General features: G+C 40.0%; 2 protein-coding genes and 1 long non-coding RNA gene across 3 annotated transcripts; 2 read left to right on the forward strand and 1 right to left on the reverse strand.

The window, feature by feature from the left end:
• Positions 1–18,075: 18,075 nt before the first annotated feature.
• LOC143852974 (uncharacterized) lies at positions 18,076–32,658 on the forward strand. The gene is made up of 3 exons (XM_077362666.1): positions 18,076–18,584; positions 27,198–27,613; positions 31,535–32,658. Exons 1-3 carry the CDS (start codon positions 18,131–18,133, stop codon positions 32,480–32,482), a joined length of 1,818 nt encoding a protein of 605 aa, XP_077218781.1. The 5' UTR covers positions 18,076–18,130; the 3' UTR covers positions 32,483–32,658.
• An 8,077-nt stretch (positions 32,659–40,735) lies between these two features.
• Positions 40,736–41,560, forward strand: LOC143866408 (uncharacterized). Its single transcript, XM_077375961.1, has one exon. It carries the CDS (start codon positions 40,736–40,738, stop codon positions 41,558–41,560), a length of 825 nt encoding a protein of 274 aa, XP_077232076.1.
• Positions 41,561–43,498: 1,938 nt separating this feature from the next.
• LOC143861632 (uncharacterized) lies at positions 43,499–44,018 on the reverse strand. Its single transcript, XR_013239979.1, has 3 exons — positions 43,846–44,018; positions 43,667–43,761; positions 43,499–43,568 (listed from the first exon to the last, which is right to left on the reverse strand). It is a non-coding gene; the product is annotated as an uncharacterized LOC143861632 (long non-coding RNA).
• Between the last annotated feature and the right edge of the window lie 21,824 nt (positions 44,019–65,842).

Consider the following 65,842-nt stretch of genomic DNA (forward strand, 5'->3'; position numbering starts at 1 on the left):
AATACCCCAAAATGCCCGTAATCAATTTTATTTCCCCTTCTATAGAAGAGAAGGGCACTTTTGTCTTTGACTAATGATTGATTAGGGCTTCTTTAGTAAGGCTGTAAATACATCTCTTGTGGATTTGGTGGAGACTAATCTTAACCCTAAAATGTTTTAACCCTAAGAGGAAATTTTTGTGTGAAGGAGAGGGAGAACCAAGTTCACAAGTCTAAGATCTTAGTCTAAGGCATGATCTTTGTCCTAGATCGATCTTTAACTCCATGAAACCCTTAAAAGATGCCCTTGTTGAAGAAAAGATGTGCTATCCCTTCGTATTCTCTTGGTTGGGAGATATTAGTCTCCAATTTTGGGTCTCTTAGTTCTCTTTGTATCTCAGAATGTGCATCGAACTCGAGATCGAATGATTTTGATCTTTGAACGTAGAGATATGAGTTATGTGCCTTAGATCTTAATTTTGCCTCCGATCACCGCTCATTAAGTTTCTGGTCGCCGGATTGGGTTTGATGGAATCTTTTTATTATATGGATTCCATAGAATCCAACTTTGACCAATTTGGACACAAGATATGGAAGATACTTGCACTCTAAGTTGTTAAAAACTCAGAGAAAAATAATGGAAATTGGAGAAAATCAGATCAGTACGCTGGACGGTCGACCGAGCAAGGTTAGTCGACTATTGAGAGCACTGAGCTTTTGGGAGGGCGTTGGATTGTCGACCGAGCACCCCTTTCAGAGTCGACCAAGAAATGCTAGGTCACCGACCAGCACCCTGTTGTGTTGATTTTTTTCCGTTCGAGTTGGAATTCGTGTACTCTTGTCTCAAGTTTCCTTAAACCATAAAACCTCCCTATTAATGGAATAAATTATGATGTTAGGTGATTGATTTTGATTCTGGAAAAGCGTGATAGATCTCCTTGAGGTACATAATCGCATATTACTTTGGTGATTTGTTATTCTTATTCGATTACGAACCATTGTTTGTAAGACTTGTGTACTTCTGCTCACATACATATGAAGAAAATCTCAACAACTACTTTGGGTCTAGCATGCTTACTTTGTCATTCCCCTGGACCATTTTCACATTAGCACATCTCATGATATTGGCAATTGTACTTGCAATGCAACCCTTTGCTCTTTAATACTTCTTGTGGAAACCATGCTTAATCTTTGCCTTCTTAGATGCTTATGGATTCTTTGGCTTTGTATAGATGCGGACACTTCTTATGGAGGCTTGGGTTATATGGACCCTACCAATTGGGGGTAGTCCACTGGCTATTGTGGACCCCGATCCGAGAGAGGCGGGGGGACGAGCCCCCCGACGGTCTCTAGATCATCCATGTGAAGGAGAGCTCCACCAAGGAACTCTCGAAAGAGTGCCCCTCACAGCATGAGTGGCGATGCAAAGTGAGATACCTCTCGATTCGAGGACAAGCCCGGATTTGAGGCGTACCTTAAACAAAGAAAGAGTCGCCATCCAAGGAAGTAGGCCCTGGATCCCTTGCTGCGCTCTGTCGCAACAGATAAGCAGAGATACAAAAAGGTCCGTGCCTGATGACGAATGGGGAAGGGGTTAGGCGCCCCCAATTCGCCCAAGTGCAAGCACCTGGTCTCTTATGCCATTTATTATTAACTTTGAAGAGTTTTGGGCGAAAATCATGCGAAATAAGAATGAATATCCCTGAGATAACGTCTAGCTAATCATGCATGTTTCGGAAATGAATAAGAAGCACACACAAAAGAAAATGAAAGATATGCCACCTAAGAATAGCTAGGTTATGAGTGTCATGCCTGATTGGTGTCTAAGTTCTGGTGGACAAACACACGCATACTACAGCTAAAGGTATAGGATCTGTACATGAAAGTAAGAAAACACAGCAAAACATACAGCACAACCTTATGACTCGACACGACAAACCCTAAACTCTAAAGTGATACTTGACTCGGACCAAAATGGCCATCCATCCTGGCTGCACTACATATCCCGGCCTTGGGAAGAATCGGAGTAAAATTAGTTCGGCGACCTATGCTAAACTACAATGCCTAACCCTCTAGGACCGCTATCCTAGACTCGATCAACTAGACCTGACTAGTTTTTAAAGCTTCTTGCGCCATTACTTAAGTTCAAGTGAATAGTAATTTTTAGGACTCCTTATATGCCCTAACTAATGCAAGTGGACCCTACACCCTATGTGTGACTAGGCTGGGCTATCTAAGTGCGTTCTAGTCTAGCCATCGGATCGACTAAGTGTCTAACCGACCACGACTCGAGGCCTCCTAACTCTAGAGACACTCACATGACCAGACACTGCAAAGCAACACAATCAGGACAGACTCCTAACTCTATGACACCCCAAACGTCTAGGACAGAATCCTAACTCTATGGGAAGATCTTTTGAAAATGATTTGCAAGGTTATTTTGAAGAATTTTTGTATTTTTGGAAGGTTTGAAAGGTTTTGAAGTTATGGAATTTTTTGAAGTTGTGACTGAATTCAGGATGCCAGCTGCACACCTGAGCTGCCTACGTACCCCTCAGCTAAGGATCAAGCCATCCGTAGTTTGGACAAGATTTTCCTAACCACACTCTTAAAGACTCAAGATTTTTGAGATTTTTTATGTTTTGAAGTGTTTTTGTTATTTTTGACACAAGAGGACAGAATCCTATCATCATAAGGGTAGGACAGACTCCTGATATCCCGCAAAGGTTGGACGGCATCCTATCCTTTGCGGGGGGGATTGGACAGAATCACGACTCTGCAAGGGTTGGACAACATCCTATACCCTGCAAGAGCGGATAAAAATCACATGACTTGATGAGAGGATGGACAGAATCCTAACCCTTATGATGATAGGACAGACTCCTGAAAGATTGACTCTCTAAGTAAGGACAGACTCATATGCTAAAGGACTGACTCTGAAAGATGGAAGGACAGAATCCTAAACTTTATGAAGGGATAGAACAGAATCCTAAACTTTATGAAGGGATAGAACAGAATCCTAAACTCTACAAGGGTAGGACAGACTCCTAAATCCTAGGATGGTAGGACCGACTCCTAAACTCTCTAGACTGACTCTAAAAAGGAAGAAATCCCTTAACCTGCGAACACTCTAAGGCAGGAAGGGAAGGGGTTGGCTCAAGATGCATTCCGTCATAGCCTAAACCCAACAGGAAATGCTTTCGAAAATCAATAAGTAATTCAATCCGAACACCAATGAAAGATATCAAAGAATCGAGGAAAATCCCTAACTCAGGTGGACATACCAAACATCGAACATCCCGAAGAATTAAATACTCGAATGTTGAAGAGACTCCTAAGAAAGGAGAAGAAGAGGACAAGAAGAATGTGAGCTCCGAGTAGCCTCTGTCAAAATATAAGGAGTTTACATTCTCCCTGGATCAGAACATGACAGACTCACATTAATTAACAACCCTATAGAAAGGCTCGCATCATTTCATGACCAAACCATTGAACTCACTTTATTTGATGATCCAACACAACAAGCCTGCATCATTTAGTGGCCTCAACAGATGGGTCGGCAATATAAAATAACCAAACCATCTCAACCATACCATAGGTAATCTAAATCATCATTATCATCGAAGAATTAACACAAAGAAACCAAACTCCAAGAATTAGCATGTTACCCGCAAGCGTGAAATTATCAGGGGCTGACGACATGGTGGTGATGGGGATGCTCCTTGGCTCCATCTTCTTCCCCTCTTTGATTTCCTTCAATAGACCCTAGCAAGAAATTCTCAAACTCTCTTTGCAGCTCTTACCCCCTTTTTTTTTTAGGAATCAAAGCTCTCTATCCCTTACTCTCTGCTCACAAAAAGATGGGGATGATGGCTGACCGGAACGGGCTCGGAGGGGATCGGATTCAAGGGTATATATATATATATATATATATATATATATATATATATATAGAGAGAGAGAGAGAGAGAGAGAGAGAGAGAGAGAGAGCTGTAGAAATATAAATGGATTTTGAGATGGGTTTTGAAGGCAGCAGATGTTGATAGAGGCAACGGTGGAAGAAGTGAAGGGGAAGAAGAAGGTGGGGTAGGATCTTATGGCGGCGGTCGGAGACGCTTGCCGGCGAGAAGGGATTTGGTGGTCGGAGCTCCAAAACCTTCTTCCCTTTCTCTCTCCCTGGTTTCTAGACCTTTCTCTCTCTGCGATTTTCCTACACAAAATGGAAGAGGGTTTGGGTGACCGGATTCCAGCGGGGTTTGCCGGGGAAGAAGATTGCAGAGGTGGTGGTTGGGGCAAAAAATGAAAGAGGGTTTGGTGGTAGAAAATGAGGAAAATCAAAATAAAAATGGGTTTTAGATCTAGGAATCAAGGAGATGAGTTTAATGGAGGTTGGGGGTTGGAGAAGAAGAAGGTGGTGTGGATGTAGGTGATCGGATTGAGGTGGGGTTTGATCGGATGGGTGAAGGGAATAAAGAGGGGAAGACGATGGTGGTGGTGGCTGAAGTAGTTGCAGAGGTGGTGGTGGCTTAGGGAAGAAAGTGGGCGGCTGTGGAGGAGGCTTGGCCGGAGGAGTGGCCGGAGGTGGAAGAAGGGGTTTAATGGGAAGGGAATATGGGGTGTGGTGGCTGAGATGGGTTTTAAAATGGGTTTTGAAATGAAAATCGAAATGGGTTTTGAGAGGTGATGGCTGAGATGGTCGGATTTAATGGGGGTTAATGATAGTGAAGGTGGTGGAGGTGGGTGCGTGCCGGTGTCAAGGGAGATGGCCGGAGAAGATGAAGAGGCGGCCGTGAGTGGAGAAATGGCAGATGAGTGGAGGAAGAAGATGGAGAGGTTGTGGAGATGGCGGTGGTCGGTGATGGTGGCTTGCCGGAGATGAGGCCGGAGGAGGAGATGGGTTTGGTGGCTGCTCTTTCCCTTCTCTCCCCTCTGTAAAAAAAAATGAAGAGCTTTTTCTTCCTTGAGAGCCCTAATCGGTGGGTTTTTTAAATAAAAAAAAATGATATTTTTGAGCCCCCCCTTAGCTTATTGGACAGCCCTCCTTAGTGTTATTCACTCCCCCTTTTACATTGGCCAAATTACAATAATAGCACAAACTTGGCTCGCCCTATTCGCCATTTCTTATCCGATTCCTGCGAGATTTTGCAGGGGCACTCTTAGGAATATTAACAACTTCTCAGGGAATTTGTACCTATAAATGTACACAATAAGCTGGTAAAATTCGAGTTCTCTCCTCACTTGGGGTCCACTTCCTCGGGAATTTATTTAACTCCAAAGCTTCGACTCAACTTTAGGACCTTTGGGGCCTGTCAAAATGGGGTGTCTACAGCTATATGGACCCTACCATTTTGGGGTTCGTACACTGATTATATGGATCCCATCAGTGGGAAGGAATGCCAGCCCTGTCGACAGATATGTGATATTGTCACGCCCCAAACCCCACCCTGGGCGTAGGACGTGGCGGCGCTGTACACCTGCAAGACAAGTCTCACAAATGCACAAGGCTACAAAGCAGATAATAGAAATAACCAGGCATTCCATAACTAAATATCAAAGTTCAATTTAATGCGGACCCATCAGAGTCAAATCAAATCTCACCTCTCCCCCAAGGGTCAAAGCAAAATAAACAATGCTGTCTTTACATCTTATTCAAAGTACTCACTTCCTAATGAACTGAAAACAAATAAGCTAATCTCTGAGTCAAAATCCAAATTCCAAAACTAAGCATCCTGTTCCTCGTTAACTTCACGAGGGTCAAAACCTGAAAATATTTTATAACCACAGTCAGTTGAAAAGCTCAGTACATAATAAAATACTACTCTAAGTACAGTCTAAGCATGCCAAGGTTTAATATGGTTTGAATATTAGAGTCAAAGCAGAAGACTGAGTTCACAGCTGAATAATAGGCACAAGGTAAATATGCGTGCATGTCAAATATGGTTCTGAATTAAAGTGCAATAGGCAATTTAATGTCTAAGTTCTGATCAAAGTCAAAGGTTTTCAGAATTCAAATGCTATGGTCAAATCCATATGGTGTTCAGAGTTCAAATACACTTCAGAATCATCGACATGGCCAGAAGACATGTTATTGTTTATCCACCGACAGTCCACAGTGTCAGAAGACATGTTATTGCTTATCCACCGACAGTCCACAGTGTCAGAAGACGTGTTATTGCTTATCCATTGACAGTCCACTGTGTCAGAACTAGTTCCTCAAGTTCAGATACCAGTCGATAGGGCCAGCGTTTTATCCCACTGACGAGCTAGAAGTTCCAGTGTACTACCCCCATGGTGGGTCCACAGTTGCCAAATATTTTACCCCCTTATGGCAGGGTCCAGAAATCATCCAAGCCTCCACAGAAGTGTTCAGAAGGTATCAAGGGTTCATGTTCAGATAATTTTAATTATTCAAATGGTTCCAATGATTCAAAGTTCTAAACAGTAGTTTCTAAGGTTCAAAATTCAGAACATATATTCATAACGGTTATTTCAAATATTCAGGCTTCAGAACAGTTATTCCAAAAGTTCAGAGTTCAGAACAGTTATTTCAGAGGTTCAGAGGTCAGAACAGTTATTCCAAAGGTTCAGAGTTCAGAACAGTTATTTCAGAGATTCAGAGGTCAGAACAGTTATTCCAAGGTTCAGAGTTCAGAACAATTATTTCAAAGGTACAGAGGTCAGAACAGTTATTCCAAGGTTCAGAGTTCAGAATAGTTATTCCAAAGGTTCCAAGTTTAGAACAGTTATTTCAGAGGTTCAAATACTTCTAAATATTCAAATAGTTCCAAAGATTCAAAATTCAAAACGATGGTTCCAAATGTCTAAAGTCCAGACAGATATTCAGACAGTTGTTTCAAAGGTTCTAAAGTAGCAGTGGGTGAAACAAAACGGCATGCTAGACTTAAAGTAAATCCCGAGGTTCAAAGCCATCAATACAGGTTTCCAAAGTCAATACTGATTCAAATGAGAAGGGTTTATAATACCCAAAGTAGTAGGTTATTACGTACCTCAAAGATGTTCGATTCCTTTCTTAATTCGGATTATGATTCAATATCCTGATCTGAACAAGGCATAAGTAACAAATAAGGGCCCAAAAGCTAACCCATTATATGGCTGTTTTTAGTATTTTGGTGATATCATTATTGTAAAGTTTCCAAAACTTATTGAAACTATTTTTAACAGAAAGATGATGTTTTCAGCATACCCGTAGAGTACAAGAATGTCGAAAACGAGCAAGAAACGAATAAGTTATGAATTTATGAAGTTTTGGAAAAATTGTCGCCCGGACGTCCGCAGATCTACTGTTGCCAAACTTGGTACTCACGGACATTCACCATTTTTCCGGACATCTGCTCCATGCGCAGACCGAGATTTATCCGAAACGCAATTTTTCACCGTTTTTGCACTAAAACGGCCATAACTCCTTCGTTTGACATCTGATTCGCACGTGGTTGGATCTGTTGGACTCGTGTCGATGAGAGGAATCCATCTAATCCAATTCCACGCTAAAAAATTCTCAAATAACAAGGTTTCTATGGATACAAACAAATTGATCTTGAGTTCTTTGGGGGGTTCAAGACGAAACGAATCCTAAGAATCTAAGATCTACCATGGAGTTTGCCATAAACTAAAACCAAGGCTCTAATCACACCTCTTTTCACATCAAATCTCCAGTTTAGGGTTCTTTTCATTCGTTTAACCATTAAAAATTAATAATCTTACCTTGGTTTGTGATCTCTTTTCTTGAATCGCGTTCTTCCTCTTTTTCTCCACGAAGATCTTTTCTTATGGCTGCAAAGATGGTTTAGGGTTTCTTAATCTCTCATAAGATGTATTTATAGGCTTTATTAGGAAGCCCTAATTTGAGTCAACTTCAAATGGACAAAAACGCCCCTCTTTCAAAAAGGGGGACGAAAATTTAAAAGGGGGGTATTTTGGGTATTTACAGATATGTGACGAACTAGTTCTGACACCATGGGCGGTCGGTGATAATAATAACACGCTTTTTAGACTAAGCCAATGACCTCTAAGTGGTATTGTTCTTCGTTTGATTGTGACCATAGAATTAATTTTTTTAAAGTGACAATTTCATTAATGATTAAAATAGGGACAAGATGTCCCTAGTCTAGTACAACAAACGAAATGAGCACAATTACAGAATCTTTAACAGTAGATAGTTTAAGAAGCAACAAGTAGCATACTGTCCTTGAATACTCTTTCTTTTGCTAAGGTATCCACTGTCTCATTAGCCGATCTCCTTTGATGCTCAATCATGGGTTCCAATTTTCGAATTAGATCCAGTGTCTCTTCAATTAACCCCTTAATCCTCCATGGACCCATTGAGGTATTTGATGCCCAACTAATTGCACTCACAGAGTCCCCTTCCACAATGAGATGTCTCATGTCATGTTCAAAGGTCCACCGATGTCCAAAGAGAATTGCTCTTACTTCTGCCTCGTTTGCATCACATTCTCCTGCTGGCCTTGGACAGGACATAATAATTGCTTCCCTTTAATCTCTTATCAGACCCCCAAACCCAGCCTTACTTGGATTGCCTATGGAGCTCCCATCGAAGTTCAGTTTCATGCAACCCGATGGAGGTGGCATCCACTTTGGTGTTGGTTTAGTCCGTATAGTTCCGTCCCATATGATCGCCCACCAGTTGCACATAATATCAGTTAAACTATATGGGATCCTCTTTTTTGCTTTAGTCCAACAGATGATTTCCAGTCTTATATCCACTGCGCCTCGGTTGGCACATCTCTACAATTCCTCAAATATCCGTCTATTACGCTCTTTCCAAATGTTCCAGATAATGGCGTATGGGATGGTTTTCCATAGCATTACCCCGAAATCACTAAAGGGACTTGTACTCCAATTTAGAAGTACTCTCCTGATAGATTTTTGATAAACCCATGACATTCTGAAACTTTAAAACGCCTTAGTCCATAATTTAAATGAAAAAGGATAATGTAGAATTAGGTGGTCTAAGGTCTCTTCCACCTCCAAGGACAAGACACATCTACTGGCTAGTTAGATTTTTCTTTTTTTAAGCCAGTCACAAGTGTTAATTCTAGACTTTGCAACTTGAGGAGGCACGACCCTTATTAATAGAGGCAAATAATGACCTAGCAGTGAAGTCCTCATCTGGTTCCGGGGTCCATATCCTCTCAGCATCTTTAAAGTTCAAGCGGTACATAGAATTTAATTGTGTGAGAAGCAATTGAAGATCCAAGATTTCTGCATCCTTCAAATCCCTTCTTAGTCTTAAATCCCAAAAGCCCTGTCCCACGTCATTGTCTCTTACCATGTAATCCACCATCGACGCCTCAGGATTCAATGCTACCCTGAAAAGTCTCGGATAAGATTCACATAGTAATTTGTCACCACTCCATAAGTCTCGCCAGAATCTAACTTCATGTCCTTTCCCCTACCTTATAACGGATGAGAACTTCAAAATCTTCCTTTACTGAACAGATGGATCTCCAAACCCCTGATCCCTTGCCTGTGCCCAAGGTTTTAGCATTCCACTTTCCCCACTCCATTCCATATTTCCTCCCAATAAATTTAGGGACATGATATTTTCACTCCCCCTGTATTACGCATGCGCTCCCCTTATAACGTGATTTGATGTGAAAGTGGGCAACTTTAAAGCTTTTTGACGTCAAATCACATTATAAGGGGGGGGCGCATACGTAATGAAAGGGGGGTGAAAATATCATCACCCTAAATTCATGCCAAAGTCTAGATTTTTCAATCCCATATCGCCACAACCATTTGCCCAGTAAGGACGTGTTACGATATTTAATCTTGCCAATTCTAAGGACTCCATTCTTCTTCAGTTTAGACAGCTTCCAATTCATTAAATGTTTCAACTTCTTAGTATTGCCATCCCCTTCGCATAAGAAACCCTCTGTAGCTTTTCAATTCTCAAAGCCGCCTTTATTGGGATTTTGTAGAGAGACATGAAGTATACTGGTTTGTTTTCTAAGGCAGCTTTAATCAATGTAATCCTTCCGCCCAACGAGAAATATCTCCTCTTCCAAATCGCTAACTTTCGTTCAATTATTTCTATGACGGGGTCCCACTGAGCTGCTGACGGGATTCCAAACCCCAAAGGTAAACCAAGATAGGTAATATGTAGGGTACCCACTTCATAACCTACTGCCCTATCATAACTCTTGCCTAGATCCTAGTACACATTAATTCCCGTCGGCATGCTTTGTCAGAAGTTGATTTTCAGTCCCGATACCAATTCAAACCATCTAAAGATGCATCTCACATTAGCAATAGAGGATTCCTCATTTTCAATGAAAACCAAAGTATCATCTGCAAATTGCAAAAGCATGGTAACGGGAATCCTCAGACTTTTTGCCTTTATAAGCACTAAGCTCAGGGCTTCTACCACCAATATAAATAGATAGGGAGCTAGAGGATCCCATTGTGGCAAGCCCCTAGAGCTTTTGAAATATCCTTTCGCTGAGCCATTAATTAGAATCGAGAAGCTATTGGAAGATACCACAGCGTTAGTCCATTTCCTCCATCTTTGCCCAAAACCCATGCATTGATGTATATCTTCTAACACCTCCTAGTCAATATGATCATAGGCCTTTTCAATGTCAACTTTGAGCACCAGCCCAGCCTTACCATCTCTTTTAATAGAATCCACCACCTCATTTGCAATTAACACCCCATCAAGAATCTGTCACGAATCAACGAAAGCCCCTTGAAATTGCTCTATTATACCACCCATTACACCCTTTAATCTCATTTCAAGGACCTTTGATATGATCTTAGATACACAAAGGATTAGACTAATCAGACGAAAGTCTTATTCTAATGATCCCTTCCGTTTTTGGGATAAGTGCAATAAAAATTGCCTTGGCCGCTTCACTGATAATGCCCCTTTCATGGAATTTGAAGATAAATCCATCACTGCATCCTTGACAATACTCCAGTAGTTCTGGAAGAAGGCCATACGAAAACCATCTGGCCCAAGAGCTTTATCCTTTTTCATCAAGAAGATGGCATTTGCTACCTCATCTTCCAAGAAATCTAGATCCAAGGAACTTCGCCGAACCAGACTGATGGTTCAGAATTGTAAACCATTAATTTTCGGATGCCAATCCACGGTTTTAGTGTAAAGAAAGGAATAATACCGTATACTCCTATCCATAATTTCATCCGCGTTCTCCACGAGTTCCGCGCCTTCTTTTAAACAATTTATATCATTAACCCTCCTCTTAGTGTTCGCCATTCGATGGAAGAACTTTGTATTTTTATTACTTTCTTTAACTAAAAAATCCTAGACTTTTGTCGCCACCAGATTTTCTCCCTCCTGAAAATCTCCTCATGTTCTTCCAACAGGCTCAGCCTCTCCATCTTTTCTTAGTTCGAGAGATTCCCATTTGCTTCCTTCCCTTCAAAGAATTCCAGAGCAGCGAGGACATCCTCCTTTCAGGTCCGATTTTCCTCATCGATCACTTTTTGCCATTCTTTGATCTTCAATTTCACCCCTTTTAGCTATTTACATAGAACAAAACCTTTCCAATCCTCAACCTGAATCTCGTTCCACCACAGTGATAGTATATCTTCGAACTCCGGTAATTCTCATAAATCGGGATCAAATTTGAAGGGTCGTGGTCCTCCAGTGTATTCTGAAATATCAAGTAAGATTGGATTATGGACAGAGATAGGTTTGGGAAGTGCCCATTGAACAATCACCGGAAATTGATCCTCTCAATCGTGTGAGATCAATATACGGTCCAACCTACTCATAACTAGGCGATCCCTATTGTTAGACCAGGTGAAATTCAACCCTTCCAATGGCAAATCAATCAATTCTTTCTCCAAAATAAAATTTGAGAGGTTCTTCATACTCCTCGTAATCCTTCTCGGTATAGTTTTTTTAGTCGGAAAGCAGATTGTATTAAAATCGCCTCCCACTATCCAAGCTCCACGCCATTGGCTACGAATAGATTTTAGTTTTGACCAGAGGTCTCTCCTTTCCCTAGCCCTCACTGGACCATATACCACCGTCAGAGTCCACTTTTCGCCCCAATTCTTTGAACTGACTCTAATCGAGATAGAAAATCTACCAATCGACAATTCCTCCATTACAAATAAGCCCTCCCTCCACATAACAAGAATCCCCCCGCAGTCCCCAAAGCCTCTTTTGCCACCCATTCTCTATGATTTCTCCCCCCACAGTTTATTGATAAGATTATCAGTTACCCCCATGATCTTAGACCCTGTAATCGCATTCAAGTCCAATCTACGACGATGAATAAGATCATTACCTGCCTGGATTTTCCAGTCCTCCCCCAGGCCCCTTATATTCCAGAAAACCATCTCCATTTTTGACAATTTCTAGACCACCATTGACTCCCCTCTATCCCTAAGACCGAATATAACCCCCAGCTGAGTTTTGGTTCCCTGACATACTCAGCATATCCACCGTCCTCCCTTTCCCTGCACAATCCTTCATTTGCCAGCAGTCCATTTTTGTATTGCAATCCCCATCCCCTTCTTCGATGATCTTGTCCTCCGTAAGGTTCTTCATTGATCGAGATGTTCGGTTTGGCGAATAGTCTCGGAGTTTGCTTTTACTCCGATGCTTAAAAGGTGTTAAAAACCGGGCCTTCCATTTGATTCCACGTCCACCCTTGGATTGAGAGGTCAACATGGTCGGCCCATCCTTGAAGAAGCCCAATAAATTACCAAATTTTGCCCTAAGGCCAATACCTTTTAATTTCTGAATGTGGGGCTTACCCATAGCCTTTGTTTTTATTTGGTCCTTCCCAAGTGTTGGAAAGTTGCCTTATTTCCCACCCACCGTAGCTGGCTTGGGTGGGAAGGCAAGAGGCAAAGATAGAAACCCTCTTATTTGGATTTCTTGGAAACAACTAAAAAGAGGAAGTGGCTTTCTCTTTGGAGTGTAGAAAAATCAAGAGAGGGAAAGAGAGAAAAAGAAAAAGAGAAGTGAAGGGAGAGAGAGACAAAGGGAGAAGAAAAAGAATAGAAGGTTTTCTATCTGGGTTTTCTTCTTGGGGTATTCTCTTGGGTTTCTCTTGGGGTTTTCTCTCAGGTTTTCTCATGGGTACGATCTTAGATTTGAGCGGGTTTGTGGGTTTGTGATTAATCCATTATAATCCTTGTATATTGTTTTTTCTCATAGTGGAAGATCGTGTTTCTCGCCCTTGGAGTAGGCTTTGCTGAACCAGGTAAAATCTTGGTGTTCATCTTGTGGTTTGATTTGCTTGTTTATTTTACTTTTCCGTTATATTTGTGCATGATTGGATCGGATTGCCCGGCGGATTTTCTGCACAAGTGGTATCAAAGCTCAGGTGGAGCGATCGTCGAGCCCGGGTGGAGTGATCGTGGGTGTTGTGGTTGGATCGCGGTTAGAGTGATTTTTTGGAGTAGAAAGATTGTCCAAGAAAGATTCTCGTTTCTAGGTGGAGCGCTACACCGTGAAGAGCGGAGTAATCTAAGATGGCGGTAAAATCAAGTTCTACTCAGTTCAACATCGACAGATTTGACAGAAAGGGAAGTTTCACCCTATGGCAGATGAGGGTGAAGGACATCCTAGTTCAATAGGGCTTGTCTAAGGCGTTGAAGGGAAAGGATGGGAAGCCGGAGAAGATGACGGATGCCGAGTGGGAAGACATTGAGTCAAGGCGGTCAGCATGATTCGACTATGTCTGGCAGATAGCGTTATGTTTAACGTTATGGAAGAAGAAGATGCGCCTAAATTATGGGATAAATTGGAAAAGCTTTATATGTCAAAAAGCTTGGCCAACCGGTTGTATCTGAAGCGGCAATTGTACGGGCTGAAGATGCAGGAAGGCGGGGATCTTCTGGAACATATTACGATGTTCAACGGGCTTGTGGATCAACTCCACTAGGTAGAAGAAAAGTTGAAGGAAGAAGACAAAGCCCTTTTTCTTCTTACTTCTCTTCCTGATTTGTATGACAACTTGGTGACGATTTTATTGTATGGTAAGGATACGATAAAGTTTGAGGAAGTCACGGCATCGCTCTTATCGAATGAGATGCGGAAAAAACCTGTTCTTGGTGTAAGTGAAGAACAAGGGTTGGTTGTTCATGGTGGGAATCAAAGAGGAAGGTCGTCTGACATGGGATCAGGAAAAGGCAGGTCAAGATCCAGGGTCGGCGGAAAGGGCGTGCAATATTACCATTGCAAGGAATATGGCCACATTAAGCGGGATTGTCCAAAGCGAGCTGACCGGGTGGACAATGGTACTACGAATGCTGTGGTGGCGGGAGAACAGAGTGAAGTGTTTGGAGACGTTCTCACAGTCTCCTCAGGTAATCACAGTTCTCATGATGAGTGGATTCTAGATTCAGGTTGCTCTGTTCATGTATGTTCTAGGAGGGAATATTTTGACACACTCCAGGAGATAAGGGCAGGTGTAGTGTCCTTGGGTGACGGGTCCACTTGTGACGTCACGGGAGTTGGGACGGTGAAGATCAAGATGTTCGATGGAGTGGTTCGTACTTTGGGTGGTGTGGCGTATGTCCCAAAGCTACGGAATAATCTAGTATCGCTTGGCCGGTTGGACTCCAAGGGTTGTAGGTTTTCAGCTGCAGGTGAAGCCATGAAAATCACACGCGGCTGTATGGTTCTGATGAAAGGAGAGAAGTGTGGTGGATTATATCGTCTGATTGGGGACACGGTGACTAGTGTTCCTAAGATCTCAATGGCTAGATGGAAACAGGGTAATGACGTGCGCACGCATAGGGTCTCTTTCGCAGTTGATGCAGAGACAGGTTTCCAGGTTGCAGACGATGGTGAGAGGATGACAGTACCTGCGTTGGGGAGGATGGATCGAGATCCCTCTCCAAGGTTGACTAGGTGAGTCAACGGGTTGGCAACTACACATGTGCATTGGTCGTGTTGATCGAATCGGGAGGAGTCAGAACCAAGATGATTCGAGGGTGTGTAGCTGGTACTTTAGAAGGCCAATGATGGTTTGCGGTAATAGTGAACCGGTGGAGACATCAACGGAAAATCTTCAGGTGGCTGGAAAATAAGCCAAGGTGGAGATTGTTGGAAAGTTGTCTTATTTCCCACCCACCGTAGGTGGCTTGGGTGGGAAGGCAAGAGACAAAGATAGAAACCCTCTTATTTGGATTTCTTGGAAACAACTGAAAAGAGGAAGTGGCTTTCTTCTTTGGAGTGTGGAAAAATCAAGAGAGGGAAAGAGAGAAAAAGAAAAGGAGAAGTGAAGAGAGAGAGACAAAGGGAGAAGAAGAAGAATACAGGGTTTTCTTTCTGGGTTTTTTTTTGGGTACGATCTTAGATTTGAGAAGCAAGGAAAGGGTTGCGGGTTTGTGGGTTTGTGATTAATACATTGTAATCCTTGTATATTATTTTTTCTCATAGTGGAAGATCGTGTTTCTTGCCCGTGGAGTAGGCTTTGCCGAACCACGTAAAATCTTGGTGTTCATCTTGTGGCTTGATTTGCTTGTTTATTTTACTTTTCCGTTATATTTGTGCGCGATCGGATCGGATTGCCCGGCAGATTTTCTCAACACCAAGGTCCGCCAGATACTCTGTTTTTTATGGAACCAGGTGGTGTGGTACCATAGGCTAAGGGCTTACAAGCACGCACTCCATGCTATTTTGGTTCATTTTAATTATTTTTTTTCATCCTGCCTGAGTCCTGAGTACAATGGTCTGACTCCTTACGGTCCTTATCAGTTTTTCCGAAAAATTAGGCTCATGACCAGAGCCACATGTATCCTTCACTGTGAGCGCCACCCTAGGCTGTTGACATCCAACCTCATCACTTAGAAATTTGAAATCTGAATTCAAATTTGGCCGGGGCCCACAATGGGCAGGGACATAACGGTCTTATTAAGCTGACCTACTCCAGTATAATGATCAACGGTTGAGATCTTCTTGATGGAAGATGGCAGATCTAACGATTTAGAACCAATCCTGGAATCATCCAATTTCTCTTTGGATTGGTGTCCATGTTCTGATTTTGATTGGATCACATTGCTCATGTGCTTAACCATATTTTGTGATGCATATCCCGTGGCTTTATGAAGTAAACCATATCTGAAATCTGGTACCCTATATTGGCCCCTTTGTTTAACCTTTTGTTCTTGACATGCTTAGACCCCCAAACTAAAGTAACATGCTATTATGTACCGGGCTTCGGCTGACTGTGGTTTTTAACAGTTTCTTAGATTTTGATCCTCGTGGTGTGAACGAGGAAGAGGAGGCATAGCTTTTGGAGTCTTTGATAGTTTTATTTGAACCTTCAGATAGTGAGTATGATGTAAACCATTGTATAAGACTACATTCAAATGTTAATTTTGGGCAGTAGGAGTGAGAACGAGGAAGCGGAGGCATAGCTTTTGGAGTCTTTGATAGTTTTATTTGAACCTTCAGATAGTGAGTATGATGTAAACCATTGTATAAGACTACATTCAAATGTTAATTTTGGGCAGTAGGAGTGAGAGGTTTTGATTTATTGATTTATGTACGACCTTATTATCTCTTTAGAATTTGTTTGGCATAGATGGTTCTAATATCGTTTTGGTAGCCTTGTATACTTGTAGAGTTCTCTTTGCAGGTATACAACGTTGTCCCATCTTAGGCCGTGTATAAGATTGGGGCATGGCAACACATCAAGTACGTGGCTAAAAATCTAGAAACAAAAAGCAGGAAACTAGTGTCCCCAAGTGGTGAGAAGTGGCTAAATATCAGGAAACTAGTGTCTCCAAGTGATGAGAAGTCACTAAAAATCAGGAAACAAAAAAAAGACATTTTCATGTTTTTTAGCCACTTCTCACCCTCATCTCAATCGTCCCCTCTCAAATCTACCCACCCTACTCTTTCACCACTTGTAGACAATAATTTTTTGCCTTAAAAAATGAGGATAACGAAAAAGCTAGCAGTCCTTAAATAACCTCCCCCATTTGGTCATAAAGCCACTGAATGGAGGCATTTCTGCTAGACAAAAGGGTTGTAGTTATAATATACTCAGGCATGCACACTGTTGCAGAAGTATTATGATCCACTTTTTTGGACCGCAGAATCTATGTTGGATCTCCAATGTCCCAAAAATTAATCCATTTAGACAATCTTAATATCCGGGATCCAATATAGGTCCTACTCATGAACGCTCGTGATTAATCAAAGGTTGGGCTTACTATGTTATAAGAATGAGGTCACCCCCTATTAGGTGTGCCTCATTATATTAGAATGATGTGACGCCCTACTGAAGCATTTCCTCAGCCACCAATATCCTAATCTTTTGTTGGCCTACTTCTCTCGTGTGGTCCCTTCTAGAAGACTGTTAATCCAGTTGACTTTTAGGGTCTAAACAGACATGCCAGATCACTATTATTACTTCCCCTTCACACGTATGCAAAAGAAACTTCGCAGCAGCTACTCACAGCTCATTTTTTCTTCATTTCTACAGTACTGATAACTTTCACCTTCTCTCGGCGGCTAAAAGCATGGTCACAAATATCTCCCTCATTTTATGAAACAAGAAATTACATGACAGAGGGCCGTATAAACACGTAATGTGGTACGATAGAAGTACCACGCTTGATATTTAACCCAACAGCAGCTCCATAAAAAGGTGAGCTGTTGTTGGATCAAATATCAAGGATAGAATGATGAGTACGTGTTTATAAGGCCCTTCATCATATAATTTCTCGTTTAGAAATTATACGATGAAGGGTCTTATAAACGCATACAGGTGGTAAGGATGGGATGATGAGTATGTGTTTATATGGCCCTTCATCATATAATTTATTTCTTACTAAAACCACATTATCCCAAAATTTCCCCAAGATTTTGAAGAATCATCAACATGCTTCTTACACATGACTGATTCACAATATTATCTGTTGTCTTAATTTTGTTCTTAAATTTTAAATATTTATATATTTTATTTTTGGCCTTTTCCAATTTAATACCAAAATTAACAAAACATATTAAAATATCTCGAGATGCACCCTTTCCAAGAAATACCCAAGACAAATATGTGACTATGGCTCAAAGTCAACACTGTACAACTTTTCTTCTTTTTAAGCACCGTGTCTGCAACCTCAATTGTTTTGTAATCATCTCTTCACTAAAATTTCGACCTCGGAGCTCAGAAATGGATCGGAGGCTATACGAGGCAACTTTGAGGGGTGATATACTCACCTTTCTCAGTCTAGTTCAAGAAAACTCAGCTGTGATCGAACAACTGACTCACAGATCATTAAACACAGTGCTGCACCTTGCGGCGAGGTGTGGACATATCGAATTGGCATCGGAGATCATTAGATTAACGCCCGGTATGGTTTCATCAGAGAATGAGAAGATGGAGACACCACTGCATGAGGCATCTCGCGAGGGGCATGTCCAAGTGGTGATGCTACTGTTGGAGAATGATCCATGGGTCGCCTATAAACTCAACCACAAGAACGAAAGCGCCCTCTTTGCTGCATCAGCTCTTGGGCACTTGGAAGTGGTGAAGTATCTTTTGAGCAAGTCCTCATTGCTTCTTATGTCCGAAGAGGACGGAGCACCATCTTCTCTTCATGCGGCTGCCGCTGGAGGATATACAGGTAACATTACAACTAGGGGTGCAACTTGGGTTCCGGAAAAAAGGTCGGGTCGGGTTGAGTTCGGGTCGGGGTCGGGTTGAGTTCGGGTCTGGTTCGGGTTGAGAGTTTGGTAACCCGACCCGACTGAAACCCAGAATTTTTATGCATTTTTTACTTTTTTAAGCTTAAAAACTCGGGTCTTGTCGGTAGGAAAAAAGGGTTCCTCAAGTTTGGTCAGGATGGAAATCAGGTCGGGTCGGGTTAGGGTTGGAAAAATGGGTTCCTTAGGTCAGGTCAGGTTGGCCTCAACCCAACCCAACCTGACCCAACAGTTTCACCCTTAACTACAACCTTGTTGGCGGTAACTTATGGAGTTTTTAAGGTTAAGGTCGTTGTTTAAAAGCTCCCCAAGTCAATTACCAACTCACCCAAGTCAACTCCCTTCTACCCTTAGAGTACTCATCCAACAAAACAGTGTTAACTTGGATGAGAACTCAGTCAAGGTAAAATAAGAGTTGAGTCAGGCAAGTCAATGATACGATAAATTTTCCCCACACCGAGTGAGAGGAATTTTGATTGAATTCATGGAGCAGAAATCAGACACAAACGATGGCATAGTAATCGTTCATAGAAGTGTTCTGTGGACAAAAGATTTCAAGGCTGTTATGCGCACAAAATTCTATATATAACAAGGGAAATGAAATCAAACCTTGTTTTAAAAATTGCACAAACTGAGCTTTTTCAAGTGCGCAAGCTCAGCTGTCAAAGGCGACAAGCCAATTAAAAAAGAAGAGCTAGTGCAATTATTAAAACATGATTTTGCTCACATCATTTCCCTAAAATAAATTATCTAATAATTACTATTATCAAATTTTGCTAAATTCCAAAGAACAATTTTATTTAGGGAAAATGACTCGAATAATAGGATCTTTTCCTCAAATAGCGTGCAATAAGCGTTCATGAGGGGGTATTTTGGAAATGGCCAAAGGAGAAAATTAACGACTTTTGCCTAAGAGGACAGAAATGCCCTTATGGCTTATTAAAGTCATCTTCAACAATCATTCACTTTTGCATTTTACACAGGGCAGTGAAATATTTGCCCCCTTTTTTACTTGGGACAGGCCCCCTCTAGTGTATTTATGAATTCTCTTTTACAATATATGTGGCTGTCCCAATTAAAATTGGGGGTGAATATATCATTTTCACTTTTTCTTTACTTTTTACAATAGGGAATGACATATTCGCCCCCTTTTTTGCTTGGGACAACCCCTATAGTGTATTTATGAATTCTCTTTTACTCTTTAGGGGCTGTCCTAAGTAAAAATAGGGGGCGTATATATCATTTCACTTGAACTTTATGTTTTGCACTGGGAAGTGATATATTCGCCCCCTTTTTTAAGTAGGACAACCCCCTCTAGTGTATTTATGAATTACCCTTTACACTATACGGTGCTGTTCCAAGTAAGGTGAATATATCATTTCCTTCTTTACGGTGGAAAGTGATATATTTGCCCCCTTTTTTACTTGGAATAGCCCCCTCTAGTGTATTTATGAATTCTCTTTTAGACTATGGGGTATGTCCTGAGTAAAAACAATGGGCAAATAGTAGTTTTATAACTCGAACCACTATTAGGCCCTCTGAACCACTAATTAGAACTATTTAGGCAGCCTTAACTACTATTTGGGATGTTTGAACGACTATTAGTCCCTCTGAACCACTAATTTGAACTCTTTAGATAGTTAACCACGATTTAGGATGTTTGAGCCACTAATTAATTATACAATATGAACCACTAATTAGAACTCTTGCGACAGTTAACCACAATTTAGAATGTTTAAATGACTAATTATAGACAGTTAACCACAATTTAGAATGTTTAAATAACTAATTATACAATATGAACCACTACTTAGACCTTCTAAGCCACTATTAGACCTATTTAGGCTGTATGAACCACTAGTTAGACCCTATGAACCATTATTACACTTATTTAGAATGTTTGAACCACTACTTACACCCACTGAACCACTATTAGACCTATTTAGAATGTATGAACCACATTTTCACCTATTTAGAATGTTTGAACCACTACTTACACCATCTGAACCACTATTAGACCCTTTGAATAACTATTAGACCTATTTAGAACCTTTGAACTACTATTAGACCCTCTGAACCACTAATTATACACTCTGAACCATTATTAGACTATATGAACCACTATTAGACACTATGAACCACATTCTATGAGCCACATTCAATGATCGACCTTTAGGTCGACCGGTTAAATCAGTTTTAATAAGAGGTCGACCGCACGGTCGACCTCATTCCATTTCAAATTGTAGTTCATAGTGTCTAATAGTGGTTTATCGTGTCTAAATAGTGGTTTAGATGGTGTAATTAGTGGTTCATAGTGGTTCAGCAGAGGGTCTAATAGTGGTTCATAGGGTATAGAGAGTGGTTCAGAGGGTCTAATAGTGGCTAAGAGTTGTCTAAATAGTGGTTCAGAGGGTCAAATAGTGGTTTGTGGTGGTTCTAGTGTCTAATAGTGGTTCATCGTGTCTAAATAGTGGTTCAGATGGTATAATTAGTGGTTCATAGTGGTTCAGTAGAGGGTCTAATAGTGGTTCATAGCGTATAGAGAGTGGTTCAGAGGGTCTAATAGTGGCTAAGAGGTGTCTAAATAGTGGTTCAAAGGGTCTAATAGTGGTTCGTGGTGGTTCAGAGGATGTAATTAGTGGTTCATAATATTTCAGAGGGTGAAATTAGTGGTTCATAATGGTTAGAGGGTCTAATGGTCGTTCATAGTGTCTAAGAGAGAGATGAGAGAGAGGATAGAGAGAGATGAAAGAGATGAGAGAAAGAGAGAGATAAGAGAGAGAGAGAGAAGAGAGAGAGCATAGAGAGAGAGAGAGAGAGATACAGAGAGAGACGATATATTCACCCCCTATTTTTACTTGGGACAACACCCTATAGTGTATAAGAGAATTCATAAATACACTGGAGGAGGCGAATATATCACTTCCTTGTGTAAAACGTAAAGTAAAAGTGAAGTGATATATCCACCCCCTATTCTCACTTGGGACAACCCCCTATAGTGTAAAAGCGAATTCATAAACACACTAGAGGGGGTTGTCGCAAGTAAAGAAGGGGGCAGATATATCACCTTTCTTTGTAAAGTGTAAAGCAAAAGGAAACAGTGGTTGAAATGACTTTAAGGGGCATTTCTGTCCTTGGTTGCAAATGCCCGTACCAACCCCCTCATTTTGGTCATTTAGAATCCCCCTCTCATGCACGCTATTTGAGGGAAAAAACCCATTATTCCGGTCATTTTCCCTTTTATTTATTAATTAAAATTTTTCCTTTTGCTGTAAAATATTTCTTTTTCAACTCTTTCTTATTACTGTTAATTTTGGGAAGAGGGAGCTGTATTGACTCACTATTTGTAAGTCAGCATGTCTTTTCTTTTTTAATTGCCTAGTGAGAGCTTTTTGGGAATGGCAATAGCCTTTGACTAATAGATAGTAACAAACATAGTTTCAGATAGGGGTGCAAGTTTGGCCCCGTGAGCCCTAACCTGCCCTAAGCCCGAACAAGGTCTGGGCTGGATTTTTCAACCCTGACGGCGGGTCAGGGTTCATTTTTTAGGTCCTGACTCAGAGTCGGGTTGGGTTTAGGGTTGATACCTCGGGTCAGCCCGACCCGGCCCAACCCTAAATTTTTTATTAAAGAATTGAACCCTAAGGTTTCTATTAAACAATAGAACCATCTGTGCATGTTTCTTTGTTAATGTTTTCTATTATCTTGGATTGAGCTTTCTTCAGATTATTATTATCGTCTCTGTTGTTGTTGAATTCATATTGTTTTATTTTGTTCCCTTTTCTGTTTATTGATCATTTTGTTCTATATGATATGTGGTTGTTTTATTTTTGGCACTCTTAACAGGTATTTGCACTAGGGGCAATTAGGGCCAGCCCGGCTCAATCAGGGCCAGGGCAGCGCTGAGCCCTGCAGGACGGGATTGGGTTGAGGTTTCTTTGGCCCTGACTAGGGTCAGGGCTGGCCATGGCCAAGATAATAGGATCCATGGTTGGGCTAGGGTTTTGAAAAACCCGGCCCAACCCGACCCTGTTGCAGCCCTAGTTTCAGAACTCTCTCGCAAAGCGAGTTGGCTAGCCCGAGTCGACTCCCCTTTTACCTTGGTTGAGTTCTATACGGCTTTTTGCTCTAGAAAGTCTACTAATCTCTTATGATTCTCCAGTTATGACGAAGTAAACTGACCCGATCGAAACTAGGATCTGCTTTGACCACGTTTTGGCCCACCAATCCGAACAAAAATTTGCATTACATGTGAAGTGATTTTTGCTCTTAACATAGATGAACAGACTCTAGGTAATTTTTGGGTAGGAATCTTTCAAGCATTTCTAAACAATATGCAAAGTTGATGAGAAAATCCACCGGGCAATCCAATCCGATCGTGCACAAATTAACGGAAAAGTAAAATAAACACAAGTCACAAGATGAACACTGAAATTTACATGGTTCGGCCAAGCCTACATCCACGGGCGAGAAACAGGATCTTCCAATATGAGAAAATAATATATAAGGATTACAATGGATTAAACCCAAAACCCACAAACCTCAACCCTTTCCTTACTTCTCTCACCCAAGACTGTACACAAGAGAAACCAAGAGAAAAAACCCACAAGAGAATTTCCAAGAGAAGACCCAAGAAGAAACCCCAAGAGGAACCCAAGAAGAGACCCAAAGAAGAACCCTCTCTCTCTCTCTCTCTCTCTCTCTCTCTCTCTCTCTCTCTCTCTCGAGAAGAAGAAGAAGAAGAAGAAGAAGAAATCCCAAGAGGAACCCAAGAAGACACCCAAAGAAGAAACCCCAAGTCTCTTTTCGCACTGTATTCACGGAAGGGTTTTGAGACATATCCGGATTTCCTAAAAACCCAAGAAACCCTCTTTCTATTTTTTGCCTCCCATCAAGTTGTGGGAAATAAGGCAACTTACCAAACAATCTCCACCTTGATGTTGATGTCGCCACTGGTCCGCTGTGACCAGAAACCACCATTGGCCTTCCAAAGTACTAGCCACACACCCTCGAATCATCTTGGTTCTGACTCCTCCTGATTCGATCAACACAGCGAGTGCACATGTAGCTGCCAACCCATTGACTCACATAATTAACCATGGAAAGGGAACTTGATCCATCATCCCCAACGCAGGTATTGTCACCTTCTCACCATCGTCTACAACCTGAAAACCTGTCTCTTCACCAACTGCGAAAGAGACCCTACGCGTGACTCGCTTTCACTCTGTTTCCAGCTAGCCATTGGGATGTTAGGAGCACTAGTCATCATGTCACCGACTATACGATATAATCCATCACACTTCTCTCATTTCATCAGAACCATACCGCCACATGTGATTTTCATGGCTCCACCTGTAGCTAAATACCTACAACCCTTGTAGTCCAACCGGCCAAGCGACACTAAATTATTCCGTGTCTTTGGGACATTGGGCACACCACCCAAAGTACGAACTACTCCATTGAACATCTTGATCTTCACCATTCCAGCTTTCATAATGTCACAAGTAGACCCGTCACCCAAGGACACTACACTCGCCTTCGTCTCTTGAAACGTATCAAAATATTCCCTCCAAAAACAGAGCACCCTGAATCTAAAATCATCCCATCATGAGAAGAAGTGTGATTAACTGTGGAGACTGTGAAAACATCTCCAACCTCTTTGCTCTGCTCATCCATTCAGACCACCACTGTATTTGTAGCACCATTGTTCGCCTGGTTGGGTCGCTTCGGACAATCCCACTTGATGTGCTCATATTTTTTGCAACGGCCACATTGCATGCCCTTTCCGTTGGCCCTAGATCTTGACATGACTTTTTCTGATCCCCTGTCAGACAACCTTCCTCTTTAATTACTACCATGGACAACCAACCCATGCTCTTAACTCCCATCAAGAACATGTTTCTTCCCCATCTCATTCGATGGGAGTGACGCCATGACTTCCTCTAACTTTACTGTATCCTTACCATACAATAAAGCGTCACTAATTTGTCATACAAATCAGGAAGCAAAGTAAGAAGTAAAAGGGCTTGTCTTCTTCCGTCAACATTTTATCAATCCTGTGGAGTTGATCCACAAGCCCGTTGAACAACGCAATGTGTTCAACAAGATTCCCGCTTTCCTGCATCTTCAACTCGTACAACTGTCGCTTCAGATACAATCAGTTGACCAAGCTTTTTAACATGTAAAGCTTTTCCAACTTCTCTCATAATTTAGGTGCTTCATCTTCTTCCATAACGTTAAACATAACGTTATCTGCCACACAGCAGAATTATGATGACTGCCTTCGACTCAACGTCTTCCCACTCAGCATCCGTCATCTTCTCTGTCTTCCCATCATTTCCCTCCAATGCCTTAGCCAGTCCCCATTGAACTAGGATGTCCTTCACCCTCATCTGCCACAGGGTGAAACTGCTATCTCCGTCAAACTTGTCGATGTTGAATTGGGTAGAATTCGATTTTACCGTCATCTCAGATCGCTCCGCACTTCTCGGTGTGGCGCTCCACCTCGAATGAGAATCTTTCTTGGACGATCTTTTTACTCCGAAAGATCCCTCTAGCCGTGATCCAACCACAACAGCCACAGTCACTCCACCCGGACTCGACGATCACTCCAACCACAGCTCTGATACCACTTGTTGAGAAAATCCGCCGGACAAATCTGATCCAATCGTGCACAAATTAACGAAAAAGTAAAATAAACATAAGCCAAAAGATGAGCACCGAGATTTACATGATTCAGCCAAGCCTACATCCACGGGTGAGAAACACGATCTTCAACTATGAGAAAACAATATACAAGAATTATAATGAATTAAACCCAAAACCCACAAACTGAAAACCTTTCTTTGCTTCTCTCACTCGAGACCTTACCCAAGAGAAACCCACGAGAAAAAACCCACAAGAGAATTTCCAAGAGAAAACCCAAGAAGAAACCCCAAGAGAAACCCAAGAAGAGACCCTCTCTCTCTCTCTCTCTGCGCAGCCGACACACCCCAAGCACCAAGTCTCATGCCGCACAGTATTCACAGAAGGGTTTTGAGACTTATATCTGGATTTCCTAGAAAACCAAGAAACCCCCTTTCTATTTTTGCCTCCTATTGAGCGGTGGGAAATAAGGCACCTTTCCCAACAAAACTAATTGAAACCAAATGCAAACCATTATACTTCTGCAAGTAAAAGGCTTTCCACATAAATAAACAACAAACGCTAGCAATCTTTGTAGCACTTGGAAAAAATATGAAAACCATTTGGAACCAAATGCAAACTATTATACTTCTGCAAGTAAAAAGCTTTTCACAGACATAAAACAACAAACACTAGACGTTCCACATTAAACATGATAAGCCAATCGATTTCCCATTGTTGGGGAAACAGACTTCCCAAATCTTTAAGCAGAAAATACAACAATCGAAACAAGTTCAGGACAATTAATACCAGACACGAACTAAAGAAACAAATATTTAAAAAAAGAACTAAAGTGCAAAGAGATTGACCATGGTGGTCTTCAGAAAATAACACAATAACAGCAGTAACGAAATGTAATTCTATTTCAAATGCCAACATAATCTCCCATGACAAGTTCTTCGCTCTCCAACCCTTCATTTGCAAAATAATCAGCCTCAAAATTAGCCTCCCAAAGAACATGCTGAAATGATACTTCAACTGCCAACAGTAGAACATTGTCTAAAATCCCCTTAATAAGTTGGGTGTCTCCAAGGAAACCTCTCACCTCTAGTCATCCATCTAATCACATTTGATTATAAATGGGCCTTGGAATTGATTTACCATAATCTCCATTTAGTGCTAGGATTACTACTTGCACTCCAAGCAAAACCACGTATAAATCCGTCGGGAAAAAAATATTTTTTTAGCAATGGACATTAGTTCTCTATTAATGGAAAATTAACGACAGACTTTTGAAACCTAACGCAAATATTAATTTTTTAGAGACAGATATTGAAATCCATTGCCAAAACCTATATTTCATGTAGTGTTGTGGGGCTCTTTTAACCAACACATTGCCAAAATTCTTGCAGCTATATGTTCATCAAAAGGACAGAATTAAAGAAGAGACACTGGTGCAAAAGAAACACAAATTCACCCTCATCTACTACCCTTCAAAAAAAAATAATTAGGTCACCTCACCTAGAATCTGTTCTGAAGCCTAATGAAACACCAAGAGTTTGACATTTGACTCAGATCTTCCCTAATATAAACACTATTACACCAGAATAAGGAACATAAGATGCATACCAAATTTCAAAAACAGAATAAGCTACCCTCACTTTGTGATCTTTCCAAGTAAAACAGCCCAGAAAAATTAACTCACGCCAGAGTTGGATGTAAGCTACCCTCACTTTTGTTTTGAAAGTTAGATTTTTCTAGTCATGCCATGCTTACATTCACCTGTAAATTATTAACAGAATGAAAAAGAAATGAGAAACTTCACTTAGCCTAAACAGCAAAGCATGCTTCTCTTTATAGTATAATTATTAAATTTGTTACAGATATTACATTAAAAAAATTTGTTACAGATATTGTTCGAGAAATACTAAATGTTCGTCCAGATTTCTCATGGAAAAGAGATGGGCAAGGATTTTCTCCATTGCATTTAGCTTCAAGCAAAGGGCACCTGGAGATAACAAGAGAGTTTCTAAGAGTCGATTCAGACCTCTGCTTCCTAAGAGATAATGAGGGAAGGACACCTTTCCATTTAGCAGCAACCAAAGGGCGAGTTTCCATCCTTGATGAGATCCTCTCGATAAGTCTCGAACCAGCTTGGATGTTAACAAAAGGGGGAGAAACGGTTCTACATCTAGGCGTGAGGAACAACCAGTATGAGGCTGTTCGGTATTTGGTGGAAAAGCTTGACATTACAGAACTCGTAAACTCACCTGACAACAATGGGAACACCGTGTTACACCTTGCAACTGCTGCAAAACTCTCTACGGTAAGAATCTCTCGCAAATCAAGGGCCAGCTTTAGTTCACATAAGCATAGAGTGAGAGTTTTAACTGTACTAACATAGTTTTTGTTAAACTACAAGTTACTCCAAAAGCTTAAGTTGTTGGAGAAGGCGTTACTTATTCTGGCGTTACTTATTCTTTTATACTTTAACACTCCCCCTCACGTGTGGCCCCTTTTTCTTTGGGTTGGCCTACACGTGGAACATGTGGCCCCTCTTTTGGGTTTGGCCATTGCATGTGGACTTTTTTTAATAACAGCGAGTTGTGAGACTTGAACCCAGGACCTGGAGCTCTGATACCATGTTAAACTACCAGTTACTCCAAAAGCTTAAGCTGTTGGAGAAGGAGTTATTTATTCTTTCATACTTTAACAGATTTAAATTTAGAATTTCGGTCGGAACCGACACCAAGAGAACATAGAATCGGTGTCGGTCAAGATTTCAGCGAAATTTAGGCCAAAATTTCAAAAAAAAAAAAATTGGTTTCGGTTGTGGCCAAAACCGACATCGAAAGTTCGAAACTGACATTTCAATCCTTGTGTAAACTACAACTAACCACACATCCCGGCCTTTCAAGGAAACTATCAATATGAAATCTTCATCTCGAGGTATACATGGTTCGACAAAGATAATCAATATGAAAACTGCATCTCTCAGTTACTAAAGCTTTTGGAGAAGGCGTTATTTAATCTTTTATACTGTCACAAAGATAATCAAAATCTAAACACAAACTCAAACACAGGGTATACATGGTTATGCATGGTTCGGCAACAATGTCTATGTCCATTAGACAAGAACTGATCTTTCACTATGAGAAAGAAATAATACAGGATTACAACAGATTTAACCTAAAGCCCCAAAACCGTTACACTTTCACTTCTCTCTCAACCAGGACCTTGCACTTTTCTTATCTAGAGAAATATAAGGAAAAAAATCCATTCTCCTCACAACAATAGAAAATCAAGAGAAAAAACCTCTCTCTTTTCACCAAAGACACTCACCCGTAGAGTAAGGTATTTCATACCTCATTCTGTGGGTGGTTTTCTAAACCTAAGTCTATAAATCTCTCTCTCTCTCTCTCTCTCTCTCTCTCTCTCTCTCTCTCCAACTAGTGAAACTTCAAGAGAAACCCCAAGTCCTATACTCCTCTCTTTCCTTCTTAATAGAAAAGAAAACCTACAAGAAAGTCCCACTCCTAGTCAAACTGGGATGGTTCCACTCAGGTTTTGGGAGACAAGTGGCAATCTGAACAATCTCCAACTCGGCTCGTTTCTTAACCACCTGAAAATATTTTGGCACCACCACCGGTCAACTATTATTGCAAACTATTCCTTCTGAATCGCTAGCTATACACAATCGAATCACCTTGGTTCTAACTCTACCCGACTCAATCAACATGGCTAATGTCATTCCATTTCTAAGTACAAGAAATATCACAATTCACTGTGTTCCCCACTAGAGGATACACTCCTTCATACTTCTCACTATTAACCAGAACTATGCAAATGCATGTGATTGTCATGTCTCCACCTGCTGCTAAATTTATGCATCCCTTTGAGTCCATATAGCCTAGAGACACTAAATTATTCTATATCTTTGGCACGTATGCTACACCACCCAAAGCGCGGACTACTCCACCAAATATCTTATTATTCAATACCTCAATTCTCATGACATCACAAGTGAACCTAACACCTAAGGACACAACTCCTCTCATGGAATGAATCAAAATATTCCCTCCAAGAATATAAATAGCTCATCTTGAATTTAGAATTCCCTCATCACGAGTAAAATTGTGATTACCTGTGGAAAATGTGAACATCTCCAACCATTTCACTTTGGTCATTCGTTATCACCACCACTGTATTTCGAGCACCAGCGTCCAACTTGTTAGTTCGCTTTGGAAAATCCTGCTTGATGTAACTGTAACTATTGCAATGATAACACACACACCTTTTCGCCGACCTTGGATCCTGACCTGCCTTTTTCGAATCTTTCAGATGACCTTCTCTAATTCTCCTAATGAACAATCTATTATGGTCCTGACTATCATCTTGATTAGGCCGTCTCATAATTTCATTTCACAATAGTGTTGTCGTGACATCTTCAAACTTCCTTATTGCCTTCCCTTATAGTAGCGTATTCACCATATTATTGTACGAATCATGAACCAAAGTAAGAAGCAATACAGCCCTTAATGAAAGAGTAGAGTATCTCCTAAGTGGAACCTGTGCCCACATGCTAGCCACCTCTACCACAGCCAAATGACTGACTACAGCTCCATTTGAGGAGGTTCACTTCTCAGTTCTCCCACTTTGTTTGACAACCCTGCTTCTTTTTTTCCTTTTTTTGAAAGTTAAACAACAACCCTGCTTCTTCTCTTTCCGAAGATCCGCTTCAAACAATATCAAGACTGGCTTTGATTCTCCCATGTTGATGCGGCAACAGTTTTTTTAGTCGGAAGGAAGAGTTATTCGGCTTACTTTTTCCGGCGGTTGGGGGGGGGGGGGGAAGTTTAAATATGGAAAGGAAGAAAAAAGATCAATGCGCGCCTTCTTCATTAATCTTTTCATCAGCCTTGTAGAGTTTCCACAATCTCATTGAACCTATTCATTCTTTTCATAAGATTTCTGCCTCATTCTGACAAGCTTTCAACATATAAAGTTTGTCCAACTTATCCCATAATTTTGGCACTGTTTCTTTCCCTATAACGTTGAACATAATGTTATCTGGTAGCCATAATCAAATAGTGTTGAAAACCCTTGACTCGATGTCATCCAGCCCGGCATTCTACGTCTCCCTACAATAAAGAGTGAACCTACACTTTTCATCAAAATTTTCAATAAATTCAAGGTTTAGCCCTTTGTATCCATTCCAAATCAGGCCACACTTCTAAACAATATGTCGTAAATTCGGTCACCCACAAAGCAAGGAAACCTGAGAAAGACGAGCAAATAATTCTCTTTCAACATGTTGATAAATCTAAACAATTGATTCAACAACTTTTCAAAATCACGGAGAAATATAGATGTTAAATACATCGTCGCAGAACACTATGCCCAATGAGAATTTCTTGAACAAGCTTCTAACTTTCATTATTGTTCTTCGATTAGTTTGAACCAACAATTATGATACCACTTTGTAAAAAATCTAACAAGTAAAAACCAATCTGATCAAGTGAAAACTAATAAAAAAATAATAAAGTTTATATGGCCATGTGGAGAGATCCTTTTTTGGACTCAGAGAACTAATCTTTCATTGTGCAAAATAAATAACGCAAGATTATAATAGGATTAACCCCAAACCCACAATCTGTAACCATTTCTCTTCTCTCTCAACCAAGACCCAACACATCTCTTCACAATACAAAACCAAAAGAAACAAAGAGAAATTCTCTTCTCCCACAACCCGTACCATAAGGTATTTCATACCATATATAGACTACGTCTAAACCTAAGTATAAGCCTCTCACATCATAACTTTCTATCTTTATTTTCTAATAAAATCCAAACCTACAAGAGGGTACAACCCCTAGTCAAACTAGGAATAATCCACTCGAGTTGTGAGAAAGGACACAATCCCGCCAACAGATAAGGATGATTCTAACCCCTTGATATAGAGAAATGTTTAAAGTTCCATAAAGAGTTGCAAAAATATTGGTTTCATAAATAAATGGAAGGTCTCTCCGGCATTTAACAAGGACTATGTGGGCCACCATGTGATTGCACACAAGATTTATAATCCCGACCACACGTGAACTATGTGGGAACAAAGGTCTAAGTTAGGGTCAACGCTATAAGTTATGGTTGGGATAACCAGTTCCTATTAATATATCTCTTGTTTTATTCTCATATAAAATTTGAAAACTTGCCAACATGATGAAAGAATTGGTTTTTTTGAGCACAGATGGTGAGATACCTTGTCAGCAAGACCAATGTTGAAATCAATGCCTTGAATCACAGTGGATCAACGGCTCTTGACATCGTTGAGACTGATGTTAGTAATTCTGGTGCGCTCCAGCTTACTTCCATACTAGAGGGCGTTGGTGGTAAAGGAAGCTCTAATTTGCCACCCAGATCACCTGAAATACAAAGAACAATAGAGACCTCCTCTACAAGGTTCCCCAAATTTAATTTGAACGGACCATTATTGACACCAAAGAAGGTTCCTAATTCCTCAAACAACAATTCGCATCGCCGACGGCATCACAATCACCAAGAAAAGCAGATCGAGATCCACTTTGAAGGGCTCCGAAATGCCAGAAACACGATAACGATAGTCGCTGTTCTTATTGCCACTGTCACCTTTGCTGCCGGCATCAACCCACCGGGCGGTGTCTACCAAGATGGAACATTGGCCGGAAAATCAACTATGGGAAGAACTGCCCCTTTCAAGGTGTTCCTAGTCAGCAACAACATGGCATTGTTCTTGTCACTTGGCATTGTCATCATCCTTGTAAGCATCATACCTTTCCGACGTAAATCGATGATGAAATTGTTAGTAATGACACATAAGGTCATGTGGGTGGCTGTGTCTTTCATGGCAATGGCTTACATAGCAGCCATGTGGGTGATCATGCCAACTGGTAGGGGAACCAGATGGGTTTTAGTCATTTTGCTATTAGTTGGAGGGGGATGTATGGGGTCTGTTTTTGTGACTTTGGCGTTGCTGCTAGCGAGGCATTGGTTAAGGAAGATAGAGTGGAGGAAGAAGAAGGAGAAGAGAAAGGGGAGCCCGTCCAGTAGCGTTAGTCATGTGGACGATGAGCTACGTGTCCCAAGGAACAAGGGCAGTCCAACATCTACCAACTCAGACTTGGAGAGCTCCGAAACGTCAGGCTACTATATATATTAGTCATAACTATAGCCGATCTTTACCATTCAAAAAAAAAACTATAGCCGATCTTGCAAGATGCAGATCAGTGTGAATGCTTCTGTAGTTCATGGAGGTTGCATGTGCCACAGAAATGCTTCCATTTCTGAAACTCGTGATGTTCACGGGGTTTTATATAATATGATTTATTTTAACCATGAGAACTTTCAGAATTGCCTAATCCAAGAATAAGAACTGCACTTCAACATATATGCATGGCTACATGAAATCCTTAGATTAAAAGTTCTGATTTTTTTTTAATGTCAAAGAATTGTATTAATAAGAAAAAAAGAAACATGGGCACCCCGACGATCCAAATGATCAATACAAAAGAGCAAACAAGGGGGAAGAAGAGAACACAAACAAAAGACCCGTCGAGGCGAAGGAAGCGAACATTTCCAAAGGCCAACATAGAGGCCCTCCCCTGCCTAGTCTATCAACCTCACTATTAGCCGATCTTCTTACATAATGAAAGGAGATGTAGTATCCTGCCACTTGATTCATAATTTCATGTATCCAATATACAAACTGCCAAGAATGAGATATTCCTTCTGCCATTTTATAACATTGAGGGAATCAGTAGGCTCAATTATCCCAATTCCTTGATGAACCGTTCTAATCTCCGCAATCTACAACCCTTATGGGGCTTACAACCCTGAACCGTCGAAGTGGTGCTGAATTTTCTCAGCCATTGTTTGTAAGAGAAGATAGTTCTTATATACGTGCGTGCGTGCATGAGTGTGGAATAAGTGTGAAGAAATACAGTTGATGTTGACATGAAAATTTATGTTTTTTCAGTCCATCGTGGAGTTTAGTTTTATATTATTTTCTTCAACCAGAGACTACGAGATTGAATAATTTCTTTCCTTCAGTTCTCTTCTTCTTTTCATCTTCTTTCACATAAGATCTACGCCTTACAGGACTGATCAAACCTTCGACCAGTCAACCCAAAGCTGCCACTTCACAGCCACTTGACGGTAGTTAAGACAACAGTAGCTCTTGAAGGTTTGTTGTTTCCATCATCTCAGCAACAGCAAATTTGAAGGCTTGCTGCCATCCTTCGTTCCAGCAAAAGAATATTCAACTGCAGTTCGTTACATTAAAGCAGAGTATAGCAGCATGCCTTCACCAAAGAATGTATTTATCACAGTCCTAGTTGCAGGACCACTTGGCCGTACATTGCCCCTTACGAACTGTTCAATAGTGATCTCTGAATTCTTCCTTCCACCCATTGAATAAGGCCTTATTCTAAATCCCGCTTCGAAGTCACTACCCCTCTCCATTTTACTTCCCACATATCCCTTTGTTTTATCAGCTGGGTGTTATTCCACTAGAAATTATTATGGGCAATCTCATCACATCTCACTCAAGACTGCATCATGGATAGATTTTTAGTTCATAATATTATATTTTGATAAGTAATTTCTCTTCAAACCATTCTAGGAGATGAGCATAAGCTTCAAATGAAACTCTCATGTACTTCTACACCCACTATTTATGCACAGACTACTACTATTGCTGCAAGAGTATTTGAAAATGAAAGAATAGAATTTCTCATTGAGGCATTTATACAAACATGCAGCCTTTAAGGACTAATGAAGCAAATATCACTAAAACAAACAATTTGGATACTAAGAAAGAGAACGGACAAGAGATTATAGTTATAAAAAATTGAGTTCTTTTTTAACAAATAGGCTATATTATAACAAAAAACCCAACAAATTGAACGGGAATTTGAAACAAAAAAAGCTGAGGATTGTGGCCAAACTGTAACAAATCAATGAAGATGACCGTCACGAACCCGAAACCCAGAAAATTCTTGAGAGAATTCAGAGGAATGGGATTTCCTTTTTTTTTTTTTTTGAAGGGTAATGGGTTTTTCTATTTTCTTCTTCTTTACCATTCCAAGACAGGGATAAAGAAAAAGGAAATGGAAACATATTACTAAGGCTTCAGAACGAAAACCTCTCAAGCAATCAGCTCATAAAACGCAAAACAAAAACAACAAAAATCCCACCAAACCCAATGAAACAGACATCATTTTGTAGGAAGCAAAATGTGGGATTTGAAAAATGCAGAGAGTATTTTGCAACAGAAGATTACAAAACCGGCATACCTTGGACTCGGAGAGTGGTACTCAACCCGAACCCGATCTGATTTCCAACCTGACAGGTTCAACGCGAGGAAACTTAGTTTTTTCCGACCCGAACCCGATCAGAGTTCAACCCGAGTGTATATATCTATATACTATATATAGCAGAAGAGAACAGAAGAGATTTTTTTGATTTACACATCACTTTTTTTTTTACTTTTTTTAACAAATGCACTTATTCAACTCACATATTTTCAATCCTACAAAGGTACCCATTAAAGCCACATAATTTCAATCTTACCCCCCTCCTTTATGTTTTTTAATAAAAAATCTATAAGGTGATCTTAACCATCCGATTTAAGAGGAATTATGAAAACCTCTATAGATTGGAGGGCTAAGATCAGCCTATGAAAATGATTTTTGGGGCACAATCTATTTATGTTGTGTTCCATCGCATGGACGGTTTGGATCAACCTATGACGTGATCTGTACAGTTCTTTGTCGGCCCGTGCATCGCACGGGATTTTTTACTAGTGTGTGTGTGTATATATATATGAATTATAAGGTGGAAGGCTGTGCATGCGTGCACAGCCCAAGATACAATGTGCCCCACATTGTTTGGGTGATCCAAACCATTCATTTGTTGGGCCCTAACCTAAATAGGATGTGTGCAGAGAGAGTCTTCTCCATAGGATGATCCTAACCCTTTGTTGCATGGAGATTTCTATGTGTGCTTTTAATTTTAGACCTCCACAAATCTGAGGGTTCGGATCATCCTATGGAGAAGATGTTTAGAGCACACCCTATTTACGTCAGGGCCCAACAAATGAATGGTTTGGATCACCCAAACAATATGGGGCCCACTGTAATCTTGGGTTGGACGTGCATGTATGGCTGCCCACCACATATAATCTGGTCCGCACATAGTTGTAAATCCAGTAAAAAGGGGCAAATAGGTTCTGGCAGAGGGCGAATTTATCAGCACCCTTGTTGAAATCGTTACTAACTGATTATTTCAAAGTTTTCCTAAAACGGCTTGCTAGGCGTTACCTGACTCCTCAAGTCAATTTAAGTCTCATAAATCCTTCCGATGAACCTGATCCAATTTACCATAACGAGTTATCCGACCCTCGACCAGCTAAAATGTATTCACACCATTTCCCTATAGATGTCTTCAAGTGGGTCCAACTCTTTATCTGATCTATAATTCAAATATTATAAAATCTTATTTAGCTGCTTTGGGGCCGGGTGTTACAATGTGACATCTTTCCTGAGGTTCTTGACTGAAAATCTTATATACACTGTATTTTGCTTGCATACAGTTACTTCATGAAATCTAGGGCTGCAACAAGGTCGGGTTGGGTCGGGTTTTTCAAAACCCTAGCCCAACCCTGAATCCATTATCTCAGCCCTGACCCGCCTTGACCCTGAGTTAGGGCCGAAAAACCTCAACCCATTGCCCGCCCTACAGGGCTCAGTGCTGGCCCTGGCCCACCCTGTTTGGCCCTGATTGGGCCCGGCCGGGCCGGCCCTAATTGACCCTAGTGCAAATACCTGTTAAGAGTGCCCAAAATAAAGCAACCACTTATCATATAGAACAAAATGATCAATAAACAGAGAAAGGGAACAAAATAAGACAATATGAATTCAACAACATGATGGGCAACAGAGACAATTAATAATAATAATCTAAAGAAACATCAATCCAAGATAATAGAAAACATTAGCAAAAGAAACATGCACAGATTGTTCAATTCTATAATAGAAAACTTAGGGTCGGGCCGGGTCAGGGTACCCGAGGCATTAACCCAAAACCCGACCCGACCTGAGTCAGGGTCTAAAAAAATGAACCCTGACCCGCCCTCAGGGTTGGAAAATCCAAGCCTGACCCTGTTCGGGCTCAGGGCAGGTCAGGGCTGATAGGGCCAAACTTGCACCCCTAATGAAATCTCTATGATGGTATGAAAAGCTTTAGACGTACCAATTTTCTTAGAAAAATGCCCAAGGATACAGTTAGTTAGGTGTAGAATTTTGAGTGCTGGCACACAATTTGATAGAGTATATCGCATTTCAGGACATGCGTTACTCGAATGGTTTGTAAATAAAAGATTGGGATTTACTAGCGTCCTTCGCATAATGCATTTCGCAGATGGCCTGTTGCATCCGACAACAGCCACACCAGCTAAGTTTTCAGCAGGTTTTGTCTTCATAGTGTTGCAAATTTATGATGTACCTCAGTAAATTATGGCTGTTGGTAAGGGTGTCAATTTTGGCTCAGGCTCGGAAGCTCATTCGAGCTCTTCTCGGTAAAATCTCGGCTCAAATCTTTAACGAGCCGAGCCGGGTGGCCAGGCTCGTTAAGCTTAACAAGCCGAGCCCGAGCTAGGCCAGGCTCGGCTCGGCTCGGCTCGTTAAAGATTTAATATATTTAAATATGTATTATATATTATAATATTAATATATACACTAAAGGGGTTGTCCACGAAGTGAAAGGGAGAGGCAAAATATATCACTTCTTTTTTGGAACCCCATTTGGTACTTGGACCTCCCTAGTGGTGTAAAAAGAGTAGTCAAATTACGCTAGATAGGGCTGTCCAGGGAAGATGAGGGGTATGAATATATCATTGCCCTTAATATAACCCGAGCTCGGTAAGGCTCGTGAGCCTGGCCGAGCCTGGTTCGAGCCCGAGCCCGAGCTTAGCTCTTGAGCTTAACGAGCTGAGCGGAGCGGCTCGGCTCGTTTACATCCGTAGTTGTTGGGGTACTCCAACCAGTATTCCATTTTATTCAAAACCATATACCATTTTTTTAATAACAAAGTGCCATATATAGGGTAGCAGTTAAGATTTCTTTGTGAATGGAAGTTAACATGAATCCGTGCACCTTGCACATATTCTCCTTGATTGGGACCGTTGATCTGAAGGGTCACATAGGGTGACCTAGTGAGTCTCAATCCAACACCATAAGTAGATCTCATTTGCAAGACTGAAGGATGCAAAAATCAATTGCTTGATACCTGAAAGGATATTTTTTTCGTCAGCTTGATGAAACGTCTAGAATCATCGGATAAGAGGCACAAAAGGTTTTATTTATAATAGGAAAAATTGTCAACTAGGAAAAATTGTCAACTGGTGACACAAAAATACGAAAATAGTGAATGGGTGACACCCTTTTGAAAGTTTGTGAACGGAGGTCGAAACCCTTTTTTCTGACATGGCCTTTTACCCAAACACCCCTCATTGCAAAAAGAACACGTTAAACTAGATTTTTCTCCCTGTTACTTTTCACCTACCAAAGTTTACCGCCAACCTCTTGCATTTTTCTCCATTAACGCCTGAAACCAACGAAGTGTAAGTGAAGGTTAGTAGCTTATGTACTCTCTTAGGATTAGTGCTTCCATTAATGCGTTTGAACCCTGTCTTTAGTGTGTGATAATAACCCTGTCTATATTGTGTGTGATAACCCTATCTTTATTGTGATTGATAACCCTATCTTATAACCCTTTTCAAATGGTGACTTAGGGCTTGTGCTTCTATTATCTCTGAAACTGTTCTTATAGAGTTGGTACCCTACTAATAAAGTTGGTATTAGTGTTTGATGACCCGAATATCGATGGTTTATGTAAACCCTTTTGTACATGAATCACAATTTTTTACACTTGATAATCCCTTATTTGTTGTTGGTAAGTCCCATATATTTACCTGATAAACTTGTTTTGACACTAGATACACCTCGGAGAGGCTTGGTAACCCCCTTGGAGAGTGTTGAAAAGCCCTTGTACATTGGTGGTAACTCCCCTTCTATGTACTTGGTAATCCCTTTAGAAACTTGAAAACCCCCTTGTGTAGAGAGTTGAAAACCCCTAATTTGCAACTTGATTACCCTTTACAGAAGCCTCCGTACGGACTTGAATCCTCCATTAGGTAGCTGATAATCTCTTAGAACACCTTGTGAACTGACTTTCAAACCCCCATTGAGGTAGCAAAACCCCCTTTAGAGTCCATAACCCCATTTATGAACTTGGTAACCCATTGTGTACACTTGAATACCCCTCAAGAAGATATGAAGATCTCCTTTTAGCAACAACTCTGTTTAGAACCCCTATTTAGAATTTTATAAAAATGTCTGAAACAATGGTTTCTCTTCTTTTACACTATGATGGAGATTTGACGGATGATGTTTCTTGGAAATACGTCGGGGGGAAGAAGACATTGTTATCTGTCAGCTGCGAAATCAATTTTGACGAATTTCAAGCTGCAATCCGAAGAATGATTGGTGTTATAGAAAGACAGGTTTTACCATCGATAAAATGTCGATATGTTGTGGATCCATATATAGTCACTTTAATCGACGTCGATGATGATGATGTCCTCCAAACAATGTTAAGGATGTTTGACAGATACATGTTCAATTCTGTGATGATATACATAACTAAGAGCATAAATGACAAATGTATTAATTCCTTAAATTCGTCAATGCTTCCCCCAAACAAACTCTGCGCTAGGAGACCCTCTCTTAATCGTAGCATTCCTTCTACTTCGATTCCGTCCCAAAAATTTCTTCGTTTTGAAGTGGACTTGAAAAAAGACTACGAAAGTGAATTTGATGGGAGATATGTAAGTGAAGAGATCAGAGGTGGTCCAGCAGAACCCGTCATAAGGTATTGTAGTTCTTTGGCAATGTTTGAATACTTCCATATTTCAATTTATAATTCATATGGATCCAACTTGATTATATATTGCCGAACTATGCAGGTCTGAAATTGACTTAAATGAAACATTGGCAAGTGATTTATATGGCAACCATGTTAGTGGAGGTATTGATGACTTTCAAAATGTGGGAGATCTTGAAGTGGACTTCAGTAATGTTTTTGAAGACGGTTTCTGTGTGAGGGGTTTAGATTTAGAAGAAGAAAGAAATGATGATGATAATGATGATGGTAGTGATGATGATGATGATGAGGAGGAGGATGATGATGATGACGATTATGAAAATATCGGTGTTAGTCCATGCGCTCAGCCTTTCAATGCGGATTCTCCTATCAGAGGGGGTTCTCCTATCAGAGAGGGATCTCAACCGGTTCCGACTAACAGTAGTCGGCCAATGAAAGCAGATGGGATGTTTGTTGGGGCCCATGATGTAGATACTAATAATCTTCAGTTTGAGCAGTTAACGGTTGGGGCAATATTTTCTAATATGCAACACTTCAAAAAGGTTGTCAAAGAGTACGCTATTCGGCAGAGGTTTATGTTCGTGAGGTCAAAGTCAACACCGAAGAAGTATGCCGTTCGATGCAAGGTAGAGGGTTGCAAATGGCGTATAACGGGTACTAATCATATGACCTGTGTGTTAGTGAAGTCGTTTGTCCCCGACCATACGTGTAGAACTAAATTAAGGGGCAATGATCACCCTCTTGTCACAGCAACTTGGGTTGCTCAGACATGTTTACGCTTATTTGCTTGCCCAGATGATGTGAGGACGAGGATCATACGAGAATATATCAAGATGCATTGGGGTATAATTATAAGCTATTGGAAGGCGTACAACGCGATGAACATCATACTTGAGATTAAGTGTGGGAATGTGGAGGACTCTTATCGAATATTGCCTGCACTTACAGTTCAGATGATGAGAAGAAATCCCGGCAGCTATATGCGTGTTTTCAGAGCCAGAGATTTACGACCTAGGGGAGATGATAGATTTGTTCGCTTATTTTGGACATTTGGTCCTAGCATACGGTCTTTTCATCGAACACTCAGGCCTATAATTTTGGTTGATGGGACACATCTGCGAGGGAAGTATCTAGGAATCTTATTGATTGCAATCGGGGTCGATGGTATCAACGGTTTATATCCATTAGCATTTGGGGTTGTTGAGACGGAGAACGAAGATAGTTGGAGGTGGTTTTTTATGTTGCTGAGGCAGTACGTATTGGCAGCGGAGATGAACATATTCACCATATGCTCCGATCGACAGAAAGGGGTTGTTGCAGGCAGTGCCTAATATATTTCCCAATTCTCATCATAGTTATTGCATGCGTCACCTCGCCGCCAATTTTGCGATCCGAGTTCAAAGATGTTCTACTTGAGAGATTGTTTTGGAAAGCCGCACGGACTTTGAGAGAGAGTGTGTTCAGAGAAACAATGGAGAAGATTAAGGTGAGGAATGAATGTGCACACAAGTGGATAAGTGACATTGCGAACGAACACTGGGCTAGTTTTTATTTTAAGGGGAATAGGTATGATGTATTGACTACAAATAGATCGGAGTGTTTCAATGCTGTCCTGAAGGATGCGAGAAGATTGCCGATTGCATCATTGGTAGAGCACAGTAGACATCAGACTACAGACTTCATTCAAAAGCGTCCGAATTTGGGTCATAGTTGGCAAACAAAGTTGACTCATTACGCAGAAGAACGTATAACATTAGCGAGGGAAGAGAGCCGCCAGTATACAGCTTATCGAGTTGAGGTTCATGAATATGAAGTACGGTCCCTTGAACATACAGATGGCGTAAACTTGGAACTTCGCACGTGCAGTTGTCGTGCATTCCAAACATTTGGACTCCCGTGTGGACATGCCATGGCAGCCATTGGCATCACAGATTTGGATGCATACGATTACTGCGAGAAATGGTTTCATGTAGAGAGATATCGGGATACGTACGCTGAAGTTTTGCACCTGACACTAGACAGGACCCAATGGGAATTAAATCCCGAATCCTTGATGACAATATTACCGTCGATTGCAAAGAGACCACCGGGAAGGCCGCGTACGAGAAGAACTGATCGCGAATTGAAAGGTGGATTACATTACAAATGCACCCGATGTCGACAACTTGGCCACAATAGAAGAAGTTGTAAAGAACCACCCGTGGTAAGACAACAAGTTGACCAAACTGCTATTGGGCCTTCTGCACCCATACTCAGTAGGTCGGGCGTACCTTGCCAAGCTCCCTTCTTTGTGTAAGGGTGTAATTGAATTTTTTTAATGTTCTCAGATATTGTGATGACTTCTTTTTTGTTATTTTGTAAAGAATGGTTGTAATTGGAACATCAATACATGAACAATTTTTTTGGATATAGATATGCTATTTGTTCTCTATTTAGTAGTCGCTCTCCTACATCTAAACTATGAAAATGGACTTATCAACAGTCAGAATTGGATTACCGGCACAATCAATAGGATTATCAACCAATTCCGTAGGTTATCAACCAAAATCTAGGTTATCGACTCCCCCAAAATAGGTCATCAACCAATCGGAAGTGAGGTTATCAACACTCAAAATTGGATCATCAACCCATTCCCTTGGTTGATAAAGCTACTGAAATTCAAAATCCAGGTTATCGACTCCCTCAAAACGAGGTTACCAACATTCGAAAATGGGTGATGGACCGAAAAATTAAGGTTACCAACCTCCCATTTTTTGGGTCATTGACCTTGGAATGTGGGTTACCAACCCAGAAAAAGGGTCACCAACCATTTTTCCAGCCGAGTGAAGCTGCTGGAATTGGAACTTAAGGTTACCAACCTCCCCTTTTTTGGGTTATCAACCATCGAATGTGGGTTATCAACCCAGAAAAAGGGTCACCAACCTTTTTCCAGCCGAGTGAAGCTACTGGACTTGGAACTTAAGGTTACCGACCTCCCTTTTTTTGGGTTATCAACCTTCGAATGTGGGTTATCAACCCAGAAAGAGGGTCACCAACCTTTTTTTCCAGCCGAGTGAAGCTGCTGGACTTGGAACTTAAGGTTACCAACCTCCCTTTTTTTGGGTTATCAACCATCGAATGTGGGTTATCAACCCAGAAAAAGGGTCACCAACCTTTTTTCCAGCCGAGTGAAGCTGCTGGACTTGGAACTTAAGGTTACCAACCTCCATTTTTTTGGGTTATCAACCTTCGAATGTGGGTTATCAACCTAGAAAGAGGGTCACCAACCTTTTTTCCAGCCGAGTAAAGCTGCTGGGCTTGGAACTTAAGGTTACCAACCTCCCTTTTTTTGGGTTATCAGCCTTCGAATGTGGGTTATCAACCCAGAAAATGGGTCACCAACCATTTTTCCAGCTGAGTAAAGCTGCTGGAATTGGAACTTAAGGTTACCAACCCAGAAAAATTTGGGTTATTAACCTTGGAATGTGGGTTATCAACCCAGAAAATGGGTCACCAACCATTTTTCCAGCCGAGTAAAGCTGCTGGAATTGAAAATGTCTAAAACCTGTTTAAACACAAACACAAACACACTTCATATTCTGTTCACAAACACAAACACACATCATATTATGTTTTAATTTATAACTTCCCTACTCATTCAAAAACAGAAACACACATGTCTAAAACCTGTTTAAAATTACAAGTTCCAACATTCAAATTGAAATACAAACACAAATACACTTCCATAAAACCTGCTTACATTTACAACTTTTCCACATTCATAAACTTATGTGTTAATTTATAACTTCCCTACTCATTCAGAAACAGAAACACACATGTCTAAAACCTGTTTAAATTTACAAGTTCCAACATTCAAATTGAAACACAAACACAAATACACTTCCATAAAACCTGCTTACATTTACAACTTCTCCACATTCATAAACAAGTTCACAATTCCCTATTTCACCAACCAAGTTCTCCACCCATTCACAAACACAAACACACTTCCATTAAACCTATTTCAATTTACAAGTTCTCCACCCATTCACAAACAAAAACACAGACCATAACAACTTCCCTTGCCATTTAACAAATCCCCTGCCAATCTCCATTAAAAAATAAAGTTTGATCATCAGAAAAAATAAACATCCATCAATATTAGAAGGTGTTCCTATATAAGTGTGCAGTCCCCAAACTCTCATCGTAAAAATCTCTCACAGAGTTGTAGCCGAAATTCAGGAATGTTTGTCGGCCCAAAGTTCAGTGGTTGACCATGGCAGAGATGCTCAATCGCTTTTAGGACAAAAGCGCCGCAATCAACCCTGTATAAAAGCATGCATTGAACGGTGTTACTTTGAAGCTAACTACGAATGAGATATGAATACTAACAAAAATTCGAAAGTTTTAAGTTTGAACCCACCCATTGTTCTGCTTTCGGAAGCCATCCATCTGTGAATATGGAAAGTCATCGATGTTGCAACCCCGGCCCTTCAAATATTCCTTCATTAATGCTACCTGAATTTAAGACAACGAAGGAATATTGAGTGTTATACATATGGAAGTAACTTTAAATGTTACGGAAGATGTTAATTTACTTACAGTGGGAGATGCTCGCTCCTGAAATGAGTCCCCTTCCATTGAGTTGAACTCGACCATCTTTTTATTCACCATATCAACAAGCACAAGAGCCCAATGAAAGTCTTGACAGCATGGGATTAAAAGCATCCCAATATCTTCTGACGGGATATGGTCAAGTGTACGATGCAATAGCTCGTTCGCCAACCGATCAGAGTCCAACTTATTTTTGTCATCCATTGAATCACGCCCTGAAGTCTTGTATCCCTGTACAATGAAATTAATTTTGTGGGAACACTAAATCATGGATAAGTTGTAAAGTAACATGTATAGCTACAAAAAAGCCTCTTACATGTACTGACGAAGGAATATATACAATCCGTCCAATCAAGGCATTGCTGGAGGCGCACAAATACTTCCCATATACATCTAACACCTACAACTCAAAAAAATTTCTTAATTACCTCAACAATGGGTACTGAAGACAACACTTAATTTAAAAAATGACACTTACTTGGCCACTGAGGACTCCTTTCAGGTTCCACAACGTTTCGAGATCCTCGGCCAAGACTTTTACCCCGTCAACGGTCATGAGAATACGACTGGAAAAATTACAAAGGTTAGAGGAAGCAAGTATCTAACTTTGAATAATGGTTAATTGAAAACAAGTGTACTTGCCTTTGGTCTAGTTTTTTCAACTTCTCAATGAGATCAGTTTGCCTCCGTGTTACTTTCTTCGTTGCCCTCTCACTTTTTTTCTTTGTCACTGGGGGTACCGTATAGGGGCTACTCTTGGCGTAGCTTGGTTTCCTATCCCTTCTCTGATTTTCACTCTCCTCTCAATGCTCCCTAATTTTTCCGTCCTCTTCCTCTTCTCTTTACCCTCAGGGCTATCGAGAATGGTAACAACATCTGACGCTCCTGTTACAACTACTTCATTTACGAAGCCAACATCTTCAGCCTGACTCATCACATTTATGACCTCCATATCTTCCTCCTCTCTTCTTTTTTCCCCATCTTTTCTCAATTCTTCCTTCTCCATTTCAGCTTCATCTCCCTCCTGTCTTCTCATCGCTTCCCACTCCTTCTGTATAATTTCCCTCTCAGCTGCAATCTGTATTTGTAAATTCTCCTTCTCCTCCTCCATCTCTACCCTGACTCTTCTTAACCTCTCCTTCTCCTCTTCATTCTGTCCCCTCTCTTTTTTTATATTCTCCCATGCCTCTCCTATCTTCTCCCACTCTCTTTTTATCCTCCTATCCCCACTGGCCTCCTCAGCACCCTCCTGACCACCCTCCTCAACTATAGTATCCCTTCCTTCAAACGCAGGTGTGCCGCTCAATGCTGGGACAGTAGGTGACTGCCCTAATGGTTCTCCCTGCCCAATGATTCCTTCTTCCTCGGCTTCCTAATATACAAATAAGGGATACAACACACAAAATTTTTAAACATTACCAAGTTAATTAAAACATAATATAAAAAGAGGTCCATTGCGATACCTGCTGAGGAATGTACCGCAGTTCGTCCTCTCGTGGCGTCAATGTCACCACTACCTAACGATTTGAGAAAGTTATTACTTCAGAAAATATTACATACTATCTAAAATGGTATCTAGTAGATAGGGTCTCACCTCAGATTTTTCTATCTTCCCATGCTCAATCATATAGTACTTATTCGCTTCATTTCCTTTCGACTTCCACTTCAGAATACGTGGACAGGCATCTGGATTTTTTGGTATCCACAACTTCGTGTGCTCGAAAAGCCACACCTGCACACACAAGACATACTTTGTTAATATTTTATTAATAGGAAGATAAATAAAAAGGCAAACTATTGCAGAGGCCATGATACTGTAGACACCCCATTTTGCTCTGCCTTAATCGATAAATAAATTAGGGTTTCGCTGTAAGTCCGTCAGTGTTTTCCATTCCCGTGTCCGCTTGTTTTCTCAATCTTTTCGGTTATTTCTGTCATGTTTTGCGTCGTCCTGATAATTGTTGAGAGTGATTATTCACGAGAATCCGAGCCAGAGAGAATTTGGACCCGTCGGTGGGCCCGCATTGAGCATTTGCTTAAATTTGGATCAACATGATGGGCCCTCCACTAAGAGCAATGATGGTAGCTCTCCACTAAGAAAGACAACATGATGAGCTCTCCACTAAGAGCAATGATGGTAGCTCTCCACTAAGAGCAATGATGGGCCCTCCACTAAGAGCAATGATGGTAGCTCTCCACTAAGAAAGACAACATGATGAGCTCTCCACTAAGAGCAATGATGGTAGCTCTCCACTAAGAGCAATGATGGACCCTCCACTAAGAGCAATGATGGTAGCTCTCCACTAAGAGCAATGATGGGCTCTCCACTAAGAAGGACAACATGATGGGCTCTCCACTAACATCTCTCTCTCTCTCTCTTTCTCTCCCTATATATATCTTCCTTCCCATCCATATCAAAGGAGAGGAAAAATATATTCTTCTTCCATTATCTCTTCAAATCACTCCCTCAATCACTCCCTCTAAGACATATTCTTCTTCCATTATCTCTTCTAATCACTCCCTCTATCACCAGTGAGAGAAACAAAAAAAAAGAAAAAAAAAGAAAAAGAAAGAGAAAGCGAAAGACGGCGGAGCGGATCGGCGGCGGCAGGATTTTTCAGATTTTTTTGACTCTTGGATTGGGTGGAGATCTTCACCACAGGTAGGTACACTGTTCTCGAATTTTTCCGAAATTTTTCCGAATTTTTCCGAAAATCGTGAAAACTCTTCAAAAAAACCTCTTTTTGACGAAGAAAAATAAATTATATACTAAACAGATTCCAAAATTTATGAAATTTCGTGGAAAATATAATATGGTACTGGTGCTTTCTAGCATGAATTTTTAAAGATTTTTGGATTTTTTTTGGTACATTATTTTATGCTTTCTTTGAAAATTATCAGATTTTGTGAGAATTATTACTGACACCCGATCACCATTAAAATTCTTACAATTTTTACAGTAGTCTTATATTCCATATTCCTTGTTACTGTAAAATTTTCAAGTGATTTGGATCTGTTTGCATATGGGATGTAGTGTTAATTCATAATCTGGTCTGAAAATTGAAAAATCCGAAATTGATATTAAATGGTTTCCAAAATTCATGAAATTCGCACAACATGCTATTTTTATTCATATCTTATTTATTTAGAAATTTCATGTAATTTAAATTTCTATTGCTTGTAGTTTCTGTGTTAATTTTGCAATCTGGTCATTTAATTGTTAAATCAAGATTAAATATGAATTTAACGTAAAAATCTACAAAACTCATCCAGTAAGCTACATACATTCCCATCTTGCTGCTGTAGAAATTTCAACTTATTTCGAATTCGTTTGCAATAATTTCACTTGTAAAATCACTCATATGCTTAAAATTGATAAAATCCATTGAAAATTCGAAATTAATTAAAAGTCATTGTGAAAATTTCCAAATAACCTTAAATTCTGTCACATGTTCACTCCTTAATCCATTGAAACAGAAATTTTAGGATCTTTAGATTTCCCTGGAAAAATGGCCAGTGCATCCATAATCGTATCCCAATTGCAACCGATCTTTGACAATTTGAATATTTAAGCTATAGCATGTTGTTGGCTCCGAGGTTACTGTCCACGGAAATCCTGAGATCTGCCAGGCAATAAGATGCTATAACCTAAGTATTAAATTGCACAAGGAAAGAGCGCACGATTCCCTCCCTTAGATGTCATTCTGGGCCGAAATTGGTGAACCCTAGAACCATTGGTATTCCTTAAATGTCCAGAAACCGAAAATCCATGAAATCTGAAATTAATTAACTTCAAGAATTTGAATCGATTTGTCTCGAGTCTTCCGGAACCATTGGATTATGGTGTCCAATCTAAGAACCATTAGAGCCCAATTTAGGAACACTGGTGTCGTGCCGTGTCCTAGGTTTTAGGGAGTCCTAGAGTTAGGAGTCCAGCCTCATCACGGACGCTTGCTATGAATAGCAACCGTACCATAGGTCTAGTTACACAAGTCGCCCAATCTTTCCTTAAGACAAGCCTAGTAAACTAGGATGTAGACCAACCTGCATTAGTCTAAGGAACAACTTGCATTTAGATAAGAATCATACAGCATCTTAGATGAAATCTTAAAATAATAAAATCCTCAACTTGAATTAAATAACTACTTTTAAAACTGTTGAAACAGTCAAATCCGTCTAAGTTGGTGTCCTAGTTGAGTTAGGCATAAGTAGCTTAGCTTAGGTGCACCGAACTACGTCGACTCTGATCCCAATGAGGCTTGGGTACGTAGGCAGCTTGGATGTCTGATGGCATACCACCCACGAGTCGGCACCACAATAAATTGTGGTGTTTTGTATATTAATTTTCTTATAAATGCTTAATCAAATCACTTAGGGCTTTCCATGAAATTAGAATTTTAGGAGAACTTTCACTTAGATTGAATCCAGACAAATTAATAAATCAAGATACACATTTAGGATTCACATTGAAATTAGATCATAGGATGCATGTCACTTAGTTCGCATATTAACATAGAGTTGAATGAGCCATTTAAAATAAATTTAAAAGAGTTAGCTTTTGGAATCGAAGACCGATTATCGGGCAGGAATGGTGCATGTGGCGGATAACTCCCCATACCTTCCATTCTCGTAACCAGGTAGCGAGTCTAGATTTCTGGTTAATTTCGGGTCCTAGATCCCACATCTAGGTGGCGACTCTGTCAGTCTCTTTCGTGTGGAATTCAGATTGCCTTAGTGATCCCAAGTTCACATGAAAGACGAATTCAAATCAATAATTAAATGCACACGCCAATCGCGTGGGTACGGGAGACCAAGAGAGAGTGCGTGGCGGCTCGCGCCCCACCCCCTCTCGCGGGATCTGGTCCCACAGTCTGGCGACTCTGTTGGGGACCACCTAATTTCATTAAATTCCCAAAGGATAACTCATTTGAATCTATTTTAACTGGCTCATGAAAACTCTATCTCTTATATACTTGTTAGATTAGTTTGTATGCTTTATTTTCTCATCACATTTTACTCAAACTTAATCTAACAAAACCTGAAGTCATCATAGATTGCACAAACATATTGCACACACTTACATCACTTGCATCTAAACCCTTGCATCTCACATGCACACACATCCTATTTTAGGAACCCGGAGTGTTATCTAGCATGGTTGACTGGGATTTCATCACCTGGTGCCTCTGTGCTAGAGAAGCATTCCACCCTTAGCCTAGTACCTTTATGGTACGTAAACGGATCTCTTGTTCACTTACTGATACACCGGACACTGGTACAGTATATCGAACAGGGTTTCGCGCTAAGGGAACTCTTGGCCTTACCCCTAGATTAACCCACACATGCATATAGTATACGAACACATGTGCATCACGTGTGTGAGCCTAGTTTAGGATATCCTACCCATTTGTGTCTAGATTAGGCCGTAGTCCATCTTCCAATGGCTACGATCGGTCCTTAGATACACGAACAAAGTCATGAGTCGAGATCCTCTCTCCACTCCGCTAGATTAGGATTAGGGTTGATGCCTTCAGGTAACACTGATAAAATGTGTGAAGATTAAAAACTTTCCCATTGGGGTTAGGATATAAATCCCATCATTTCTAAAGATCTCATAAAATTAGTCATTCATGATCTATCCGTTGAAAGCAATCTTATGCTATCTCATCTAATCTCTTGATCGTGCGTCTTTATTCTTCTGTCATACGATTCGATCGTATCTTCATGCCATCCCCTAACTGGCAGGAACAGAATCTCACAATTTTTCGATTATGCAATCTCATGATCTGATCATGCCTGGTCCAGATGATCCAATCTTGCTTGTATCCTTGGTCTCTTCCTCCTCTAAGGGCAGCCTTTTTCAAGAATATTTTGCTAAGTCCTTCGGAGTTTACTCTCATAATCCTTGAACTAGGGGCATTCCCCCTATGCGAATCAGTCATCATGGTCAGTACAATTGTTGAGTCCGGTCTTACATTTCAAGGTCAATGCCTAGTCCAGGCAAGTTATCTCTCTTTTTTATTTAGAGTTGTGAATCCTGAGGGGATAGGTCGTCAGATGTAATAGCTTTTTCTTTAAATAAAATTTCAAGTCCAATAGTTCACTTGTGTCTGTTTCTTAAGTGTGCTTCTGATCTTAAAATAAGACTCCCTCCTCAAATGAGGACAAAATTGACGAAACTCCACTTGAGTCACAGCAATTACTTGAACAAGAGGAGGAGCGCCAATCCCAGCTTTTCAAAGATGAAATTGAAGTGGTAAACACTGGCACTGAAACTTTGATTCAGTGAATGCCGATTGAAAATACATTACCCTCTGAGGAGTGTGAAGAATTGATAAAATTACTTCAAGAATAAGAAGATTGTCTAGAAAAGCTACAACCGATACCAGGGGCAAGACATGGATGGAAAGCTCAAAGAAAATGAAGAAAGTGAGAAGATATATGCTATACAAGGGGCATAGAGTGGAAACAACTTTCATATTTTCAATCAATGACCTTGGTTCTCAAATTCATAACATAAAGCCAACAAATTCAAGATAAGAAGTTCAAGAGTAAGCATTGAAAAGTGATCATCAGATATCAAGAGTACGAATCCATAGATGGAGGATGTCAAAGAACAAGTTTCGCTCTATGAAAGTCTAAAGCACGAAGAAGATCCATTATCTCTTACCTGGAAATGCCGTCAAACTCCGTAAAAAAAAAGAAAAACAAAAGAAAAAAAAAGAAATAAATAATCAGTACCAGAGGGACCTTAGTAACCTAGATCAATTCCCAATCTGAACATCGGAAGGCCTCCTTTGGCCGAATAAATCCCAAAATCAGAACCCAATGTCAAAAGAATACCGGTTTGCAAACCCTTCGAGCCTGAATCAAATTTTCTTGAAAACCCATCAAACCAGGGGCATCCCCCGAACTACGCGAGACCTGATCCCTATACTGGGGTACGTAGGCAACTCGGTTGAACCGAGTTCGGTCGATTCAAAAAAAAAAAAAAATCAATCCTTTAAAAAAAAAAAAAAAAGATGGACAAGTTCCAAAAGAAGAGAAGTTAATTATTCCAGAAAGAAAAGAAAAAAGGAAAAAATCAATTAACCTTCAAGCAATTTATCTTCAAACTAGGGGCATTCGCCCTGAACTACACACGACCTGATTCCTATCTTGGGATATGTAGGCAACCTGTTCATAGGTTCGGTCGAAATCTTTGTCGAGCCTTAAGCCATTCTTTGAAAAGCCCTATCTTACCTATAAAAGTCCTTCTGGTGTTCAGAACTAGTGATCTAGGTCCCGAAACACAAAAAAGTAAAAAAAAAATGATACAAAAAAAAAGAAAAAGAACGGAGTTTGAAGATCTGCTAGACTGAAAACCTGAAAGGGCTGTCTAGGCAAAATTTAAGATCATTCTCCTGTTAAGTTGAAAACCGGAAAGGGCGGCTTAGGCAAAAGCTAAGGGGATAGCCTGCTGGATCGAAAACCTAGAAAGGTGGTTCAGGCAAAAGTTAAGGCTAGCACGGTCCGCCAAGTCAAAAACCCTGAAGAGGTGACTTGGTCATGGTAAGAGAATCAGTATAAGAAGGCTACAGCCGGTATCAAGACTGAAGATCAACTGAAGTTCAAGCAAATTCAAGTGACATCCTCAAAACTGGGGGCATTGAAGCTAAGCAATCTTAGGGGTCGTAATTAAATTCTTGAGGCATTACTGTTTCAAGGAAGAAGTCCAGTGTTTACGATTTCAAAAAAAAAAAAAAAGCATTCCTCGAAAGGATAGACTTACCAAATAAAACGTTAGCTAAGTCAGAAGCATTACTGTGTCTGTCAGTGTAGTTAGTCAATCTTTGTCATTCTAAGTTCACTCCTTCAGAGCTGCTCAATCCTTTGAGTAGTGCCTTTCATCTAAGTTTTCTCTTTAGAAAGAGTCAATCGTCGTTCCTATGTCCAAATGATGTAACTGTCTTGGTGAAGGAGGCCCGGCCTAGGCAGCTCCCTTCAATTGTACCTGAAAGAGCTCGAGAATTTAGTCAAACAACTTCATTTCAAAGAAGATCAGCTCAGAAAAATTCAGAAGTAGAAACATCAGAAAGCCCAGCTTCCGTAAAAAGATCATACCCCAAGAAGGCACCTTAAGCTTGGAAGAACCTCAGATGCAATGGTGGTTGAGCCAATTTCTCAGAAAGATGAACCATTAAAATTCAGAATTTCCTTCAGGTTAGTTATCCTGGTCAAGAAATGTTTATCTAAACACCTGTCAAGCCATGTTAATATCCAAGAGAGCCGTTGTTCTAAATTACCAATCTCAAATGTCTTGTTCAAGGTTTCAGTTATCAAAATCCCCAGAAGAAAAGACCAGCAGTCTCTTTGAGAAAAATCTTGTTGAAGTTTCATAAAGGTGTTCCTGATCCATTCTTGTTAGTAATGGTTCTTCGTTCCTAGGGTTTGCCGTTTCATCCTTCGGCAAAATCTTAGTTTCCAATATCTTTATCAGGCACGATCTATAATGTCCCCGATTTCATTAAGTTTAACAAAAAAAAAAAAAAAATCCAAAATTCATCTAATCCAATTCTACGTCAAATTCAAGCTCATGAAAAATCTCTAAATTCTTCAAGCCCGTTTGAGAACGGTGCCTCTTCTCTTCGAGTCCGTACAACTATGGTCTCTTATCCCCTTTGAACATCATACAATTATGATGTCTCATTCCCTTGGAATCCGTACAAATACGGTATTTCTTTCTCTTCGAGTCCATACAACTATGGTCTCTTATCCCCTTTGAACATCATACAACTATGATGTCTCATTTCCTTGGAATCCGTATAAATACGGTATTTCATTTTCTTTGAGTCCATACAACTATGGTCTCTTATCCTCTTTGAACATCATACAACTATGATGACTCATTTCCTTGGAAGCCGTACAAATACGGTATTTCATTCTCTTCTAGTCCATACAACTATGGTCTCTTATCCCCTTTGAACATCATACAACTATGATGTCTCATTCCCTTGGAATCCGTACAAATACGGTATTTCATTCTTTTAGTCCATACAACTATGGTCTCTTATCCTCTTTGAACATCATACAACTATGATGTCTCATTTCCTTGGAATCCGTACAAATACGGTATTTTCATTCTCTTCGAGTCCATACAACTATGGTCTCTTATCCCCTTTGAACATCATACAACTATGATGTCTCATTTCCCAAAAATAAAATTAAAAATAAAAAATAAAAAAAATTCATCAAATCCAATCCCCGATTCAAAAAAATAAAAAATAAAAAATAAAATCCAATACTACGTCAAATTCAAGCTCATGAAAAATCTCTAAATTCTTCGAGCCCGTTTGAGAACGGTGCCTCTTTTCTTCAAGTCCATACAACTATGGTCTCTTATCCCCTTTGAACATCATACAACTATAATGTCTCATTCCCTTGAAATCCGTACAAATACGGTATTTCATGGTCTCTTATCCCCTTTGAACATCATACAACTATGATGTCTCATTTCCTTGGAATCCATACAAATACGGTATTTCATTCTCTTTGAGTCCATACAACTATGGTCTCTTATCCTCTTTGAACATCATACAACTATGATGTCTCATTTCCTTGGAATCCGTACAAATACGATATTTCATTCTCTTCAAGTCCATACAACTATGATCTCTTATCCCCTTTGAATATCATACAACTATGACGTTTCATTCCCTTGGAATCTGTACAAATACGGTATTTCATTCTCTTCGAGTCCATACGACTATGGTCTCTTATCCCCTTTGAACATCATAAAACTATTATGTCTCATTCCCTTGGAATCCGTACAAATACGGTATTTAATTCTCTTCGAGTCCATACGACTATGGTCTCCTATCCCCTTTGAACATCATACAACTATGATGTCTCATTCCCTTGGAATCCGTACAAATACGGTATTTCATTCTCTTCGAGTCCATACAACTATGGTCTCATATCCCCTTCGAACATCATACAACTATGATGTCTCATTTCCTTGGAATCCGTACAAATACGGTATTTCATTCTCTCCGAGTCTACACAACTATGGTCTCTTATCCCCTTTGAACATCATACAACTATGATGTCTCATTTTCTTGCAATCCGTACAAATACGATATTTCATTCTCTTCGAGTCCATACAACTATGGTCTCTTATCCCCTTTGAACATCATACAACTATGATTTCTCATTCCCTTGAAATCCGTACAAATACGGTATTTCATTCTCTCCGAGTCCATACGACTATGGTCTCTTATCCCCTTTGAACATCATACAACTATGATGTCTCATTCCCTTGGAATCCGTACAAATACGGTATTTCATTCTCTTCGAGTCCATACAACTATGGTCTCTTATCCCCTTTGAACATCAAACAACTATGATGTCTCATTCCCTTGAAATTCGTACAAATACGGTATTTCATTCTCTCCGAGTCCATACGACTATGGTCTCTTATCCTCTTTGAACATCATACAACTATGATGTCTCATTCCCGTGGAATCCGTACAAATACGGTATTTCATTCTTTTAGTCCATACAACTATGGTCTCTTATCCTCTTCTAACATCATACAACTATGATTTCTCCTTTCCTTGGAATCCGTACAAATACGGTATTTTCATTCTCTTCGAGTCCATACAACTATGGTCTCTTATCCCCTTTGAACATCATACAACTATGATGTCTCATTTCCCAAAAATAAAATTAAAAAAAAAAAAAAATTCATCAAATCCAATCCCCGATTCAAAAAAAATAAAATAAATAAATAAAATCCAATACTACGTCAAATTCAAGCTCAAGAAAAATCTCTAAATTCTTCGAGCCCGTTTGAGAACGGTGCCTCTTTTCTTCAAGTCCATACAACTATGGTCTCTTATCCCCTTTGAACATCATACAACTATGATGTCTCATTCCCTTGAAATCCGTACAAATACGGTATTTCATGGTCTCTTATCCCCTTTGAACATCATACAACTATGATGTCTCATTTCCTTGGAATCCATACAAATACGGTATTTCATTCTCTTTGAGTCCATACAACTATGGTCACTTATCCTCTTTGAACATCATACAACTATGATGTCTCATTTCCTTGGAATCCGTACAAATACGATATTTCATTCTCTTCAAGTCCATACAACTATGATCTCTTATCCCCTTTGAGTATCATACAACTATGATGTTTCATTACCTTGGAATCTGTACAAATACGGTATTTCATTCTCTTCGAGTCCATACGACTATGGTCTCTTATCCCCTTTGAACATCATAAAACTGTGATGTCTCATTCCCTTGGAATCCGTACAAATACGGTATTTAATTCTCTTCGAGTCCATACGACTATGGTCTCCTATCCCCTTTGAACATCATACAACTATGATGTCTCATTCCCTTGGAATCCGTACAAATACGGTATTTCATTCTCTTCGAGTCCATACAACTATGGTCTCATATCCCCTTCGAAGATCATACAACGATGATGTCTCATTTTCTTGGAATCCGTACAAATACGGTATTTCATTCTCTCCGAGTCTATACAACTATGGTCTCTTATCCCCTTTGAACATCATACAACTATGATGTCTCATTTCCTTGGAATCCGTACAAATACGGTATTTCATTCTCTCCGAGTCTACACAAGTATGGTCTCTTATCCCCTTTGAACATCATACAACTATGATGTCTCATTCCCTTGAAATCCGTAAAAATACGGTATTTCATTCTCTCCGAGTCCATACGACTATGGTCTCTTATCCCCTTTGAACATCATACAACTATGATGTCTCATTCCCTTGGAATCCGTACAAATACGGTATTTCATTCTCTTCGAGTCCATACAACTATGGTCTCTTATCCCCTTTGAACATCATACAACTATGATGTCTCATTCCTTTGAAATTCGTACAAATACGGTATTTCATTCTCTCCGAGTCCATACGACTATGGTCTCTTATCCTCTTTGAACATCATACAACTATGATGTCTCATTCCCTTGGAATCCGTACAAATACGGTATTTCATTCTTTTAGTCCATACAACTATGGTCTCTTATCCTCTTTGAACATCATACAACTATGATGTCTCATTTCCTTGGAATCCGTACAAATACGGTATTTTCATTCTCTTCGAGTCCATACAACTATGGTCTCTTATCCCCTTTGAACATCATACAACTATGATGTCTCATTTCCCAAAAATAAAATTAAAAATTAAAAATAAAAAAAAATTCATCAAATCCAATCCCCGATTCAAAAAAAATAAATAAATAAATAAAATCCAATACTACGTCAAATTCAAGCTCATGAAAAATCTCTAAATTCTTCGAGCCCGTTTGAGAACGGTGCCTCTTTTCTTCAAGTCAATACAACTATGGTCTCTTATCCCCTTTGAACATCATACAACTATGATGTCTCATTCCCTTGAAATCCGTACAAATACGGTATTTCATGGTCTCTTATCCCCTTTGAACATCATACAACTATGATGTCTCATTTCCTTGGAATCCATACAAATACGGTATTTCATTCTCTTTGAGTCCATACAACTATGGTCACTTATCCTCTTTGAACATAATAAACTATGATGTCTCATTTCCTTTGAATCCGTACAAATACGATATTTCATTCTCTTCAAGTCCATACAACTATGATCACTTATCCCCTTTGAATATCATACAACTATGATGTTTCATTCCCTTGGAATCTGTACAAATACGGTATTTCATTCTCTTCGAGTCCATACGACTATGGTCTCTTATCCCCTTTGAACATCATAAAACTATGATGTCTCATTCCCTTGGAATCCGTACAAATACAGTATTTAATTCTCTTCGAGTCAATACGACTATGGTCTCCTATCCCCTTTGAACATCATACAACTATGATGTCTCATTCCCTTGGAATCCGTACAAATACGGTATTTCATTCTCTTCGAGTCCATACAACAATGGTCTCATATCCCCTTCGAACATCATACAACTATGATGTCTCATTTCCTTGGAATCCATACAAATACGGTATTTCATTCTCTCCGAGTCTATACAACTATGGTCTCTTATCCCCTTTGAACATCATACAACTATGATGTCTCATTTCCTTGCAATCCGTACAAATACGATATTTCATTCTCTTCGAGTCCATACAACTATGGTCTCTTATCCCCTTTGAACATCATACAACTATGATGTCTCATTCCCTTGAAATCCGTACAAATACGGTATTTCATTCTCTCCGAGTCAATACGACTATGGTCTCTTATCCCCTTTGAACATCATACTACTATGATGTCTCATTCCCTTGGAATCCGTACAAATACGGTATTTCATTCTCTTCGAGTCCATACAACTATGGTCTCTTATCCCCTTTGAACATCATACAACTATGATGTCTCATTCCCTTGAAATTCGTACAAATACGGTATTTCATTCTCTCCGAGTCCATACGACTATGGTCTCTTATCCTCTTTGAACATCATACAACTATGATGTCTCATTCCCTTGGAATCCGTACAAATACGGTATTTCATTCTTTTAGTCCATACAACTATGGTCTCTTATCCTCTTTGAACATCATACAACTATGATGTCTCATTTCCTTGGAATCCGTACAAATACGGTATTTTCATTCTCTTCGAGTCCATACAACTATGGTCTCTTATCCCCTTTGAACATCATACAACTATGATGTCTCATTTCCCAAAAATAAAATTAAAAATAAAAAATAAAATAAAAATTCATCAAATCCAATCCCCGATTCAAAAAAATAAAAATAAATAAATAAATAAATAAAATCCAATACTACGTCAAATTAAAGCTCATGAAAAATCTCTAAATTCTTCGAGCCCGTTTGAGAACGGTGCCTCTTTTCTTCAAGTCCATACAACTATGGTCTCTTATCCCCTTTGAACATCATACAACTATGATGTCTCATTCCCTTGAAATCCGTACAAATACGGTATTTCATGGTCTCTTATCCCCTTTGAACATCATACAACTATGATGTCTCATTTCCTTGGAATCCATACAAATACGGTATTTCATTCTCTTAGAGTCCATACAACTATGGTCTCTTATCCTCTTTGAACATCATACAACTATGATGTCTCATTTCCTTGGAATCCGTACAAATACGATATTTCATTCTCTTCAAGTCCATACAACTATGATCTCTTATCCCCTTTGAATATCATATAACTATGATGTTTCATTCCCTTGGAATCTGTACAAATACGGTATTTCATTCTCTTCGAGTCCATACGACTATGGTCTCTTATCCCCTTTGAACATCATACAACTATGATGTCTCATTCCCTTGGAATCCGTACAAATATGGTATTTAATTCTCTTCGAGTCCATACGACTATGGTCTCCTATCCCCTTTGAACATCATACAACTATGATGTCTCATTCCCTTGGAATCCGTACAAATACGGTATTTCATTCTCTTCGAGTCCATACAACTATGGTCTCATATCCCCTTTGAACATCACACAACTATGATGTCTCATTTCCTTGGAATCCGTAGAAATACGGTATTTCATTCTCTCCGAGTCTATACAACTATGGTCTCTTATCCCCTTTGAACATCATACAACTATGATGTCTCATTTCCTTGGAATCCGTACAAATACGATATTTCATTCTCTTCGAGTCCATACAACTATGGTCTCTTATCCCCTTTGAACATCATACAACTATGATGTCTCATTCCCTTGAAATCTGTACAAATACGGTATTTCATTCTCTCCGAGTCCATACGACTATGGTCTCTTATCCCCTTTGAACATCATACAACTATGATGTTTCATTCCCTTGGAATCCGTACAAATACGGTATTTCATTCTCTTCGAGTCCATACAACTATGGTCTCTTATCCCCTTTGAACATCATACAACTATGATGTCTCATTCCCTTGAAATTCGTACAAATACGGTATTTCATTCTCTCCGAGTCCATACGACTATGGTCTCTTATCCTCTTTGAACATCATACAACTATGATATCTCATTCCCTTGGAATCCGTACAAATACGGTATTTCATTCTCTTCGAGTCCATACAACTATGGCCTCTTATCCCCTTTGAACATCATACAACTATGATGTTTCATTTCCCAAAAATAAAATTAAAAAATAAATAAATAAAAAAAATTCATCAAATCCAATCCCCGATTCAAAAAAAATAAAATCCAATCCTACGAAAAATCTCTAAATTCTTCAAGCCCGTTTGAGAACGGTGCCTCTTTTCTTTGAGTCCATACAACTATGGTCTCTTATCCTCTTTGAACATCATACAACTATGATGTCTCATTTCCTTGGAAGCCGTACAAATACGGTATTTCATTCTCTTCGAGTCCATACAACTATGGTCTCTTATCCCCTTTGAACATCATACAACTATGATGTCTCATTCCCTTGGAATCCGTACAAATACGGTATTTCATCTCTCCGAGTCCATACGACTATAGTCTCTTATCCCCTTTGAACATCATACATATATGATGTCTCATTTCCTTGGAATCCGTACAAATACGGTATTTCATTTTCTTTGAGTCCATACAACTATGGTCTCTTATCCTCTTTGAACATCATACAACTATGATGTCTCATTTCCTTGGAAGCCGTACAAATACGGTATTTCATTATCTTCGAGTCCATACAACTATGGTCTCTTATCCCCTTTGAACATCATACATCTATGATGTCTCATTTCCTTGGAATCCGTACAAATACGGTATTTCATTCTCTTCGAGTCCATACAACTATGGTCTCTTATCCCCTTTGAACATCATACAACTATGATGTCTCATTTCCCTTGAATCTGTACAAATACGGTATTTCATTTTCTTCGAGTCCATACAACTATGGTCTCTTATCTCCTTTGAACATCATACAACTATGATGTCTCATTCCCTTGGAATCCGTACAAATACGGTATTCGTTCTCTTCCAGTCCATACAACTATGATGTCTTATTCCCTTGAAATCCGTACAAATACGGTATTTCATGGTCTCTTATCCCCTTTGAACATCATACAACTATGATGTCTCATTCCCTTGGAATCCGTACAAATACGGTATTTCATTCTCTTCGAGTCCATACAACTATGATGTCTCATTCCCTTGAAATCCGTACAAATACGGTATTTCATGGTCTCTTATCCCCTTTGAATATCATATAACTATGATGTCTCATTCCCTTGGAATCCGTACAAGTACGGTATTTCATTCTCTCGTTGCCCGTTTGTGAGCAACACCGCAGCGGGATTTTTTTATTGCATTCCAAATCTAGGATTTCATCTAGGGTCTTGCATTATATTAGGATGCATTGTGTTTAGGGAGTCCTTTGTCGATTAAAGCTACGCAAAATGGTTCTGTCACTTTTAACTTTGGTATTCAATGACTACGTCATCTCTACCAAAGAGGGGCATCTGTAGACACCCCATTTTGCTCTGCCTTAATCGATAAATAAATTAGGGTTTCGCTGTCAGTCCGTCAGTGTTTTCCATTCCCGTGTCCGCTTGTTTTCTCAATCTTTTCGGTTATTTCTGTCATGTTTTGCGTCGTCCTGATAATCGTTGAGAGTGATTATTCACGAGAATCCGAGCCAGAGAGAATTTGGACCCGTCGGTGGGCCCGCATTGAGCATTTGCTTAAATTTGGATCAACATGATGGGCCCTCCACTAAGAGCAATGATGGTAGCTCTCCACTAAGAAAGACAACATGATGAGCTCTCCACTAAGAGCAATGATGGTAGCTCTCCACTAAGAGCAATGATGGGCCCTCCACTAAGAGCAATGATGGTAGCTCTCCACTAAGAAAGACAACATGATGAGCTCTCCACTAAGAGCAATGATGGTAGCTCTCCACTAAGAGCAATGATGGGCCCTCCACTAAGAGCAATGATGGTAGCTCTCCACTAAGAAAGACAACATGATGAGCTCTCCACTAAGAGCAATGATGGTAGCTCTCCACTAAGAGCAATGATGGGCCCTCCACTAAGAGCAATGATGGTAGCTCTTCACTAAGAAAGACAACATGCTGAGCTCTCCACTAAGAGCAATGACGGTAGCTCTCCACTAAGAGCAATGATGGGCTCTCCACTAAGAGCAATGATGGTAGCTCTCCACTAAGAGCAATGATGGGCTCTCCACTAAGAAGGACAACATGATGGGCTCTCCACTAACATCTCTCTCTCTCTCTCTTTCTCTCCCTATATATATCTTCCTTCCCATCCATATCAAAGGAGAGGAAAAAATATATTCTTCTTCCATTATCTCTTCAAATCACTCCCTCAATCACTCCCTCTAAGACATATTCTTCTTCCATTATCTCTTCTAATCACTCCCTCTATCAACAGTGAGAGAAACAAAAAAACAAAAAAAAGAGAAAGCGAAGACGGCGGAGCGGATCGGCGGCGGCAGGATTTTTCAGATTTTTTTGACTCTTGGATTGGGCGGAGATCTTCACCACAGGTAGGTACACTGTTCTCGAATTTTTCCGAAATTTTTCCGAATTTTTCCGAAAATCGTGAAAACTCTTTAAAAAAACCTCTTTTTGACGAAGAAAAATAAATTATATACTAAACAGATTCCAAAATTTATGAAATTTTGTGGAAAAATAATATGGTACTGATGCTTTCTAGCATGAATTTTTAAAGATTTTTGGATTTTGTTTGGTACATTATTTTATGCTTTCTTTGAAAATTATCAGATTTTGTGAGAATTATTACTGACACCAGATCACTATTAAAATTCTTACAATTTTTACAGTAGTCTTATATTCCATATTCCTTGTTACTGTAAAATTTTCAAGTTATTTGGATCTGTTTGCATATGGGATGTAGTGTTAATTCATAATCTGGTTTGAAAATTGAAAAATCCGAAATTGATATTAAATGGTTTCCAAAATTCATGAAATTCTCACAACATGCTATTTTTATTCATATCTTATTTATGTAGAAATTTCATGGAATTTAAATTTCTATTGCTTGTAGTTTCTGTGTTAATTTTACAATCTGGTCATTTAATTGTTAAATCAAGATTAAATATGAATTTAACGTAAAAATCTACAAAACTCATCCAGTAAGCTACACACATTCCCATATTACTGCTGTAGAAATTTCAACTCATTTCGAATTCGTTTGCAATAATTTCACTTGTAAAATCACTCATATGCTTAAAATTGATAAAATCCATTGAAAATTCGAAATTAATTAAAAGTCATTGTGAAAATTTCCAAATAACCTTAAATTCTGTCACATGTTCACTCCTTAATCCATTGAAACAGAAATTTTAGGATCTTTAGATTTCCCTGGAAAAATGGCCAGTGCATCCATAATCGTATCCCAATTGCAACCGATCTTTGACAATTTGAATATTTAAGCTATAACATGTTGTTGGCTCCGAGGTTACTGTCCACGGAAATCCTGAGATCTTCCAGGCAATAAGTTGCTATAACCTAAGTATTAAATTGCACAAGGAAAGAGCGCACGATTCCCTCCCTTGGATGTCATTCTGGGCCGAAATTGGTGAACCCTAGAACCATTGGTATTCCTTAAACGTCCAGAAACCGAAAATCCATGAAATCTGAAATTAATTAACTTCAAGAATTTGAATCGATGTGTCTCGAGTCTTCCGGAACCATTGGATTATGGTTTCCAATCTAAGAACCATTAGAGCCCAATTTAGGAACACTGGTGTCGTGCCGTGTCCTAGGTTTTAGGGAGTCCTAGAGTTAGGAGTCCAGCCTCATCACGGACGCTTGCTATGAATAGCAACCGTACCATAGGTCTAGTTACACTAGTCGCCCAATCTTTCCTTAAGACAAGCCTAGTAAACTAGGATGTAGGCCAACCTGCATTAGTCTAAGGAACAACTTGCATTTAGATAAGAATCATACAGCATCTTAGATGAAATCCTAAGATAATAAAATCCTCAACTTGAATTAAATAACTACTTTTAAAACTGTTGAAACAGTCAAATCCATCTAAGTTGGTGTCCTAGTTGAGTTAGGCATAAGTAGCTTAGCTTAGGTGCACCGAACTACGTCGACTCTGATCCCAATGAGGCTTGGGTACGTAGGCAGCTTGGATGTCTGATGGCATACCACCCACGAGTCGGCACCACAATAAATTGTGGTGTTTTATATATTAATTTTCTTGTAAATGCTTAATCAAATCACTTAGGGTTTTCCATGAAATTAGAATTTTAGGAGAACTTTCACTTAGATTGAATCCAGACAAATTAATAAATCAAGATACACATTTAGGATTCACATTGAAATTAGATCATAGGATGCATGTCACTTAGTTCGCATATTAACATAGAGTTGAATGAGCCATTTAAAATAAATTTAAAAGAGTTAGCTTTTGGAATCGAAGACCGATTATCGGGTAGGAATGGTGCATGTGGCGGATAACTCCCCATACCTTCCATTCTCGTAACCAGGTAGCGAGTCTAGATTTCTGGTTAATTTCGGGTCCTAGATCCCACATCTAGGTGGCGACTCTGTCAGTCTCTTTCGTGTGGAATTCGGATTGCCTTAGTGATCCCAAGTTCACATGAAAGACGAATTCAAATCAATAATTAAATGCACACGCCAATCGCGTGGGTACGGGAGACCAAGAGAGAGCGCGTGGCGGCTCGCGCCCCACCCCCTCTCGCGGGATCGGGTCCCACAGATACCTTTCATTTTAATCTCCTCATTCTTTAAACCCATTGCGGGCTTCCTATTAGACCTCCGGCTCTCATTTGCCTATTAACACAATTAGAGAATAAAAGAGCATTCTATTGACTAACAATCTAAAACGAGAACAAAAAAGACTACACTTACACGCGTCTTCATTGTAGACTTTGCCTTCTCCCAATCCAACTATATAACTGTCACAATAAAAGAACATAATTAATTGTAATGTAAGTCATGTTTCTCAAAATGGGGTTCGCAACTCAAATATGTGATTCTCAAGTGTAGAAACCATACCAAAAATTACTATATGAACAATGATCCAAATGAGGATTGGCAACAATCTGAAAATGGGGATTATCAACCTCCCTTGAGGGGGTTTTCAACACTGGAGAAGGGGGATTATCAACCTCAACAAGGAGTTCTCAACACTACAAATATTAATTATCAACCCCAACCGGGATTCACAACACTGAAAATGGGTATTATAAACTCCCTGAGGGGGTTTTCGACACTAGAGAAGGGGGATTATCAACCTCAATAGGGAGTTTTAACACTGGAGTAGGGGATTATCAACCTCAACAGGGGGTTCTCAACACAGGAAATGGGGATTATCAACCTCCCTTGAGGGGGTTTTCAACACTTGAGAAGGGGGATTATCAACCTCAGGAGGGGGTTCTCAACACTGGACAATGAGGATTATCAACCTCAACAGGGGGTTCTCAACAGAAGAGAAGGGGGATTATCAACCACAGGGGGTTCGCAACACACGAGAATGGGGATTATCAACCTCAACAGGGGGTTCCCAACACTGGCAATAGGGATTATCAACCTCCCTTCAGGAGTTTTCAACACTTGAGAAGGGGGATTATCAACCTCAATAGGGGGTTTTTAACAGTGGAGAAGGGGGATTATCAATGTACCTAGAAAGGATTCTCAACACTGAAAGTGGGGGATTATCAGCCTGAAAAGGGGTTCCCAACACTGCAAATGGGACATTATGAACTACTTAGAGGGGGTTCTCAACACTGGCAATGGGGGATTATCAACATCCTAGAGAGGGTTACTAACACTGGAAATGAGGGGATTCTCAACACTGCCAATGAGGGATTATCAATCTACCTGGAGGGGGTCCTCAACACTTAAATTGAGGGATTATGAACCTCAAAAGGGGGTCCCAACACTGGATATAAAGCATCTCAACACTGGAAAAGGGGGGTTCCAACACTGGAAATGGGTTCTCAACACTGAAAAAGGGATATTATGAATCTCAAAAGGGGATTCTCAACACCGAGAATGAGAGATTATCAAAAGGGGGTTCTCCACAGTCAAAATCAAACAAAATAGGGAACCAAAATTTTTTTTTAACCCTAGACGTGTAAAGACTTCCAAATATTGACAATGAAACAATAGACCACAAAGGTAACTTAATAGAACGAAAAAAAAAAGTAAAAAAATATGAAATACGACACCCTAACATACCTGCACGATGGGGATGGGGGAAAAATGAAGCCCACGCCGGAAAAAATGAAGCCCTCGCCGAAAAAATGAAGCCCTCGCCGGAGAAAAATGAAGCCCTCGCGGGAATACACTTGATAACGGAGGAGAGAGGTTCAGAATAATGCAGGAAACCGCCCCACTCCAGAGAAAAATGAGAGATCTTCACGCCGGTCACACCTCACGCCGGAGAAGATGGGTTTCAGGTGGTTCAAATGAAAATGGAGTAAAAGTAAAAAAAAAAAACCCTCTGTACAGTTAAAAACGAAGAGAAAAAAAGCCTCTGTACATTTTCGTTCTCAAGGGTATTTACCATGTCAGAAAACGTATTTCGACCTCCGTTCACAAACTTTCAAAAGGGTATCACCCATTCACTATTTTCGTATTTTTCTGTCACCAGTTCACAATTTTTCCTTTATAATATACTGCATTTGTGATGGCAAATAAAACTTATGGTAAACAAAATGTCGCATTTATAATAAGAGGCACAAAAGGTTTTATTTATAATAAGAGGCTGCTCTCACATGCAACAGCTCATCCCCAGAATGCCTTCTGCGATGGACGCTAGAAAGGGCCAATAAAATTTGGGAAGTGATATATCCATCCCTTTTGATTACTTGGGACAACCAGCAGCAGTGTATCAATTACTACAGAGGGGCTGATGTACTTCACGTCAAAAGGATTCAATGGAGCTGACAGTGTATCAATGACCGCAGGACGGCTGATGTACTTCACATCAGAAGGATTCAATGGGGCTGATTGCCACATACACTACTGCTAGATGTTTCAAGCAATCAAAAGGGGACG

This window comes from Tasmannia lanceolata, unplaced genomic scaffold (assembly GCF_043159265.1).
Source record: "Tasmannia lanceolata isolate RefF3 unplaced genomic scaffold, GAP_Taslan_0.1 ptg000003l, whole genome shotgun sequence".
NCBI classification, from domain to species: Eukaryota; Viridiplantae; Streptophyta; class Magnoliopsida; order Canellales; family Winteraceae; genus Tasmannia; species Tasmannia lanceolata.

Excerpts from the sequence above, each read along its gene's own strand:
- LOC143852974 (XM_077362666.1), top strand. The coding sequence starts at position 18,131 with ATGGATCGGAGGCTATACGAGGCAACTTTGAGGGGTGATATACTCACC. Across the intron at positions 18,585-27,197 it reads TGCCGCTGGAGGATATACAG|ATATTGTTCGAGAAATACTA; the intron begins GTAACATTACAA and ends AATTTGTTACAG. Across the intron at positions 27,614-31,534 it reads CTGCTGCAAAACTCTCTACG|ATGGTGAGATACCTTGTCAG; the intron begins GTAAGAATCTCT and ends TTTTGAGCACAG.
- LOC143866408 (XM_077375961.1), top strand. The coding sequence starts at position 40,736 with ATGGAGAAGATTAAGGTGAGGAATGAATGTGCACACAAGTGGATAAGT.